At 45.1% G+C, this 71,446-nt stretch overlaps 3 protein-coding genes across 4 annotated transcripts; all 3 read left to right on the forward strand.

The window, feature by feature from the left end:
• The first annotated feature begins 30,455 nt into the window (after positions 1-30,455).
• On the forward strand, positions 30,456-32,065 carry LOC136453470 (phenylacetaldehyde reductase-like). The gene is made up of 6 exons (XM_066454037.1): positions 30,456-30,665; positions 30,780-30,949; positions 31,044-31,229; positions 31,324-31,486; positions 31,589-31,775; positions 31,851-32,065. The coding sequence occupies exons 1-6, from the start codon at positions 30,539-30,541 to the stop codon at positions 31,990-31,992; spliced, it is 975 nt and encodes a 324-aa protein (XP_066310134.1). The 5' UTR covers positions 30,456-30,538; the 3' UTR covers positions 31,993-32,065.
• A 142-nt stretch (positions 32,066-32,207) lies between these two features.
• On the forward strand, positions 32,208-34,781 carry LOC136453471 (phenylacetaldehyde reductase-like). The gene is made up of 6 exons (XM_066454038.1): positions 32,208-32,568; positions 32,715-32,887; positions 32,981-33,169; positions 33,390-33,552; positions 33,660-33,846; positions 33,936-34,781. Exons 1-6 carry the CDS (start codon positions 32,430-32,432, stop codon positions 34,075-34,077), a joined length of 993 nt encoding a protein of 330 aa, XP_066310135.1. The 5' UTR covers positions 32,208-32,429; the 3' UTR covers positions 34,078-34,781.
• Positions 34,782-34,965: 184 nt separating this feature from the next.
• LOC136453472 (gamma-interferon-responsive lysosomal thiol protein-like) lies at positions 34,966-37,958 on the forward strand. 2 transcript variants are annotated; one of them, XM_066454039.1, is made up of 6 exons: positions 34,966-36,002; positions 36,304-36,369; positions 36,668-36,808; positions 37,221-37,313; positions 37,392-37,508; positions 37,818-37,958. In XM_066454039.1, exons 1-6 carry the CDS (start codon positions 35,742-35,744, stop codon positions 37,872-37,874), a joined length of 735 nt encoding a protein of 244 aa, XP_066310136.1. In that variant the 5' UTR covers positions 34,966-35,741; the 3' UTR covers positions 37,875-37,958. The 2 variants fall into 2 exon arrangements, with proteins under 2 accessions (XP_066310136.1, XP_066310137.1); XM_066454040.1 differs by having other exon boundaries at positions 37,392-37,557; positions 37,818-37,915.
• The last annotated feature ends 33,488 nt before the right edge of the window (positions 37,959-71,446 follow it).

The raw sequence follows: 71,446 nt of genomic DNA on the forward strand, positions 1-71,446 counted from the left end.
TGGCCAAAGGCCACTTCTATTTATAGCCCCAAGGGCTAAACTAGCCGTTACCCCTTCACTGGGCAACGGTCGGGCCGACCGAACGCTCCGGTCGTGTTGACCGGACGCTGGACCTCAGTGTCCGGTCGCCCGCAGACGACCACGTGTCTAGATTCCAACGGTCACTTGACCTGACCGGACGCAGCAGCTTCAACTGACCGGACGCTGAACCCCCAGCATCCGGTCGTTTCCAGTAAGGTACCAACCTCGACCGGACGCGTCCAGTCACACTTGATCGGACGCAGCCAGCGTCCGGTCACACTCCAGCTACTGCGTCATCGTACGTCAGCCTGACCAGACGTAGCCAGCTAGCGTCCGGTGCTTTTAGACCCAGCGTCCGGTCAGTTGACCGATGCCAGCGTCACTCCACGTCAGCGTGACCGGACGTAGGCAGGCAGTGTCCGATGCTTTTGGATCCAGCGTCCGGTCACTTGACCGACGCTGGCATCTCCTCCATTCTCTTCACCCTTGCTCAAGTGTGCTAACCACAAGAATTTGCATCCGACACAATAGAAAATAGGCACTCTATTTTCCCGAAAGCGCCACCTCCTTTGTAAACACCACCTCCTTTGTAAATGTGCCAACACCACCAAGTGTACACCATCATGTGTATGTGTGTTAGCATTTTCACAATCATTTCCCAAAGGATGTTAGCCACTCAACTTGCCACGCCACTCGATCCTAGTGACAATGCAAAGTTAGATCACTCGAGTGGCACTAGATGACCAATATGCAAACAAGTTTGCCCTTCTTGATAGTACGGCCATCTATCCTAAACCTGGTCATAAACTTCTCTACACACCTATGACCGGTGAAATGAAATACCCTAGGTTATACCTTTGCCTTGCGCATTCCATTCCATCTCCTTCAATGTCGATGCAACACATGCACCAACATGATCAACAATGATATGATCCACTTCATATCATCACATGATCATATTGGTTCATCGATCTTGACTCTACTTGCTCTTCACCGTTGCCATCGTCCATCGGCGCCAAGTCTTGCTCAAGCTTCACCGCCACGCGGTCCATCACTCCAAAGCCTTCGACTTGCCCTTCACGCTTGCAACCGGTCCATCAAGCCAAGTCATGTCTTGATCTTCTCCACCTTGATCACATGACTCAATGTCATGTCTCATGTGCAATAAGCTCCTTCATCATCACATGTGTGAGCTTTGCAACATCTCCAAGCCATTTTCACCTTCATGGCATATGTTGCTCACACACATGTACCTATGGACTAATCACCTGTGTATCTCACATAAACACAATTAGTCCACCTAGGTTGTCACTCAATTACCAAAACCAACAAGGACCTTTCACACCTGCAGCCGGATCGAGCCAAGCCATGCCCGGACCTCCCCTACCTCCGCTGTCGCCATGACCGGTGGGGCTGTCCTTCAAATTCACTGTGTTGACAGTATCGTGCTTCAATTGGCCTTGCCCGCAGCTCCGCTAGGTAGCCGATCATCCAACCTACCCCACCGCGCTGCAGTTCTCACCTCACTGTGCCTCAATTTCAAAATGCCGCGCCATCGGGTCCATAAGACCGGACGGACGCCCCTCGACGGCAAGCCAGCCACTCCAAGCACCTTGTAGCAATTCCGTGCACCCTCAGCTTAGCTGTACCCTCCTGAGCACCCCGCACACCTTAGCCATAGCTTTACAGCAAGCCAGCCACCATCGCTGTGGCCGTGCCATCACTGGGCGCTATCGCTTCGTCGGTGCGCACGTGGCCAACTCAACTCGGGCCTTCTCCAGCTAGACCGTCACCTCTAGGGCCTCCATGGGTAGTACCTCGAGCTCGCTGGCTATTGGGTTTGCTTCATTTTTGCTGTGGCTCACGGGAACGTATCCGCCATTGCAGGTCAGAGCTCACCGCTAGGGAGGGAATCCGATACGACGCCCCTGTTCACCGTACCGCTTCCAGACGCCATGCGTTGACGTGGAGGTACTCATCGGCTACTTACCTAGGTCTGGGATGCTCGGGTGGCTCCGGCGTGGTCGCCCGGTGCCCGCGTCGTCGCGCCAGTGCGCGCATGGGTGCCGGGGGATGTCGCCGCGGTAAAGGAGGGGGAGGGCGTATCTATAAAAGCATAGACTAGTGAAATAGTGCCATAGCGCTCGCTATAAATGCTAAGTAGATCAGGGGCGTTTTCGCGTATTTGCTGTCGCGCCATTGCGTGGGCCGAGCCAGCGCGAGTGGGCCAGAGGGTAGGATTCGGTTTCCTTAATTCCAGTAAATAAGAAATGTTTATTTATTTTAGTTATGAATTAAACTTCAATAAATTATAGTAAATTGCGTAGTTGTCCAAAAATAGTGAGACTAATTTTGTTAGGTTCACAAAAATATCATCTACTGGATAGTTCAGTTGGATTACAGTTAGCTGTGGCGAGTATTGGGTGATAAATTCCAAACTAGAGAACGAATATTAGGTAGGTGAATAATTGTAGGAATATTTGTGGGCAATTGGTGATAGCTATCGACACAAAAATTTTACCATAAGTTCCCTAGACCACTATGTACTTGCTGTAAATTTTGTAGCCTTAGAATGAGTTGTTAGATAGAATGGCTATTACCTTTGCTTTATCGTATATTGCATAAATTAGCATTAGGAGTAAGAATATCTGTAGTTGCTATAATAATCATGAACATCATACTTCAAAATGGTTATCGGTAACAATAGGTAGCCTAGCACCATGGTCGGTAGCATTAGCTTAGTAGTTAAACAGATGTACTTTTATTTTAAGAGTTGCTGTTGTCATATTGTTAATCATTGCATCATCATTTCATGTAGATCACGAACTGGTAGACTTCGTGCCCATTGGCGAGCCAGAGTATGACGAGGTGATCGAGGAGTACGAGGAGGAGATCTTCGCATAGGAGGAAGCCTAGGAGCCTGTTGGTGCTGACCCTGCTGACCCGGCGCCTGCCCAAGGCAAGCCCCGGTGCATAACCCATATTTTTTTATCACTGAATATATATATATATATATATATGTGTGTGTGTGTGTGTGTGTTGTGCATTTAAGTTATTAAGTTACATGCATTTTATGGAAACTACCTGCGTAAACATACCTACCCATGAGTCCTACTAGTACAGGTCGAGTAGCTACTATGCTCAGGATATCGGTAGCGTGAGTAACCTGCCGTTACTCGCAAATAGGTAATAAAATATGAACACTCATGATAAAATGGTGGAAAGGAAATGGTGACCGGGTAGGGATATGGATTGGGTACTGGTGAGTGTAAGGGGTTGTGTCCTGTGGCCAATAGGGCATGACTTGGTTACACTTTTTCCCTGTCCATGTCGATTAAGGACCGGTCGTTGCATATGACTCTAGGCAAGTCACAGATTATTGTCCTGAGCGCATACTTGGGTATGGGCGCAGGGAAGGCTTGCTGCTCTCTTGTCGTGGATCTGGCTCTTTCCGGACCGACTAATGGGAAGAGGAGGTGGTGGAGGTCCTTGCACCACACTGAGTCCGGGACTCAGGAGTGGGGGCTTGGAGTCCAAGTTTGGACGGGGACCTGGACACCCGGGACAGGAGAGTGGTGGGTTAGTCCTGCTTGTGCCTAGGGTATAAGCGGGGCATGTGTTTTTGGGGCACCCAGCTGGGCACATTGATTCGTGAATCGCCGGGAAATCCGATACGACTTGTCTGCGGTTTAGCACCGTAGTAAGAACTGAAAGTGGAAAAGGAGAAGAAACAGAACTGATTGCTCAACTCTTGCTTGAAAGTAGAACATGTGCTTATATAGACTGGCTAGATGATAACTTAATATAGCTGATAATAATAATACATAAATAAGGACTCACTATTAGTATTGCTTTCTGCTAAAGAAAACCAGCAAACCATAAAGCCTATCATATTCCTTGGAGTCGGGAACTTATTCCCACTAGTCGGATAAGTCTTGCGAGTACATTGTGTACTCAGGATTTATTTACCCCTGTTGCAGGTGATGCTTGAAGAGTACCTTGTGTGGAGGATCCTTCTGGTGGGCTCAGACGGAATCCTCGCCCCTTACCGCTAGATGTTATTTTTAAATTCTGCTGCTATCATTCCGCACTCTGGTATTTGGTATTGTAATAATGTACTTTTTAAGAAACTCTAATGTATGAAATGGACTTGTGTTGTAACTCGTTCTCATTATTGGATCATTGGGAAAAATATGGTTCTTTTAGGTTCTCCCTCAGGGTGTGCCCGACGGACACCACTCGCTGTAGCTTACTTTCGGGGTGCTTAGTGTTTGGTGGAAGACGAGCGCCTCTGTAAGTATGCTATTTCGAGCGGTTCTGCCATAGGGACGCGCCAGAGGGATCGCTCCATCCGCTCGCTGCTACAACCACCAAGTGCGGCTCGGGAGGTAGCGGCAGTGCCGCGGTCTGACCTAGCGCCTGCTCTACACTGACCGTTGGTACGCAAACAGCCCGGTCCGCACCAAGATGCTCGTAGCTTCATCAACAACCGGCATGATGATGACGTCCACCGGGCGGCGATGAGGGCAGGCGACACGGGCCCTGGCCGAACCATCGAGGGGAGTGATGAAATGCGCCCTAGGCATGGTTGCCAGCCAGATGATCGGAGTCCTAGCCCTGACCGGCGTATCCGGAGAGTGCCATTCCCATAGTGTTTCCGATCGCCCACCAACATCACCAAGTACACCGAGGAGACAAACCTCGGTATTTGGCTCAAAGATTTCCAGCTCGCCTGCCGAGCCGAAGGGGTGGATGATGACTATTTCATCATCTAGTTTCTCCCCATCTGCATGGGGGAACATGTTCGGGCATGACTTGAATTCCTCCCATATGACAACACCCGTGACTGGGTGGACCTCAAGAGGGTCTTCGTCAGAAATTTCCAGGGGACGTATGTCCGCCCTGGAAACTCCTAGGACCCCAAGAGCTGCCAGCAGGAGCCCAGCGAGTCCCTATGGGATTACATCCGCAAGTTTTTCCAATGATGCAACTCCCTCCCTGATGTCGTCGACACGGATGTCATTAGTGCATTCCTCTCTAGGACGACCTGTGAGTCCCTAATCCACAAGCTTGGCTGCCTGAAGCCCCATACCACCCGTGACCTGCTCGACGTCGCCACTAACCACGCTTCCAGTGAGGAGGCGGTCAGAGTGGTCTTCAACGAAGGATGGGACAAAGGCAAGGCCAAGCACGTGGACCAAGATGAGGGCCCCTCCACATAGAGGGGCAAGAAGAACAAAAAGGATCGGCGCTGACCGGACAACACCGCATTGGTTGCCGCAGCTGATCGCACGGGCAAACAGCCCCATAATGGCCTACCTGACCACTTCAACAAGCTCATGGATAGCCCATGCACCAGCCATGCCTACCCCGTCAAACACCTTTACAAAGATTACGAGCTCCTCAAATGTTTCCTCCGACAGGCTGGTGCGCCGAAAGAAGGAGACGGCAAAGAGGAACAGCCAAGAAAGGAGGCATGGCGGGCAAGGAAGGAGATGGTTTCCCTGACCCTGAGGAATGCATTATGATCTTCGGTAGATCCGACGCCATCTGGTCCAAATACCAGCACAAGATGTGCTATAGGGAGGCATGCGCCGCTGAGACGGCCGTCTCCTCCTTTCTCAACTGGTCGGAATCTCCGATCACCTTTGATCAGAGGGACCATCTCTCCCACGTCATGAGACCGGGGTGCTACCCGCTTGTCATCGACCCCAGTGTCCATAAGAAGCACCTCACCAAGGTGATGATGAAGGGAGGCAGTGGCCTCAACATCCTCTATGTCGACACCCTCGATGCCATGCGCATCCCTCGGTTGGAACTCCACCTAGCGGGCTCTCCCTTCCACGGGGTGATCCCAAGAGCACAGGCATACCCACTCGGGCAGATCGACCTGCCCATCATTTTTGGCAACCGAGCCAACTTTCGCTCAGAGGTCCTCACCTTTGAAGTGGTAGACTTCCCAGGGTCCTACCACACCATCTTGGGGTGGCCATGCTATGCTAGATTCATGGCAATCCCCAACTACACCTACCTCAAGCTAAAGATGCTGGGACTGAACGGCGTCATCACCGTGAGCAGTGCCTTCTCGCACGCCTTCACGTGCGACCGCGGCCGCGGTCATCAACTGGTCTGAGCTCCCACGGCTCGAGGAGTCATCGACCCCAGCAGTCCTAGACTACAACAAACCAACCTCCTCAACGGCCTTCCACCCGCTCGAGGAAACCAAGGCGATGGGAATTGACCCCACCGACCCAACCAAGACGGTGCAGATCAGGACCCAGCTCCTGGCCAAATAGGAACACGAGCTCATCGACTTCCTGCATGCCAATCGCGATGTCTTCGCATGGAAGCCATCTTACATGCCAGGCATACCATGGGACATCGCCGAGCACGTGCTGCGCCTCATCCCAGGCTCAAAGCCTGCAAAGCAATGCCTACGTTGTTTTGACGATGAGAGGCACAGGGCCATAGGCGAAGATATCGCCAAACTCCTAGCAGCCAGATTTATCAAAGAGGTTTTCCACTCCGACTGGCTTACCAATCTCGTACTTGTTAAAAAGAAGACCGAGAAATGGAGAATGTGCGTTGATTATACTGGCCTCAACAAAGCGTGTCCAAAGGATCACTTTCCTTTGCCACACATAGACCAGATAGTCGACTCCACCTCGGGTTACGAGATCCTCTCCTTTCTGGATGCCTACTCGGGCTATCACCAGATCACGATGAAAGAGTCCGATCAGCTCGCAACCTTGTTCATCACCCCATATGGTTCGTACTGCTACGTAACCATGCCTTTTGGCCTGAAGAACGCTGGTGCCACCTACCAATGGTGCATGCAGCAATGCTTCACCGACCAAATTGACCCGCTCGATCAGCCTAATCAAGCCGAGCGGCCGAGACCAACGATCGCCGTCTATGTTGATGACATAGTGGTTAAAATGGCTCAAGCTTGCGACCTGATCGCAAACTTAGCTGCAACGTTCATGAACCTCTGAAGGTTCAACATCAGATTGAAACCTAAGAAATGTGTTTTCGGGGTTCCAAAGGGGAAGTTGCTAGGATACATTATGTCCGAGCGTGGCATTGAGGCCAACCCTAAAAAAATCATAGCCATTTCCAACATGGGCCCCATATGCAACATCAAGGGCATGCAAAGACTCATCGGTTGTCTGGCTGCTCTAAGCCGGTTCATCTCTCGGCTCAGCGAATGGGGGATGCCACTCTACAAGCTCCTCAAAAAGATGGATGCCTTCATCTGGACTAAGGAAGCTCAGCAGGCTCTAGAAAGCCTCAAAGCATCCCTGACATTGGCCCCAATCCTCATCGCTCCCAAATGGGGAGAACCCCACCTCCTCTACATCGTGGCCAGCAACCATGTGGTAAGCGCCGCCCTAGTCATCGAAAGGGAGGAACTAGGACACCACCTTAAGGTCCAATGGCCCATATACTTCATCGGGGAGGTACTCACCGACCCCAAGGTCCGGTACCCCTAGGTGCAGAAGCTCCTATATGTCGTGCTGATCGCAACCTGAAATCTCCTGCACTACTTCACCAACCACAAAGTCACGGTCGTCACTTCATACCCGCTCGAAGACATCATCCGCAACCGTGACATCGCGAGAGGGATCTCCAAGTGGGCACTTGAACTCATGGGCCACAACATCAGGTATATCCCCCGTACCGCCATTAAGTCTCAAGCTCTCGTGGATTTTGTTGTCGAATGGATGGAGGTCCAGCTACCGACCTCAGACGTCACCCATGAGTACTAGATGATGTACTTCGACGGGTCTGTCATGGCACCCAGATCGGAAGCTGGAGTGGTTCTAATCTCCCTAGATAGGAGTAGACTCCGCTATGCCATTCGCCTCCACTTTTTAACCTCAAACAACACCGTGGAATACGAGGCCCTCATCAACGGGCTATGCATCGCCATCGAACTTGGAGCTACGTGACTCTACGTTCGTGGTGACTCAGAGCTGGTCATCGATTAGGTCATGAAGGACTCCTCTGAGAAAAGCCCCCTCATGACACCATACTGCCAAGAGGTGCACAAACTCGAGGACAAATTCTAGGGAATCGAGCTGCGTCACGTCCCCCGAAAGGACAACGATGCCGCCGATTTTCTCGCAAAATTGGCCGTCAGGCGAGATCCGTCCCCGACCAGGATCTTCATCAACGATCTCCATGAGCCGTTGGCCCGCATCCTGGAAGGTCCGATCTAGACACACCCTGACGCCAAGCCAGCGCTCGGGGGCTCCGACCCCGATGCCAAGCCGACGCTCAGGGGCTCCAACCCTAGTGCCTCTATGACGACGTCACCCGCTGACATCGCCGTATTGGCACTCGATCAAACTGATTGGCGAGCACCGCTACTCGCCTACCTCCTCGAGGAGGTTCTCCTGCCCGAAAGGACTAAAGCCCAATAGATCGCTCGACGCGCCAAGACCTTCATTGCGCTCAGTGACGAACTCTACAAATGGAGTCCATCGGGGGTGCTCATGAAGTGCATCCCCACCAAATAGGGGAAGCAGCTCCTCCTCGAGGTCCATGCCAGGATCTGTCGACATCATATGGCCCCAAGGTCGCTGGTTGGAAAAGCCTTTCGCCAAGGTTTTTACTGGCCCACCGCACTACGAGATGCAAAGGAGGTCGTCCGCAGGTGTGAGGGATGCCAATTCTATGCTCGGCAAACTCATTTGCTGGCACAGGAACTTCAAACCATCCCCATCACCTGGCCACTCATGATCTAGGGCCTCGACATGGTAGGACCCCTCAAAAAGGGCCTGGGTGGCTTCACTCACCTACTCGTAGCAGTCGACAAGTTCACCAAGTGGATAGAGGCCAAGCCCATCATCAACATCCGCTCGGAAGAGGCGGTCAAATTCTTCCTCGACATCATCTATCGGTTCGGCGTTCCTAACTGTATCATCACTAACCACGGGACTAACTTCGCCAGAAAGAAGTTCATGGACTTCAGTAATGGATATGACATCAGGATCGACTGGGCCTTGGTCGGAGACCCACGTACTAACGGTCAGGTCGAGAGTGCCAATGGCATGGTTCTCCAAGGACTTAAGCCACGCATCTTCGACTGACTCAACAAGTACATCGAGCGATGGGTTGCAGAGGTCCCAGCGATCCTCTAGAGCCTGAGAACAACCCTGAACCGATCCACAAGGTTCACACCCTTCTTCCTAGACTACAGAGCTGAAGCAGTGCTGCCCTCCAACCTCGACCACGGTGCCCCAAGAGTGAAGGCTTTCGACCGTGACCAAGCCGCAGAGGCTCAGCAAGACGCAGTCGACCTGCTCGAAGAGGCCCACGAGATGACTATCATCCGCTCCACTCGCTACCAGTAAACTCTCCGTAGGTACCACAAAAGGAAGATTAGGGGGAGGATCCTCGAAGTCGGTGATCTCGTGCTCCGGAGGACCCAATCAACGAAGGAAAAACACAAACTCCCTCCACCATGGGAAGGACCCTATACGGTAACTGAAGTAATCTGACCGGGCGCCTACCAACTAGAGGACAACAACGATAATGTTCTCACCAACACTTGGAACATTGAACAGCTACATCGTTTTCCCCTAAATTTGGTCTTACCGCTTTTTAGTCAACACTTGCTCCTGTAAAGCACCCCAGCCCGAACACTTTCAGCCTGGGTCGCTCGGGGGCTCCATGAGGGTACAATACTAAATACTATCTCTCTTTTTTACTATCACATGGTAACAACTTCATCCCCGAACGGAAGCGCATTCCATTCCTTTGATTGCCCTATGTGACTTTGTTCTTACTCCTAACCGAATGCACCCCACCACGACCTACGGTTACGAGCAGCCAAGCCCCACGGGCCATGCCTAGGTTCTTAAAAGCTACAGCCTACGGAACTATCAGGTAGGTGCGAAAAATAAAGGATAAACGCAAAAGCTATGCTAGGATAAAAAACAAGGAATGAATAGTGGTTCTATCACAAAAACAGAACTAATGTATTCATTGATACAAAAACTATTCACACAGAGGCTCACCCACGAACTCAACTATTACATTTTCTAACTACTTCTACTCCAAATACTACTATGGCTACTCAACGACATCGCCTGACGCCAAAAGAGAGGCCACGACACACGCCGCCGGACATAACCACCGCCATAGGGGCCCCACCCGGTTCCGCTCCCTCGACTTGAGCGAGCGCAACGGGTACCTCAAGGGACCCGCCTGGTTCTGCTCCCTCGACTTTGGTGAGCGCAACGGGTACCTCAAGGGCGTTGCACCCATAGATGCTCAGCAGAAGAGCATGGGGCTCTAGACCTTCTCATGCAGTCGAGGCAGCTCCTGGGCAGGGACACTGCCACCAAGGTATGGCCACCATGGCTGGAAGAGATCTCATCAAACTTTATGAACTGGCCAACCTGAGCAGTTGTAGGCATGGAACCCTCCACCAGCATGATCCTGGGCAACTTCCCCTCCAACAAGGCTCGCTCGGTGAAGATCCACCAGAAAAAATACACACACGGCTCCATCCCGAAAAAGGCCTCACAGATGAATCCAGTGCGCCACCTCCTTTAGCGGAAGCTGCCCCTTCTTAGGCAAAGACGGCTAGCACCACCTTGGGCAGCCTCTAGCTCGACATTGCACTATGGATTCACGACAGGATCTGTAAGTCCTCCCCCTCACTTACCCTCTCTCACTTAGGAACTACCGCGGCATACAGGCACTCTCGGTGAGGAGGAAGAAGGAGAGGCAATAGTTGGAGAACAGGCAAAGGACTATGACAAGAAGCCTTCTCTCTCTCCCCCTATTTAAGGAGAAAATGTGGTAGCTAAAGAAGGGCAAAAGATCAAAGCAAAAAACTCTCTCCCTTCCCCCATTCAATGTGGATGGGAAATGATGAGACGCACCCTGACCGATGGGACGCACACTGACCAACGGAATGACGCCTGGTCAGATAGAACGATGCCTAGTTAGATGGGACATGGCCTAGGTATGGCCCACCACTACTGCACACTAGGCGCAAAAACCAAAGCCTCACCACATGTAGGCAGCTCTCCGCCTCCCCAGGCGGGACATGGAAAAACCCAAACAACGGGATCTCTGCCAGGAGAGACCATCGGGGCCCTGAATCGCTCAGGGGCTCAGGAACTAAGGCATCGCACATGCGGCGAAATGCATCACAACTCTCCATGTTGCATCACGAAGTGGCAGTTGGCTCATTCAACATGAGCAACGACCGACCGGGGTTCGAAGGCTGGCACACGAAGGGCTCGAGGCCACCACACGTAAAACAGAGCCAGGGGAGAAAACACAGATGAGCCCCGTGCGGCCCTCGCCTAGTCTACCCCAAAGCAGACAGGGTCATTTCAACCTTCTTGTTTGATCCTAAACCTCTCGCCAAGCCCATAGAATCTCCATCGAGGGGAGGCCAGCAGGCCACCTAGGTCAGTCTCCGAAATGACCTAGGCATCTACTGGGTTGTAGGTAAAGGAGCAGTGGAATGTCATAAGAGGGCTATGCCGACCCCGTCACGAACGATAGACTCGGATTCCACTCAATCATACCCGTTAGCGAACTCACCGAGCGCGTCACTCGACCCCGAGCGATCGAGGCAAGCGACAAAGCTCAGCCCCTCCGGTTGTGAGAAACCAAGGATGGGGTAACGCAGAAAACTCAAAACCAACCCCTACCAAGCCCAACGGGGCTCAAGGGCTCAAGATCCCTAAAACTAACTACCTCGGCTGCGCGGGCTGCACCGAGGCTAGGATCCGCGAGCTTTGCCTCGCCTGATCCCTAAACTAACTAACTAACTGCCTCGGCTGAGCGGGCTACACCAAGGCTAGGATCCACGACTCCAACTTGCCTGATCCCATGGTGCGCACCGACACCAGGACCCGCGAGCTCCATCTCGTCCGATCTCTAGACTAACTGCCTCGGCTGTGTGGGCTGCACCAAGGCCAGGATCCATGAGCTCCACCTCGCTCGATCCCTAAACTAACTAACTAACTGCCTCGGCTACGTGGGCTGCACCAAGGCCGAGATCCATGACTCTAACTCGCTCGATCCCACGGCACACACCGGTGCTAGGACCAGCGAGCTTTGTCTCGTCCGATCCCTACACTAACTGCCTCAGCTACGCGGGCTACACCAAGGTCAGGATCCACGAGCTCTACCTCGCCCGATCCCTAAACTAACTAACTAAATTGCCTCTGCTGCGCAGGCTGCACCAAGGCTAGGATCCATGACTCTGACTCGCCCGATCCCACGGCACGCACCGACGCTAGGACCCACGAGCTCTGTCTCGTCCGATCCCTAAACTAACTGCCTCGACTACGTGGGCTGCACCGAGGCTAGGATCCATGACTCTGACTCGCCCCCAATCCCACAGCGTGCACCGATGCCAAGATCCATGACTTCGACTTGCTTGATCCCACGGTGCGCACCGACGCCAGGATCCATGACTCCGACTCCCCCGATCCCACGGCGCGCACCGACGCCAGGATCCACGAGCTCCGACTCGCCCGATCCCTAAAAATAACTAACTCAACTAAAATGCACCCACACACGCCTGCTAACAAAACCCCCCAGATGATTCTGCCTGAATCGCCCTAGGGCTCAGGGGCTACACCCGCGGGTGCGCTCGCGCGCACCCACCATCGAGACAAAAATCCCCCAGACGATTCTGCCCGAATCGCCCGGGGGCTCGGGGGCTCCTGTCGGGTTCATAAACCCAAAGTCCCTCAAGGACTGACTTCCCAACAAAGGCTCAGCCCAATCGACAATGTTGCGAGCAGCGCGCAACTCATGGGCCAGCCGAAAAACCTAGGCGATAGGCTAGAAGGACGATCCAATCTCCGATTGAAAGGACTGGCCAAGGAGGAACAACACCTGCTTCTGACTCCGGCCCACCTCTCTGACCGAAGCACTCTCTTCGGTCTCTAGCCCGTCTCTAGACGGTCTCTCTAATCGGAAGGCCTGGCCAAAATGCCACTTCTGACTCCAGCCCGCTCCTCCGACCGGGAATGCGTCGGACCCCTACCTACGGCTCCTCTCCCACAGGCGCAATTAGAGCCGACTAGGACCAACCGACCGGGGATGCCCGCTCGGTAAGGATAAGGGAACGGACGAAGAAAGTAAGGCAGGACACTCAAGTCAACCGCAGTACCGAGGAACATGCCCTGTACACCTACAGGACAGTACTCTATGACCTCCCTGACATGACAGGGCTCAAGCAGTGTTGTAGACACCAACATTTTCCCCTATAGTGTTGTGGGCGCCATCAGCTCCCAAACCAGACAAACACAGTAAGGCATCAACAGTGTTGTAGGCGTCGGCATTTACCGTGCTAGACAAACATGGTAAAACCTCCTGCATGCCTCTCGGCATCAACAGCATGGCAGGTACTGACATCTGCCATACCTGAAGAAGATGACACAACCTCCCATGTGCATCTAACATTCAATAGTATTGTGGGCACCTACCATCATCTTGTACCTGCCGGCGTGGGCAGCAAGACTTAGCAGTGAACGTACTCCCTCCCTCTCACTTGTAAGGCCATCCCCTTCATCTATAAAAGGGGATGCGCTCTCTTCCAACAGATAGGTTGATTTAGATCGATCAAGTTCACTAGTACATAACAGCAGAACCACTAGGTTCAAACCACGAGCACACGCTCGAACACTTAGCTCATAACAGGGCTCCCGTCACTCTTGGCTCTTCCGACCGGAGTCCGACCGGACCTCTTGTACCCCCCATCTTTCTCCTTCTCGTTTGTAACCCCACTGCAAACTTCGAGCACCTGGGCTCAGGAATAAAGTCACCGATCGACTCAAACTGGACGTAGGGCACATTGCCTGAACTAGTATAAACCCTGTGTCATTGAGTGCTAGGCCATCTCCGATCACAACGTATGGCAAAACTACAAATATTTACGTGTTGGTCACTTTCTGCACCGACAATGATAGACAATGCCATTTTGGCATTTGGTTTCCAACAAAAATGGTTAAGCACTACATCCATGTTCTTGCACCAATGGTTGCTTCTAACTTAGCACTTGAACGTGGTGCAGGTTGTGGTTGTGATAGAGGTTACGATGTTCACTTGACAGCTGCCGAGCTTCACTAGAACCCGCTGTAACCATGTTGTTAGCACTCTGTTCGTGAACTAGGGTTCAGGGCAGTGAACTCATCCTATCATACTCGTGTCTTTTCCCCTAGTCATTCATTGGTCACGCCAATTGCTTCGCTGGGTAGCCAGTGGTGTGGACTTTAGGTTTGTGTAGTTGGTTTAGCCTTAGTCGAGCTTTTAAAGGGTTTTTGGTTTGCTTTAAATAGCGTGCGCGACACCGTTTTCTATCTTCCGGCTTGTGTTCGCGGTCACCGTGCACACGTGCTTCGCTGGCGCCGGGCTTGGCCCATGGCCGACCATGGCCTCTCCTTGTAGGCCAACGCACATGCTACTGTCGCGTGCCAACCGAAGCCATGGCGTGTCTCTTGCCTCGCCATGTCACGTCGGGCCGCTGTGCCGCGCGTAAGGTCGAGCCAGCGTCGCGGCGGCCGTTGCCTAGTCGACGTGGCGCTCGCTCCGCCCCTCGTTCTACCTATCGTGCTGTTGGAGCCTTGGAGTCCTACTGCCGTGTCATAGCGGTGGCCGACCGCAGAAGTGATGGTGACATTTTCCCTACCCGCCTTGATCAGCTAGCCGACACTGGTATGCCACTTGGGTTTGGCCGCTCCAATTCAAACATGTCGCGTCAAGCACCCACGTCGCATTACCGAGGTGCAAGTACTCGCACTGTCACCACTAGTTGGAGCTGCCCTGCTTTAACTTGCTCGGCTCGCCTGGGCGCACACTCCATGGCCGTGGGCCACGACGTAGCAGCGGTGGTGCGCCATTCCCTTCATAATTTGTAGCTCAAAGCTTTCCAGTCCAATTCCTCATGTCTGTGAGTAGAATAGGAAGTTAGCTGGCCGTCCCATTCTCATCGAGCTCAGCCATGGTCTTTTGGGTGGCCAATTTTAGGTTTTCCTCATCGCCGGTCATCCCACCGCCATGGGATGGCACATGTGGGGGTAAGGCGTTACGCTTGGTTTTAGTTCGATTCAATCCGGAGATAGGCTCATCTTGATACTCTTGTGTCGGTGCTCACCTTTGCTCTGCCTAGGATGTTGCCGGTGGTGAGCTGACGCATCGATGTCCGCTCAGAGCACCGCCGCCCCGTCAGCTCGCATGTGGCCAGCGCTACTGGGCCGTCTCCATCTTCACCACCACCTCGACCATGTTCATTGTAAGCTGCTGATGCTCAATCGCCCCTTTTTAGTCTGTTGATTGCGTTAGCTTGCCAGATCGCTCGTGCCTTCATGGCAGTTGGGCCGCTGCCGTGGGCTGCGCTGTAGAAGTCACCGTTTAACTCCTAATCACCGCCCTAGGTTTCGTCTTGGCTCCACGATGCTCGTCGGCTCGATTGTGGGGCTGGTGTTTCATTCTAGTGGTTGGTGTATGCGCGCTATGTCGGCCGGTGTCACGCCATCGTACGCAGGCCACCAAAGACCATCCCGTGGTGAGGACGAAATAGTTCGAGGGCTTAGCTTCAAAGCGCGTCTCTTGCTGAATAGTGTGCAAGATGCGCTAGAGCGCTCGCGCTGCGGGCTTGTTGGGCCGGCCTGCTACACGCGTGGGCTCCTCGTCGTGGGCCATTTTAGTTGCTGGGCCGAATAGTTGGCCACCGGTCTTTTCTTTTTCAAAAGCATTTTCCAAATTAGTATCTAAAGTAAACTTGTAGATTCAAGATAAATTTGTGTAGATGTCCTAAAATAGTGAGACTAATTTTGTTGGACTCCTAAAATTATGGTCTATCTGCTAGTATATTTTGTTCACATAGTTTTATAATATTCTTAGAAGTTATATAATTAATTTGAGATACTTAATATTGTCAAAATATAAACTTGTAGGAATTGTTGCGATAAATTGGTGATAGTTTTGGCTCTGAAACTTTTACAGTAGATTCCTAGCAATATTAGGTGCTCACTATAATTTTTGTAGCTCCATAGAAATTAGTTGTTAAGGTAATTAAATGAGCCCTAGTTCCAATATATATGTATTTAATTAATAAAGAAACACTTAGGGATTTTATAACTAAAACATTGTGGGAGATTAGCGCCTAGTTCGACAACCTAGATACGTGGCCTAGTACATTAATCATTAGAGCTAGCTCGTTAGCTTGAGAGGCGTAATCATATTTTAAGAGTTGCGATTGTCGTTGATTATTTACGTCCCTGCGTTGCATCCACATATTTCATGATAGGAGCGATGTTGGATCGTGGAGTCATCGGGAGTAACGGAAGTAGATGGTGCCTTGATGATCATGCCACCATGATGGAATGCTAACTTTTGGTTATATCTTACCCAGGCAAGCCCCGGTGCATAACCCCTATTATTCTACACTTTAATTTATGCTTGTGCATTAAGTTTAAGGAGTCGAATGAAACCCACTTGCATATATATATATATATATATATATATATATATCCTTACCCTATGAGTTTTACTAGTATGACAGGATCATGTAGATTGCTATGCTATAGGACTTCGGTAGAAGTCGAGTGATTGCCGGTCACTCGCGAGAGATAGGAAAGATATTATTGTTGCTATTATATTATTATCACAAGGAAAATATATATAAATGATAATTGGAGACTGGGCGGAATGGTACTATAGATCTAGACTTGGTTTGGCATTCGAGTGAGGATCAGGTTGCACTTGTTCCGCCTGTGTCGGTTAAGGACCTGCCGTTACAATGGATGGTAGTCAGGTCACAGACTTATTATCCTGAACACATACTTGTGTATGGGCGCGGGAAGGCTCATTGTTCTCTTGTCTGTGGGTTCTGGCTCTTTTGGACCGACTGATTGGAGGCGGGGATGGTGGAGGTCTAAGCACCACACTGAGTCTGGGACTCAGGTGTGGGGGCTTGGAGTCCAAGTTTGGACGGGGACCTGGACCCCTTGATAGGAGAGTGGTAGGTTGGTCATGCTTGTACCTGGGGTACAAGCTGGGCATGTGTTTTGGGGTACTCAGCTGGGCACATTGATTCATGAATCACCAGGTAATTGGTACGACTTGTCTACAATCTAGCACCGTAGTAAGAATTGGAATATAAAAGATGGAAAATGGTTCTGATTGCTTACCACCTGCTTGAAAGTAGCACTTGTGCTTACATAGAATGGTAGTTAATGAACTAATGATGACTGCTAATGAAATTGAATATAAGGACGCACGCTTAGTAATGCTTCCTGCAGATGCAATAACCCACAAGCCAGATAGCCTTGCATATCCTTGGAGTCTTTTCTTTTCTTCCTGACGGGTAAGTCTTGTGGAGTACAATTGAGTACTCAGGGTTTTATTTCCCCTGTTGCAAGTGACAGGCAGATGCTAGAGCTAACTCTTGTGTGTGGATCCCTCTTGGTGGGCTCAGAGAGGATTCCTTTACGCTACGATCATAGTTTTTATTTATAACTCTCACTAAATGATTTTATAAATAGAAGTTTTATAATCTATTGTCATAGCTTATATATCAATGCTTCATCATGTCATGGATAGATGTGTATTTCTACTGTAATTCTGATCACATGTTTATATTCCGCTGTTAAATTAAATTATTTATAACTCTGATGTTGTATTAAAAGTGATGTAAGAAATGGTTAAGAATGATGTAAGCTTTATTCTCTCATTTGTGATCCTGATGGAAAATATGAATTTTTGAGTTCTCCCTTGGTGTGTGCTCGACGGAACTGTATAATTTAGCGCCCTCTCTTGAGTACTTAGTGTCTAATGGAAGACAAGTACTCCTAGGAGGCACTAGCTTAGGTGGTTCTGCCACAAACTAATACACTGGTTCCTCAAAGAAATCAAACCCAAGACACCCCTCCCACACAATGGAAGTTCCCTTTGTCCTCCCCTTTCCTCTCCCACTCCTAAAACCCTTTCCTCTAGATGACCCTCCAGACATTCCTACTCCAACAAAACCGAATACTAGTTTGGTTTTGCTTTTGGTTAGCAATGCATCCTGGAACGCATATATATAGGCGGAGGTAGGTTTGCTTGCCGTTGTGTTGTGTTGTAAATGCTCCTAGAAAATCTACTCAGAAACACTGAAAAGCCTACATCAAAGGACACTAGAGAGCCTAGATTCCATGACTAAAAAGCCTAGTCGAATTCAGACTTCAATCACTATTTTGAAGGACACTGAAAATCCTATTCGACAGTGACATGATAAATCACTATAAAGGCTAGATGGTATAGGTATACTGCACAAATGTACTTTAGACATAAAATTTTGGCATAATTTCCCCTATTTTTTTATGCAATCCATACACAAATATGACATGAATATTTAACCTCAATACAACATGTTCAAACATACAAATATATGACACATTCATCTCAAACCATATACATGAGCATATTAATAGTCCACACAGTCCATAATTATAGTCCATAGTATTTCATAGTCCATAATAATAGTCCATACAGTCCATAATAGTTCATAATGAAAGTCCACAAAGTCCATAATAGTACATAATAACATCTTACCACAAACTCTACCACAAACCCTCACTGCCTCCTAGTCTTACCCTTATCCTTGTGACCAAGAGCGTCGGTGCCTGGAGTGTAAGGGTCAGGTAGATGGTGTCGCCTAGTGCCTAGAGGTTGTGTAGGTTGAGTTGAGGGAGCATCCTGTAGCTGAGATGGTCCAATCTCCTAATGCCTCTGGTCCACCTCCTCGTCATCCTCGTCCTCATCCTCATACACAATGCCTATGGACCCTGTAGGTGCTTGGCTAGACGAACCTAAGCCTCCTCTGCCTGCGAAAGGAACGTGCACGTCTTGCATCATGGCTGTCCTACAACCACAACGAGCAGCCGTACGGCGTAGCCGACGTGACAGTCTCTGTTGTACAAAATCATGTTAACTAAAAGAATTTAACGTATTAATATGATACTTGAAAGAATTTTTAGAATCTTACGTCTAGGAAGCTACGCGTGTCGTCGTCCCTAACTCTTGGATGAATGCACTCAATGTCTTCAACCGAGCATTTGAGGGTGTTGCCCTGCAACAAAGTTCTCAGTAAGATTGTATTGGTGTACAACTGAACATAGAAAAATAAGGCAATTGACTTACCACTCTGTCCAAGATTGGTCATGCCTCCATCTGCCTTCCTACATGAGTAGTTTGGTCACACGTTGTGTCTTCATCGTCGAAGGACTCAATGTCAGCGTAGTCATCTTCTGTCCATTGTAGCCTCAGCCTACAACATGTCGCACCTTGGTACCAAGCTTGGTAGCGCCTGCACTCATGGTTCATGTGCGGCTTGTCGTTCTCGTCCACGTTGGCGTCCAATAGCTCCCACTGTTCAATGTAGTAGTGGTGGTGCTTCTTCCATAAAAAATCTTCCTGTTCTTCTGACAATCCAATCTGCACGTCACATACGCCGTCACATACGCCATCATTAGTGAAGTTTTTATACAAAGTAATATGAATTTGTGCAGAAAATTTTGGCAGAGTTGCCTTTGTTTTTTTATGCAAACCAAACAAAAATATGACACGAATATATGCATTCCATACACACACATTCATCTCAATCCATATACATGTGACCATATTAAAAGTGCACGTACGTCATCATTACTTCATCTTATATAGGAACTAATGGAAATGGACTATAACGGGACAATTGAAATAGCATAACACTTGTGTAAGTCAACACTAGTCGAGAACGGAGCCATTGGCCAAAGCTGTCTCACTACAAATTGGTGTGCAACTCTATCTGGCAGGTGAAACTTGACAGCATAGAAGCAGATTAGAGGGCACCTCATCCTATACAAGTCGTAGTCGCACCCACACATGTTGCTCAACCGAATAGGAAGTGCCCTCTCTCCATCGTATGGCTCCCACGACACCTGCAACATGTTGAAACAAGATGTTAGATGCTATACTAAGCCATTTCAAACCAGCATGGAAAATAAAATTTACTTATAGTAGAGGCCGTGAGCGTGTCTAGCTCATTCGTGAACTCAATGTACGCCCACTCTAACCTTGCGTGCGGAACTCTAACCTGGTCCCAAAGGTATGCCCATGTCAGCTACCGACGTGGAGGCTGACCAGGGAACCAGTCACGACGAGCCACAACCTCAGGACAGCCAACTGGTAGATGAGCCCACATCCACAACTGGAGTAGGTACACGCATCCACCAAGTGAGGCTGAGGATGAAGTCCGACAACACACCTCGCAAAGCTACCGGTAAAGAAAAGCCAACACTGCAGAGCCCCAGCTGTACTGACCCGTCTGGTCCTAGTCAGTGAGGCAGTGGACCCACATCCACGACGTAGTGTCCTCCATTGCGTCTAGGAAGAGAACACAGGCAAATAGGTGTAGGATCCACGCCCTATAGTAATACCCAACTATCTCATCGTTTGCCTCCTCAGGGCACTGTGTGAACTGTTGCCGGAGCCAGGAGATTAGAACTCCAGAAGTGCGAGCCTGCTGCTCACCAACCTCACGCCCAAGGAAGGCCTCTACTCGTGCTCTCCAACTTTCTGACCTGCATGGCCCAGTCACTTTGTTGCCATGAATCCTCAGACCTAGCATCTCCTGACAATGCTAGAGCATGACTGTCATCTCTCCGAAAGGCAAGTGAAAGCTGTGAGTCTCCGACCACCACCTACATTTTAGACAAAGCAAGATTACATATCAGAAAGGCAAGCGCATGAACAAATACATATGAATGGAGGCAATGGTTGAAGATAATACATGTCAACCAACACAGTTAAGGCCGCTGAGTTGAATGTGGGCAGCCCATTATGAACCTAAAAAGAGATGACATCTATGCCCGCTCTTTGCAGGAAAGGAATGTACCTGTCGTCGTACTGCATGTCCAAGAACCCGTTGTGGGTTCTAGGACAATGGAGTGGAAGGTCCTGCATGAAATAAAACATAGTCTCCCATTACTTCACGAATACATATATGCTTACAAAAATTTGAACAAGACGTATAGATTATTACCTGTCCCTCCGCTATGAGACGTCCTCGGTGGGTCTCCTCGTACGGCGGGTCGAGCAGGTGGAATTGCATCATCCTACAAAAAAGTTAATGAAATAGAAATTCAATATACAATGAAACATAAAGTTAGAAATGTACAAGTAATTGACACAATTAGAAGCATAAATTGAGACATGCATAATTAATGGAATGAATACGATAAATATGAAATAATAAAAACAACCAATAGTCGCACCTCACTAATCTGCCAATGGCAAGTGCATGAATTGTGGCCCAGTCTACCGCACTTGCCACACTCATACTGCTCAGGGTCAGTAAGAAATTGGGTTCCTCTCCCATGCCTCATTCTTCTAGGTATTTGATTGTTTACACCAAAATTTGGGAAGAAGAACACGGGAACTCGAAGCTTCCAAGATTGTGTCATCAAGGAATTGATTGCATAAGGATCGATATCAGCTGATTCAGATGCGGTACTGGGATCGGCTCTCTTCGGATGACATCAGCAGATAACATCAATAAGCTACGGTTGGCGTCGGAAAAATGTCAGACTCTACAAAAGGGAAAAGGATTGGAGTCCAAGTTATCTTAAATTAGGAATGTTTTCTTTTATTTCAAAGATTGTAATAAGTCGTATTTGAGTAGGATTCATGTTTAAATCCTAGGTATAAATACTGGACCCTGGCTATTATAAGAGACATCCAATCAATCAATACCAATTACTTTTTTTGGCTTTACGCCAACCCTTAGGAGTAGGAGTACTGTAGATCTCGGCGAGTTCTTCAACAAGCAGGGCTGCATCGATCCGATCAACCTTCGGCTTGTCTGTAAGTACCGTCATGGCTTATACTTCTGTTTGTAAGGCTGCATCGGTCTGGCCGACCTCTTACGAGCTCTAGTATGAGTTAGTTATCGATCCTTATCTAGTTCAAGTATGGCTGCATCGGTCAAGTTCGACCTCCACTACTCGAATTAGATTAAGGTCAAGTTATTGGCTCTACCTAAGGGTGGCATCCTTCGGGTAGATTCATTAAGTTACCGATCTTGCTGATGTTCTTGTTGTCATTAGTTTCAGCAATATCAACCTACCTGATCGAGATCGATCTAGATCGGCCTCACATCCTTTTAGTCCATTGTTTATTTGTCACATTGCGATGGTTCATACATTAAGCGACGGATTATGTTTTATCGGTTGTTCTACTTCGATCTTGATCGTGTATAGTACACGGTCAACGCATGTCTGATTTTGATTAGGTTTACTAGCTAGTTGAATATGGTCTATAGCTCGCTATTATGGCTGTAACAATCTGGTCGATCCCCACTATTAGCACTTTAAATTGGAGTATGCTAGCCGGTAGATTTGCTTTCGACCAGGCATGACCTTGGCTGTTTGCTATGCCTGCATCGGTTAAATAGCCGATTGCCCATACTTTAACGCTTATAATGTGTCTTCATGATTCTGTTAAATGTAAATAGATCTATTGACTTTAAAGGTTTGATCTTTTGTTTTTATCATGGCTGCCATCGATCCGGTCGAACCCCATTGTTAAGGATAACATGTTAGATTTGATGAGTTTATAGATCTGTCCATGTTAAACAGTCGATTGTTCACATGCTGTAATCCCTTTCCTACCCGAATCGGCTATTTTAGCCGATTCGCCTGCGCTTTCACAGATATGGCACGCTTTCATGAACCCGTTGAAGTATGGTCGGTTCTATGGATTTTCTGGTTCTAGACTATCATCGTCATCATAGCTGCATCGATCCGGTCGAACCTCACTATTGACTACAATAGGTTAGATCCAGATGGTTTGTAGATCTGTCTATATCAAACAGTCGATTGTTTGCGTGGCATATCCCTTTTTACCGGATTCATTGGCTCTACACCACGTATTGATCAAATCTAATTTAGCCACTGATGCATCTTTGATGCATACATGTTAATAGCTTAAGGGAAAGGATCATTAGAACTAGATGCATTCTATTCGCTACTATAAAATTAATCATGACCCACGAGCGTTATGGTTCTTAACAGCTGATTTCTTCTCGTATCGGCTATTTAGTCGATTTTCCCGTCTGGCTGCTCTCGAAGCGGCACACTTGGAACTGTCTGGGCAAAACTAGCACGTTTCACCCTAAATTACTGATAAACTTTCTCTCCTTGTCAATTGCAGGTCAAATTGACTAGCATGCCTTCGGGAATTCGCAGGATCGACTGGTCCTGCGTTAAAGCCAAGCGGATCTCTAGGCCTACTCCGAGCTGATCCTTTCGGCTTGTTGTGTGCCAGGCGCATCAACATATTTTTGTGCCGACACACGTTTTGGCACGCTCGGTGGGACCCCATAATCGTTATGGCAACTCACAACAACAGTGACATCCTTATGATGCCTTATGAAGACCTACTTGATGAGGATAAGGACATCATTAGCAAAGCTATAGAAGAATTCCAAAACAAGTGTTTGTTATCCTACACCAAGACACGTGACAATAAAGTTGTTCAGAAATATCCACTACCAAGAGTTTTGATGCATGAGCAGTCAGATATAGTCTAAACCTAATTAATTCCAACCACTACACATTTCACACACTAGTCCATACATCATACTAACTCATAGAAACAAAACATCTAGGAACTACTTAACTAGTTGTTCAATATAATTCGCCAAAAATGATACTTTTAACACCACTTCAAATCTTTGCCGATTCAACGAAAAGGGCTAATTTTAATTTCCAATTTGATTTTTGAGCTTCCAAGAACACTAATTAACAACCTTTGTTTCCCAAAAGTTAATGTTGCATTTCCATCTACAAAACTTGTACTTCAATTTTTATTTAAGTACCATATACAAGTTATGTTTTATTCTTGTTTATAGAAATCACTTTTCGTGCCAAACAATTAAAGCTACTTTTCTTATTTTCTTATTAGAATTTTCATTATCGCATTTGATTAAACTAACTCACTATACTTATAGATCTATCTCTCAGGCCATAATCTCAGTGCTTAGCGAGCTCGTAACATCAGAGGTGTTACACAGTTTACCCCCGAGAGCAAGAGTGATTTCACTAAAGAGTGCCCTCTCAGAGGATACGATAACTGGAAAGAAGATTGGCCAAAATGCTTGCATGGTGATGACTGCTTAGTGTAGATGTTCACCGAGGGGATCGACGGAGGTCGTCGCTTCTTCAAATGCCCGCGAGCATGGGTAATTGCTATTACATTTTGTTTGTTAAATATGTTTCTTGAATACCCTTATAACTTACAGGACATACTTATTGTAGTCTTCCGAGTCCAAAGAAAACTATGGGTTCACTAGGTGGGTCGATCATCGACCAACTTATTCGCATCAGCAGTACATCTACTACCTGCAGAACCATATCTTCGATCTACAAAGGGAAATTAGCAGCGATTACAAGGAAGACAAAGACGACGACAACAATAATGGTGTGGGTTTACAAGAGGTACTCTACAATGATCCATATTGCACCTGCTCTAATCACAAGAACAAGGGGCCTCTGCCGTCACCCCCGCCACCGCCACCATCAACAATGGGAGGCTACTATGGAGAAGGTGCAACACAATTTGCTATGTGGCCACACTATTAGGACGAGCCTATCTTATTCACATCGCACATCCATGTGTTTGTTGTTTGGTTTAATTACCTAAGGCATGTTAGGTTCAGTCGAAGGAACTATGTACCCTTGTTTGGTATATGTTCTCACATGCCATTTCGTGTGCTTGTTGTTCGCTTCAATTACCTAAGGCATGTTAGGTTTAGTTTAGAACCTCTATACCCTAGTTTGGTACATGTTCTCACATGCCATTTCATGTGTTGTGCGTGTTGAATTATATAATGCCCTACTTTGTTAGGTTTTATTTACAGTACGTGATCTCATTTCACTACGTCCGCAATATTAAACTAAATATTATGACCACAGATAATGAAAACAATGACATAATGAAAAGTCCAATACTATGACACATTAAACAACACAATAATACTAGAAGTATATGCCGACAAACTAAATAATGTAGTACATGACCTAAGTATGCCCATACTTAAAGTGCATTACATGACAACACAATGAAAAGTCTAATAGTAGACAACAATGTTCATGAATAAACCATAGAACTAGCAAGTCATGGAGACTACTGAGTGCAGCGAGGCCACTTTCCCTTTCTCAGGGCATCAGGATTCTCCTCCATCGCTGCTTTCGCTCGGTGTGCACGCTCAAGTTTCTTCTCCCTCTCCTCCCTATGCGCAGCAACACACCTCCTTTCCTCCTCTTCCTTGTGCTCCTTTTCTACAGCCTCCTCTCTGCGTCTCTTCTCCATCATCTTCTTGTCCTCTGCCTCCCACCACAACAGTTTTTGCATCCATTCCTTGTCTTCAGGCTTGATCTTAGTGTCGATCCACTGCTCAAAATCACAGAGCGGTGGAGGGGTCTGCAACAAATGCAATTGTTACAAAATAAAAAAATAATGCAAGATTTCATATGACACAAAATAATTATTACACAACATCAATTCCTCACCATCTTGTTAATGCGGCGTTGACGAAGTGTAGGCTCAAACACAAAATTGGAACACATCCAATACCTCTGCCTATACGTGTTCTCGTCATCGGACTTGGCTACCTTGGAAGGATCGCCACAAAAGTACATGGGCACTGAAACACCACTAGGCAGAGGCAATGGGTCGAAGGCATTTTCGGTCATTCGGCCATAACTACAATTTAACCAATTTTGTTCTAAGAACCGAAAGCAATTAACATTAAAACCTAAACCTAGGGTTTCCCATTTGATCTGCAACAATGAACCCATAATATAACAACATGCGCTGAGGTTACCTTGGTTTGCTAGCTTTTTCACGCCTTGGCATCCTACGGTTGTATAATACAAATATTAAAAATTGCATGAAACCCTAAGTAATGATGATTCTTAGGTTGAAAAATCCGACTAATATATACCGAAACGATGCGAAAAAAATAGGAGGGGGGAGGATACCTTGCTCTCGAAGATATATGGATCAAATCAAAGTTTCCTTATTGTAGTCTCCATCACTTGAAGAAGTATGTCCTACGAACCAGGCAACAAGCTTGTAGTAGGTGAATTGAACGATTGCATTCACGGGCATACTACGTATCCCCAACAGCAACTTATTGAATGACTCCGCCATGTTGCTATACTAACACTCGTACCTCCATCCACCAGCGTCGTGGGCTCTTGTCCATTTCTCCAAATCCCTCATCAAACCCGTGAGCCATTGTCTACCTTCTGCATTTGATACAGTTCTGACCTGCTCCAACTTTTTTTGAAAGTACTTATCCTCAAGCTGTCGAGCAACCTCCTAGAACAGATCAAAGTTATCCTTCACACCATCCTTCCAGAGTAGATTCTTGGCAAGGTGCCGAGTACACCAATGATGATGCAAAGGTGCATACCCCTCTATCTGCTCTCGCACTGCACTAAGTATGCCCTAGTGCCTATCAGATATGACGCCAACCTCACTGCCAGGCCCAACCACATATATCCGGACTAGCCTCAAGAACCATCCCCAACTATCATTGTTCTCCTTCTCAACCAAAGCAAATGCCAAAAGAACCAACTTGTTGTTCGCATCATAGGATATGGCTATAAGAAGTGTGCCCTGGTATTTGCTAATCAAGAACGTACCATCAATGGAGAAGATGGGACGCCCATGCGAAAAAACTATGGGTTCACTAGGTGGCCTCGACACACCGAGGGAAACACTAGAAAGCATGGAAGAACATTAGCCTCCCAGCCTTCCATGCATTTGGTTTTAGGATGTACTCATAATGCATGCCTGGATTCATCGCTTTGATTGCATTGAAAAGTACTCACAACTGCTCATACCCATCCCCCCAGTCTCCATATATCATCTTCCACGCTCGCTGCTTAGCCCTCCAAGCTTTACCATTAACCACTTGGCAATGAGGGTAGATGTCAACTGTCGATGCTTCAGTGTGAGCACATGGTCAGCACAATTGTGTGGCCCGATAACTTTTGTGATCTTCCACTTTTTGGTGACCTTTTGCTTTCTTACACAAACCCTCCATGGACAGTGTTCCTTGTCACACACAACTGTGTAACGGCGCTCCGCATATGAATGCAAGACCTTGTAAGGTCTCTTTCGTATCATTGCAAACGCCTGCAACCACCTCTTCAATGCAGGGAGGTCCTTGAATACCCTACCCTTCTTAATTACCATGTTAGGGCTGGCCTCAGGAGCTTCTAGCAGCTCATCATCATGTCCTTCTACACATGCCTGATTGGAATGAGCAAGATCGCTGAACTCATGAACTCTTGGATCACGGCGGTCGAGAAAGATATGCCTCAGTATCTCAACATCACTCTCTGTCAGCTCTCCAACAAGACGATCATCATCAGAATCAAGAGCCCTTGCCATCTCATATGGCTCCAAATCATTCATAATTTCAACACTATTGGAGCCACGGAATCTATCTCCACAGTGCACTTGCGCAGCAACAGGGGGCACATCCACATTGTTAGGAATGTCTCCTGCAACATAAGTAGAAAAAACCAGGAAATAATAAAAAAAATGGATGTAAGAAAGGGGGGCAAGTTCCCAATAATGATGCGGATAAGACACTTACTCGGATGATTCTATGTCAAAGGGATCTCATAAGGAGGATCTGCCACAACATCATGAGTCTAATAAGCATCTCCAACTAGCTCATTGGGGGCAGATTGAGCATCGGGAACCGTAGGTGCAATCTCCACATCCATATTAGGTTCTAAGACGGGAGGGTCAAAGTGTGCCTGCGGACCCATTGGTGGGAAAACCCACGAGGGATGGGATCAACTAACACCCGACGCACAATCATGTCCAAACTTTGGAACTGGCTCTTCATAGCCGATCTCACATAGTTCTCCCACTGATCTGCACACCCAATTGGGATCATCTTCCTAAGGATGTTGGGAGGGGAACCTAGGTGAAGTACACCCTCAACTGCGATGCCATCATCATCATGGCAATGTAGCTCCTCTCGAGCCCTTGCAACCAACTCACTAAATGAAGGCTTCTCATTGAATAACACAGGCATGCTTTGCATGTCAACAAACTCAACATATCCATAGCGATCTTTCCACGGTGCCTCCATGATATATGCTCACTAGGTCGTCCATCTAGTTCATACACATAACGAAGCACATTTCCTTTAGTCCAATATAAATGAAACATACTAAGTACAAGGTCTCTAGTACGTAATAACTAACTAAATAGATACTATCAATTCACTACTAACTACTAAGTACTACAAACTAACTATGTCAAGTAACTATCTAACTAACTATGTAACTAACTATATAAGTATTTAACTAACTATCTTACTAACTATATAACTATGTAACTAACTATATATCTAACTATGTAAAGTATCCATCAATCAACCTATCAATCTAAATATCTTTCTACCTATCTAAATCACTACCACACTAACTAACTAATAATCATTGTTAAATAAGAACAAAATTAAAAAACTAATGTACCTCGAGTGCAAGGGAGGCGCAACTGGTCGATTGGAGGCAGAGACGGTAAATGGGGAAGCTACCGTGCGCCCACGCGTGCTCGTGGCCGGCAACCAGAGCGGCCAAGCGGGCGGGGGCAGGTGGCCACAAGAGGCCTGCAACCGGCACCCCGCTACTGGTCCACGACCCCCGCTGCGCCTGTGGAGCGGGCAAGGGAGGGCGGCGCAGCAGGGGCCGGCGCGGTCGCGGTCGTCTGGGTTCGACGACGGGAGGGCGGCACAGCAGTCGTGAGCGCGGCGCGGCTCGACACGCGGCTACCTGCGCAGAGCGGCACGATGCGGAGATGGGTGCGGCCAGACAATGCGCGGCTGGCCGCGGCGCCTGTGCTCGGGGCAAGGCAGCGCGACGAGGAGCGGTGCCGGGCGGTGTCAGGCGGGCGACAGAGAGAGGGGTGAGAGAGAACGGGAGAGGAAGAGAGGAGTGGAAGGAAGAGAGAAAGAAAACGGACCCACATGTAGGGCAGGATCGGCGCCAAGACCTTTGGCGCCAAGCTCAGCGCCAAGATCTACGACGCCAAGCTCGGCGCGAATACCTGTCAACGCCTACGTGGCCCCGAAACTTAGGCGCCAAATATGTTGGCGCCGAGACATGTTAACTCGGCGCCAATTACCCTAGCGCTGAGCTAAGGGTCTGTATTTTGAAAGCATACCTCCAGAGACATATTTACAACAAACTATCAAAAAAAGGCCAAAAAAAACAAAAAAAAATCAGGCGCCAGTACTTCCACACGCCCACCGCGGCGGCGTGGAGCGTCAGCGTCGGCACGACGAGGTCCAGGTGCCACGCGAGATTGCGTAGATCTCATCGAGGTCTGACTTGTGGCTTTAAAATATTGTTTAGTATTTTAACAATCTTAAATAAAAAACTCAAAACTATAAAGTTATAGATTTCATCAAGAGCTACAACTTTTATATAAAAAATATCTTTCTTTGACACCGTAAAAAAATATGATTTTTCTAATGTGACAAGCGCTCGTATGAAATTGATATGCTGTTGAAACCTTGTATTATTTTTTTACTATCTTAATGACCTCAAATGGAAAAACTCAAAACTAGAAAGTTGAAGGTCTCATTGAAAGCTACAATTTTTATATATAAATCATTTTAATCCAAGGTCATATGAAAAAGATATGAATTTTTCAAGGTTGGATCTTAACGCACCAGCACGGTTAGTGCGGTGCTACAGTGCTGCCACGTCAACAAGAGTGGCGCGGCAAAGCTTTTCAGCAGGAAAATCGTGGTCCACCATGGCAGATGGGAAGGACCGCGCAGATGAATCTAGCGCGCAACGTGTTTTTTTTGTCGCGCCAAGCTTGTTGGCGTGCAAAAAATGTTAGAAATAAAAATAAAAAGTGGATGGTATTGTTTTTAAAATAAGATTTGAAAAGGATTAAAAAAATTCCGAGTGGAGGCTGTTTGGCGCAGACCAGCTCAGAAAAGTGATCCATAATCGGTACGAAACGGCCTAAAGTGTCAAGAGCAACTTCTCAAATGCCAAAGGACAATACGCCGGGGCCAGATGGACTCCCAGGACTTTTCTTCAAGGAATGCTAGCCAATAATCAAGTATGCCATCATAGTGGTCGAGTTTAACTTTTAACCGCAGACACCGAGACACAGCAGCCTTGCTTGCTAGGACGTCTCCATCGACGAGCAGCAAGATTTTTTTTACTGTATGACATGTCTGTGTGGCAGCTATTGCTTGAGGAGTGAGGACGTACGCGCGCCACGCCGGGCGGGGCGCTGCTAGGCGCGCGAGGCACTGGAGGCCGGACGTTGCTCCGTCTCTTTCTACGTGCCAACTCGTGCCTTTGGTTCGCTAGCGACATTGGTGATTTCGTGCGAATTTAAGAGCGGCAGCCGGCAGGCGGGCAGGGCAGGCCACCAACGCCGGCGCAACGAAATGGCGGCAGGCGGGGACAGCGGCCGCCTCCTCTGCGTGACGGGCGCCAGCGGCTTCATTGGCTCCTGGCTCGTCCGCTGCCTCCTTGACCGCGGCTACACCGTCCACGCCACCGTCAAGAACCTCCGTAAGTGACACATGTGCTCCGATGCTGGCTCAGCTCCCAGACCTCTTCCTGCTCTGCTCGCCGTGTAGCCTCAAATTCAGTTGCCCGGTTGAACCTGCCGGATTTTCGCTGCAGAAGATGAGGGCGAGACGAAGCACTTGCAGGCCATGGGCGGCGCCGACACGCGTCTCCGGCTGTTCCAGATGGACCTCGTCGACCCTGCTTCCGTTCGGCCAGCGATCCAAGGCGCCCATGGTGTCTTCCACCTGGCGTCTCCTATGATACTGCAGGCAGAAGATCCGGAGGCAATTCTTTCTCCATGATCGATCACCCGATCGTTGCATAATCCGAGATTGCTCGAGTAGGTAACACTTGTATTGGTTCCGCGCATGCACACAGAAGGAGCTGCTGGAACCTGCGGTGAAGGGAACCCTCAACGTTCTGCGTGCCGCTAAAGATTGTGGAGTCGGCCGCGTTGTGCTCATGTCGTCACAGGCGGCTATGGTGCCGAATCCCAACTGGCCTGCGGGCAAGGTCATAGATGATGATTCTTGGGCCGACGTTGAGCTGCTCAAGAAGCTTCAGGTAACTGGCTGTTTTGTCCTCAAAGCTGCTGCACTGTTGCAGATGCTATGGTTCAGGGCTTCATGCTTGTGCTCATTTATGCTCTGAGTTGCAGATTTGGTACAGCGTATCCAAAACACTGGCAGAGAGAGCCGCATGGGACTTTGCCGAGAAGGAGGGGTTGCAGATAGCTGTGCTCAATCCAGGGATGGTATTGGGCCCAATGTTAACACCATCAGTTAACACCAGTCTGCGTCTGTTGCTGCAAATTCTGGGAGGTCAGTCAATCACTGTCTCTTGTTGTGTTGCAAATCTGCAAAAGATGAATATTTATATATGCTCTCATGGTACGAAGTATCTAAAGAGTGCAAACTACCCAGGCGAGAGGCTTGACTTGGACGACATCTACATGGGCTGTGTTGATGTGAGAGACGTCGCGCACTCTCTCATAATGTTGTACGAGAACCCATCAGCACAAGGACGCCACTTATGCATCGAATCCGTTGAACGCCTGGTTGATTTGGCCAATAAGATTGCTGATCTTTACCCTGAACATCCGGTTCAGAGGTGACACATCTATGAAAACCACTTTAACAGTTATAAAATGTTCTCCAATTTGCTAATGTTTTCTTTTCAAAATAGAATCCGGGAGGACAAGCAAGGCTGGGTGGTGAGAGCAAAGGAGCCTTCCAAGAAATTGATCAAATTGGGTGTTCGTTTCACTCCACTGGACGAAACCATCAAGGACACCGTGGATTGCTTTAGGAGCAAAGGACTCATCTAGCTTATGAAGTATGGTTTATGGAAAACTTTTGTAAACACTATGCGGGTCAAATAAATTCAAGATCTTGAGACAATTTTGTCTACAATCATCCTGTTGTGACATAACCGTGTTGCGTATGCATGGTGGCGCCGGTAGAAGAATAACCGAACAATAATCGATTGCGCGATTGAGGCCTAAGACAACGGAGCTTGCCAGGGCCCAGCCTCAACCCTGTATGTTGAGCCGCCTCGTTCCCGCCAAAGACTAAATGTCGTGCCCCCGCGTCAGTATGCCGGCCTGTGTGTTGTATAAGGAAGAAATCGGCAGCTACTCTCTGCCTCGTTTTAGTGGCCAGGATACTTGAGGAAACAAGAGTGTGGGCGTCGCTTGGTGCATACAACACTGTATAGAGCGAGCTAGCGGCAGACAGGCAGACCATCGATCCGGTCAGCGACGACATGGAGGCGGCCGGGGACAGCGCTGGTGCCCGTGGAGGCCTCCTCTGCGTGACGGGCGGCAGCGGCTTCATCGGCTCCTGGCTGGTGCGCCTGCTCCTCGACCGCGGCTACACCGTCCACGCCACCGTCAAGGACCTCCGTGCGTAGCAGAGCATAGCATGCATGCTCTCCCGTCTTTCTCTCTCTCTCTGTTAGATCACCGAATTCATTTGCACAATTGCACGCGCACACGAGACATGATAACTCAAAGCGAGATTTGCAAGTTCTGTTTGGTCGTTTTCGCAGAGGACGAGGGCGAGACGAAGCACCTGCAGGCCCTGGACGGCGCGGACGCGCGGCTCCGGCTGTTCCAGATGGACCTCCTCGACACTGCCTCCTCCATGCGGCCGGCGATCGAGGGCGCGCGCGGCGTCTTCCACCTGGCGTCCCCTCTGACGCTGCAGACACAGGATCCGGAGGCAATAATTATTCCTGCATGATCGTTCCGCTCTGTCTCATATATAACCACGCCGCCTATTTCATCGTGACGATTACGTACTGCTCGATCGCAGAAGGAGCTGCTGGAGCCTGCGCTGAAGGGCACGCTCAGCGTCCTCCGTGCCGCCAAGGACTGCGGCGTCCACCGTGTTGTTCTCATGTCGTCAAAGTCAGCCATGCTGCCGAATCCTGCCTGGCCTGCGGACAAGGTGATAGTAGAGGATGACTGCTGGGCCGACGTTGAGCTCCTCAAGAAACGTCAGGTACAGGCGTATATAGTACACAAATGTTGCTAGATGTAGATTTTCTTGCATGTTAATGTTAGTAGTAAAAATAAGGACCAAATTAGAACGTGTTTATGCATCATCGTGTTTATCAGGTCAGAATTGCACAAAACAATGGTAGATTTATTCAAGCTGCTGGCTACTTTCACTCGATCAGCATGTGTTTACGACTTGCTGATTCATTCACTTTGAGGCGCAGCTTTGGTACCACGTCTCTAAAACATTGGCAGAGAAGGCTGCGTGGGAATTCGCCGGAAAGGAGGGTTTGCAGCTGGTCGTGCTAAATCCAGGGACTACTCTTGGCCCATTTTTTACGCCATCAGTCAATACCAGTCTGAATATTCTGCTGCAGCTCCTGAGAGGTTAGTCATTTACTGATTTACAGCATCACACCTGAACTGCAAATCTGCAATGAACACATGGTGCAGGTCGTTCCTGAAGGGTGAAAATTAACAACTTAATTAACCAGGCCAGGAGCTTGAGTTGGACGCTGTCTACACAGGGTGGGTCGACGTCAGAGATGTGGCGCAATCTGCGATTGTGCTGTATGAGAACCCATCTGCGCAGGGACGGCACTTGTGCTTGGCGTCCATGGAACGCTTGGTTGACTTCGCCGATAAAATTGCTGATATGTACCCTGAATTCCCAGTTCACAGGTGATCCGTTTCTGACAACATGCATCATCAAGCTTGCATTGTATGCAGGGCTGTTCGTTTTGGTAATAACCTTTTTATTTTCACATCAGAATCAAGGAGGACAAACAAGGCTGGTTGATGAGAGCAAAGGAACCCTCCAAGAAGTTGATGGATTTGGGCGTTCGTTTCGTTCCGTTCGACGTGACCATCAGGGAGACTGTCGATTGCTTCAGAAGCAAAGGGCTCATCTAGCCCTGTGAATTTGTCCAGCTGTACACCTCATTCTAGAGAACTGCTACAATAATACTTAGCTCAAATAAAATAAACTGCCAGAATGCATCGGAGAGCACCGCCGCCACGGTAGAGTTTTGGGTGCATGGCTCCACTGGAGTTAAAACACTACCACAATCCTGAATTACCTTGAGCGCTAAAGATTTTCTTGAGGGCCAGAATAGAACCATCAAGAAAAGTGTAGTTTTCTTGGCGGTGCAAATAGACCTCCAAGGAAATATATATTCCTTGTGGGTTGAAGTAGCCAAGGAATATGGATGTTTGCTTGGTGGGTTCTAAGCACCAGTAAGAAGATTATTTATTTCCTTGAGTGTAATTGTAAACAGTCAAGGAAAATGACTATTTCCTTGAGTGTATGAGAGTTTTGTCCTAAGTCAAACTTTAGTCAAACTTCTCTTGCTTTGACTAGAAAAATACACAAAAATCTGTAACCTCAGGCTAGATTAATAAGATACACTATAAAATATATTTGATACTGTAAAAAATGTTAATATGTTTTCCTATAAGCTTGATCAAAATTAAACAAGTTTGGCTTAGGATAAAGCTAAAATAACTTACGAATGGATGGAGTAAAAGGCATAAAGTCGATCTATTTTTGGCCATCCAGTTATTGTCTGAATCTGTTTTTGGTCATACAACTCTAAAACCAAAAATCTTTGACCATCGAACCATCGATACATGCAAATTTAGTTATTAGCAGTTTTCAAAGGTGATTTGTATTTTCTGGAAATAATTAAAACTAGTTTATATTTCAAAATTAATAACCAATTCATTTTAAATAAAAAATGAAATCAATAACAATTTCTAAGAGTATAATGTTCATGTAGCTAGAAAATGTATACCCTAGCACAAATCATTTTTGCACTAAAAATATGTACCGCATATATATTTTCCATTGCCTCTTTTTTCATATAGTAGTTCTGTAATAGGGCTGAAAAGCGAAAGAAGAAGAAACCAAAACATTAAAAAAAACATCCAGCAGAAAAGCTAAAAAAAAATGAACTGGATAAAAGGGGAACAAAATCATTCTCAGGAGAGTAAAGAAAAGTGTGCTGTGCAGATCTCAGATCTCCCTAGATCAGGCTCCGTGCCTTTGTCATTCTTCTTTCTCATTTTATATCTTCCCGAAAGAGCAGAGAATAGTAGAATACCTCTCACCCTATACTCCTATAGTACAATCATCCAAACCTTAATCTTCAGATACTCCATTCATCAGTCCTGATGTAATCATGTAAGTTTCAGTGACAAGCTATCAGTTCCTCTCGAGAAGCCGGTGTTGGAACTTGGAAGGGCAGATGCATAGCCCACGCCCCACGGCCTCTGACGAAAAATGTACACTAGGCAGCGGTTGGAAAGAACTTGATTCGAAGCAAGCAACAGTCCTAAAAAAACTTGTGTCCCGACCAGGGACTGGGAAAAGGGATACACACATATCACCCGACAAAATCTGCCTTGCTCCAGTAGATCAAGCGCATCGGCATCTCCTCCGACCTCCTCCTGCTCCCTCCTTAAGTTTCCCTCCAAAGGAAAAGCATCTCTCGCGCATAGGCCATCATCATAGCCCTTCGACTAAACTAAACTAAAAGCCAGTGAACGCCTTGTCTTCCGTTGCTCCATCCATCGCCATGGCTTCCCAACCGCAACCGCCTCTTCGTCGTCGTCTTCCCCTCGTCCCGCTCCTCGTTCTGCTCTGCCTATCCCCGGCATGCGCCGCCGGGAGAGTCCCGGTTTCGGTCTACTACGAAACGCTGTGCCCGTTCTGCTCCGCGTTTGTCGTGAACGACCTCTCCAGGATCTTCCGCACCGGGATCTCCTCCATTGCTGACCTGCGGCTCGTCCCTTTCGGCAATGGGCGTGTCTCGGCCGACGGAACTATCACTTGCCAGGTCAGTGCCTGACATCGTATCTTCCTCTTTGTTTCTTGAACTGGGTATGTGCGTTTCTTAAGAAGTTTTCAGCCGAAATTTTGAGAGAATTGGGTTACTGCATTTGGTTCTTCTGATTTTAGACTGCAGCTAGGTACTACTAGCATTCAGTTTGTTCACGATGTGCTATGTGCGAATATGGTTTCACATTCTGTATTGAATGTATCTGTTCACAGATTAGTACAGCAAGTAATGAACTACTTAACTTTGATGAACAGGCTTCAGTTTGCTCACTCCACTAGTCAATTGCTTTGTTTTGCAGCATGGAGAGGACGAGTGCCAACTCAACGCTGTAGAAGCTTGTGTGATTAGACTATGGCCTGATGCGGTAATGCCTATGTTATGAAATATGAATACGTCATCTTATGCTGAAAAAGAAAGATTAAAATGGTTCTGACATATATTCGAGACAAGCATCTGTTAACGTTTTAGCATCCACAGACCCTTACCACATTATGAATTTCTGATAGTTCAATATTCTATAGTTTATCTTTCGGAATTTAACGATTCAACTAGGTGAGGCACTGAATTTTGCAGACATATATAAAGTGGATCTGCCAATTCCCCAGAAAATGAACTTAAAATAACGCATAACTGTTCTGATACATATATTTATCTTGACACAGGAGCAGCATTTCCCTTTCATTCAATGCGTTGAGCATTTAGCACTGACTCGGAAATGGGACGCCTGGCAGTCTTGCTTTCAGGAAACTGGCCTCGCCTATCAACCTGCTATTGACTGCTACAACTCAGGATATGGCAGGCAGGTGGGGTGAATAGTTCTTAGACTTCCTGCTGTCATTCTGTTTTCAGCTGCTTCAAACTTTTTGCAGCTGGTCTATGTTACATACTAGTAGTAGTTTTTTTCCCTAGAAAACGAATTAAGCTACTATCTTGGTGTTAGCGTGTGTGGTTTCGACAGTGCTGATCATAGACTAGTTTCATTTGGAGCTCACAACAGTCCCAGCACCACGTTGGGTGATGTCTGAATTACTTCATATATCAATTCAGAAATATTAGTACTGCTTGGTGGCATGCTCTAAACGTTTTAGAATGTGAAATCACAAAAGAAAAATAAGGGATTCAGTCATTTTCGCCATGCTACCAATTTGTGCAGAATAGTTATATATTTCCATTGATTATTCATAATCCGATAACCAAACAACTGCAAACATACAGCTCGTACTCCAGTATGCTGCCGCGACAAATGCTCTGCAGCCTCCTCATCAGTTTGTACCTTGGGTGGTCGTCAACGGCAAACCGCTTGGTGATGTAAGATGCGCCTTTTTATTCCTTTGAACTGAGGTCGTCTCATGTATTCAGAAATCTAGTCTAATTTAGCGCCTGCAGGATTACATGAACTTTGAGGCATACATCTGCAGTGCTTATGATGGCAAGCTTCCAGAGGCATGCAAGGGGAAGCACCTAGCAATTGCTCAAGAGACGAAAGCCAGCAGAGGAGACAAGGTGTGCCCAGCTAGCAAAACTATCAGCTAACTCGCGTGTGAAAAATTTAGTTGAGTTTGGTTCCAAGAGGTTCTGCATTTCTGCTGTCTTGTTGGGTCTCCGTCTAGTCTATTTTGCAGTAGTTGAAATAACAGTGCTGTCAAATCTTTGACAGAAACATCAAATGCAAATGTTTCATGTTGATATTTACTAGTAGCATTTTCAGAAGAAAATATCATACTAGTACGTTTCGTTTGGTGTTCTTCTGGTAAGATAAAGATGCACATGCCTGATTGCTTGGTGTTTGGTTTCATTGGTCTTCTAATACAGAGGAATGCACACGAGGTGGTCATCACACTTGCCATTTGTATCGCCCTATGGTTATGAAGCACCTTGCCAAGATCAAATCCAGTTTTTCGAAAGCAGACAGATCCTGGAGCTAGCCCAGTAGAGTAACAGATAAACATAGGAGTACTAACGCAGAAATAACCTGTAAATTTCTTCAGCCACAGAGTGAAGGCAGGCAAGCATATTGCTTCGGTCTGCATTTGTTCAGCTGTAAAGATCACTGACTCATTGAACCAGAAAAGCGTTAAGGTCGTTCTACAGCCTTTTTATTAGACTAACAAATATGTTCTGCGTTGTGACCCAATATACATATAAGAATCGGGTCACATTTGAGATATGGAGGAAGTAACTCAATACGTATTGGAATTGGACCCTATATTCATTTAGGCACAAGCGTATGAGTCCAGGTTAAGTAAAAAAAAAAGTAGGACGGAAAGAAACTCTCCAGTGTCCGGATAGTTAAGGGGAGATAGACAAAAAAATAAGATAAAATTTTAGCTGTTTAATATTAAGTATGGATAATGAAAAAAAGTTCAACCTTCTTCAAATAGCAATGTTACATAGACTTGCACGCCTCAAAGTACATGTCTACAACTATTGTTCTTTGAGCCCTTTCCTTCCTCTTTTTAAGAAAAAAGATATTTGCCCATGATGACTGAAATTATGAATAACTGAACAATTATACGGACCTGAAGAACTGCAGTCTTTGAAGGTGTGCGTGCAGGCCCCGTTCGGCTTACCTTATAATCCGCACTATTCAGCTTGTTTTTTCAACCGTAACAGTGTTTTCTCTCACAACAATTTAGCCAGAACAGTGTTTTCCAGCCAATTCAGCCAAGTTTCAGCAAGCCAAACGGAGTTATTGAAATATATTTGCAGCATATCCGATCGTGGCCCTTAAAATAAAGCCATTATTTTTTGAATAAGGGCTACTTCTCCTTTCTAGGATCTATGTTTACCACCTAACTCTAACAAGAGATAAGCTCTTATTTCATTTTCTCTCATATATTTTGATACAATCTCTATGGATATCCATCATATCACACTACTATAATTCAAACTTAAATGTTGTAAACCATATAAATGAACCGTATTCAAATTCATGATTTCAAATGCAACAATTTAAATTCAAATTTAGATTTGTTTAAACATAAAAATAATATAGGCATATAGAAATTATCTCACACCACATAGCAACAAATTACGATAAAACTACAACAGATGATAGTAGCTAGCTACATGAAGCGCACACAAATGCACCACGAGATCATCTCAAAGTCATTCATGCGCCTGGCCATCCTCAATCTCGCTTTGAATCTTGAGGAACTTGTCGAGCATGAGTGGGTTACAATGTTGGTACCCCCTCCCTCAACACCTTGCCTCCATCTTTGATCATAGTCATAGCCTCTGTTGTCATTTGCATTTTGCTCATTTTCAATTATTATATTGTGCATGATAACAACAACTGTCATTATGTATCATAAGTTGTCCTTGTCCCAAAATCTAGTAAGACTCATCACCATGGAAAATCGAGCTTGTAGGACACCAAATGCTCTCTCTACATACATCCTTCCGCACCAATTATTGAGCTTTTGTAAATTGTTACCTTGTGAGTTTTTGTTGCTTTTCACAAAAGTCACCCATGAATGATAGATCCCATCAGCAAGATATTATCTCATAGTGTACTTGTTATCATTAACAATGTACTCGGTTGTGCAATCCCTAAAGTTAGCCATACTACACCCAAATATTACCACTGCCTCCACCCATGCTATCACCTCCTCCCCTAGAAGCAGTAGCTCCACCAAAGCTACCATTATTGATGTTTGCCGTCTTTTGAGATAAAATTTGTTCAGTCATTGCTAATACATAGGTCTTCTATTCTGGTCTCATGGTGAAGATATCACATAACATGATCTTTTGTACCTGCTCCCACATCAGCTTGCGCTCCTCAAGCACAATCTTGCGGTCTTTACATGAGACCTTGCACTCCTTGATCATCTTACTCTCCTTCTACCTCTCTTCCTCCAGTTTCTCTTTGCAAGATATAATCTTGTACAAGTTCCTTACATGTTCCAGTTTCTCCTTCACTCTTCATCTTCTCCTTTGTTTTCTACCTTCCCATTGGCCTTTTTCTTTGAAATTGGCTCTGATGAATCAAGAGATTGGGTCTGCTACCATCTTTTCTTCATGTGATGGTGGTGATCTTCTAGTCCTTGGCCTCTTGTTTGTATCTAGTGTTGGATTTATTATGGGCTAGGCCCATTTATATATTTAATAAATCAATAACTCTATGGCTTGTAACTGTGGGTATTATTATTTGTACCGGATTGGAAGTTAAAAGGACGTTGACTCAACTTAAATGATTGGAATTAATCCGTTTAATTTGAGAAGTTAAGAAACGGACAAAGGCGTGCCACACGCGCGCGCGCGCCGCCGCCGCCGCTGGCTAGGCCGGGCTCGGGCTCGGGGCGTGGCGTGGCATGGCGAGGCAGGCAGGCAGGCAGGCGTGGCGTGTTAACTTTTAGCACCCACTAACCACGGGAGTTTTCAACTGAAAAGCCAGCCTGACTCCTGATCTCCCGGGGTCTCTCGGTCTTCCCTGTGCATGCCTCTCCGTTTTCCCTGCAAGTCTTCCAACTCCAGTTAAAGAGAGAACACTCGCATTCCGGAAGAGAGATTCAGTTGCTTGATGGCTTTCCTCATCTCGTAACTCTGCGCGCACGGAGGAGCAAGAGGGCAGGTGCCTCCGAAGCCCTTGTCATTCGGGACCTTGCACGGGGGATCGGCAATTAGGTTTTTGGGGAGCGTCTATGCGACTGCCCGAAGAGCCGCCGTCACCATACGTCGACTTCTTCCCGTTCGCTGACGGAAGGAACATCTTCTTCTCCTACGGCATGTCAAGGGAAGCTGGAACTTCGGAATTGCGGATGGGAGGGTATGATCGTTTCATCTTCTCTCTGTTTTACGTTCTACATGTTTTAGTAGTTCATCAGTTTGTTTCATATGTTCAGTCATGTCTTTTCATAAGATATCTTATGTCTGTTCCTACTAGATATATGCTCTACATATGTGTTTCCTGTTTACAGTCCTGTTGTTTCATATGTAGCTTTATGCTTGTTGCAGATATGAAATATATATCATTCCATGAGTTTCTCTTTGTTATGATTCATGATCTTCATAAGTTTCACATGATATATGATCCAGCATGTAGTTTTACCATGGATATAATCGATATCATGATTTCAATGATTAATAATTCTTTATATGTCATCATCATGCTATTAATTTATGGAATTAAAATGACATGGAAATTGCCTATTATCCTAACAATCCAAAAACCTAATTTTAGGCATTTTTCTGTCAGAGGTTTTGCTGCTGTGTTAAAGCCTGATCCTTTTGATGGTAAAAACTTCTTGATCTGGAAAGCTAAGATGGAATTGTGGCTCACTGCAATGTCATGTTATCATGTCTCTGAGGGCAAACCTGCTAACTTGCCTCCTGAGGATGAGGCTAAGTTTAAGGCTGATGACAACCTCTTTCGAGGTGCAGTGATTAGCGCACTTGATCCAAAATTCCAGAAAAGCTATATCATCCTTCCTACAGGGAAAGAGCTGTGGGATGCACTTGTGGGAAAGTTTGGAGTTACCGATGCTTGTAGCGAGCTGTACCTCATGGAGCAGCTGTATGACTACAAGATGGTTGAGAACCGATCTATAGTGGAATAGGCTCATAAGATTCAGGCACTAGCTAAGGAACTTGAGCTCTTTCTATGTGTATTACCTGACAAGTTTGTGGCTGGCGGTATAATCACCAAGTTACCACCTTCTTGGAAGGACTTTGCTACCTCACTCAAACATAAGAGACAGGAGTTCAATGTTGAAGAGCTCATTGGTACTCTTGATGTTGAGGAGAGAGCGAGAGCAAAAGAGAATGGAAAGAGTGTTGAGACCTCTACTGCTAATGTGGTACAGAAGAGAAACTCTGGATTTCGCAAGTATAAAAAGAAGAAAAACCAGAACAAGCAAGAGAACACAACTAAGCCTGTTCAAACAGCACAGTTTAAAAAGAAGAACAACAACAAGAGAGATGAAGGCTGCTTTGTTTGTGGCAGTGAACAGCACTGGGCAAGTGAGTGTCCTGAGCGCAAGTTCAAGCAGGAAAAGAAATCAGCAAATGTTGTCACTACTAATACTGGAGAAGGAGCAACTGGGTATGGTAATTTTTTACCATTTGTTCTTTCAGTATGTAATTCACCTGAGTGGTGGATGGATAGTGGTGCAAATATTCATGTGTGTGCTGATGTTTCTCTATTTTCTTCCTACCAGGTCGAGAGGTCTGGCGCCTTGTTGATGGGAAATGGGTTGCGTGCTCATGTTCTTGGTGTTGGTACGGTCATTCTGAAGTTTACTTCGGGAAAGACGGTGCCATTGAAGAGCGTGCAGCATGTGCCCTCCATCAAGAAGAATCTTGTTAGTGCGTCTATGCTATGTCGAGATGGCTACAAAATTGTTCTAGAGTCGAATAAATATGTTGTGTCGAAACATGGCTCTTTTGTTGGTAAAGGATATGATTGCGGAGGCTTGTTCCGCTTATCACTGCATGATGTGTGTAATAAAATGGTGAATTATGTTAATATTTCTGATGAGTCGGATTTATGGCATTCACGTTTCTGTCATGCAAGTTTTGGCTGTCTTATGCGGTTAGCAAATCTAAATTTAATTCCTAAATTCAATTTGGTCAAAAAGTCTAAGTGCCATGTATGTGTTGAATCAAAACAACCCCACAAGCCTCACAAGGCTGCTGAGGCGAGGAATTTAGCACCTCTAGAACTTGTCCATTCTGATTTGTGCGAAATGAATGGAATTTTGACTAAAGGCAGTAAAAGATACTTCCTCACATTTATAGATGACTCCACCAGGTTTTGCTATGTGTATCTCTTAAAAACAAAAGATAAAGCGTTTAATTGTTTTAAGACCTATAAAGCTGAAGTTGAGAACCAACTTGAGAGGAAAATAAAGTGATTAAGGTCCGATCAAGGTGGAGAATATTTCTCTAATGTGTTCGATGAGTTCTGTGTGGAACATGGTATTGTTCATGAGAGAACACCATCATTCTCACCACAATCCAATGGGATTGCTGAAAGGAAAAACCGCACTCTAACAGAGTTAGTGAATGCCATGTTGAGTACAGCGGGATTATCCAAGGAATGGTGGGGTGAGGCGATTTTTACAGCATGTCATGTCCTAAACAGAGTTCCAACAAAGAACAAAGAGATCACACCATTTGAGGAATGGGAAAAGAGAAGATTAAATCTCTTATATTTGCGCACTTGGGGTTGCTTGGCTAAAGTAAATGTGCCAATCAACAAAAAGCGTAAACTTGGGCCTAAAACTGTTGATTGTATTTTCCTTGGCTATGCCTTTCACAGCATTGGGTATAGGTTCTTAATTATAAAATCTAAAGTTCCTGATATGTATGTTGATACAATCATAGAATCTAGAGACGCTACATTCTTTGAGAATGAATTCCCAATGAAGAATACACCTAGTGAAACAAGTCATGAGACTATAATTCCCCATGAACACGAATTGTCTATTCCAATAGATCATGCTGAAGAATCTCATGTACACATCCCTGAGGAGGATGACACTATAGTCACTCGAAAGAGCAAGAGACAGAGGGTTTTAAAATTCTTTGGTGATGACTATTTAGTGTACCTTGTGGAAGACATACCAACCACCATTAGAGAGGCATATTCTTCTCCTGATGCTGACTTGTGGAAGGAAGCAGTAAGGAGTGAGATGGATTCTATTATGTCTAATGGAACTTGGGAGGTCGTTGACCGTCCTTATGGGTGTCAACCTATAGGTTGCAAATGGATTTTCAAGAAAAAGCTTAGGCCTGATGGTACAATTGAGAGGTACAAGGCAAGGCTTGTGGCCAAAGGATATACCCAAAAAGAGGGTGAAGATTTCTTTGACACCTATTCACCAGTTGCTCGATTGACTACAATTTGCACCTTGATTGCCGTGGCTGCCTCTTATGGTCTTATCATTCATCAGATGGATGTTAAGACAGCTTTCCTAAATGGAGAGTTAGAAGAGGAGATCTATATGGATCAGCCAGAAGGGTTCATTGCGGATGGTCAAGAGAACAAGGTGTGCAGGTTGTTAAAATCATTATATGGCCTAAAACAAGCACCTAAGCAATAGCATGAAAGGTTTGATAATACTTTAACATCTAATGGTTTCTCTATGAATGAAGCTGACACGTGTGTGTATTATCGATATGGTGGGGGTGAAGCTATTATGTTGTGCCTATATGTTGATGACATCTTGATCTTTGGATCAAATCTCAATGTGATTAAGGAAGTAAAGAAACTTCTGTCGAGCAATTTTGAAATGAAAGATTTGGGAGAAGCTAATGTTATTTTGAACATCAAGCTTATTAGAGAAGGTAATGGTGGGGTAACTCTGTTACAATCCCACTATGTGGAAAAGGTATTAAGTCGCTTTGGTTTTAGTGACTGTGATCCTGCTCCCACGCCTTATGATTCTAGCGTGCTATTGAGGAAAAATCGAAGAATAGCAAGAGATCAACTAACATACTCCCAGATCATTGGATCACTCATGTACCTTGCGAGTGCGACAAGGCCTAATATCTCATATGCTGTGAGCAAGCTGAGCCGGTTTGTGTCAAACCTAGGAGATGATCACTGGCGTGCTCTTGAGAGAGTGTTGCGTTATCTAAAAGGTACTATGACTTATGGTATTCATTATACTGGACATCCAAAAGTGTTGGAAGGCTATTGTGATGCCAACTGGATTTCTGATGCTGATGAGCTTTATGCTATGAGTGGATATGTGTTTCTGCTTGGAGGTGGCGCTGTTTCCTAGAAGTCTTGTAAGCAGACTATCTTAACGAAGTCTACAATGGAAGCAGAACTCGCTGCATTGGACACTGCTGGAGCTGAGGCCGAGTGGCTTCATGATTTCCTATTGGATTTACCAGTAGTTGAAAAACCGATACCGGCTATCTCAATGAACTGTGACAACCAGACTATGATCACAAAGGTCAATAGTTCTAGGAATAACATGAAGTCCACAAGGCATGTTAAAAGAAGATTAAAGACTATCAAAAAGTTGAAAACCTCCGGAGTTATAACGTTGGACTATGTTCACACGTCGAATAATCTGGCAGATCAATTCACTAAGGGACTGTCACGAAATGTGATAGAAAGTGCATCGAGAGAGATGGGTATGAGACCCACGTGAAAATCTACTGTAGTGGTAACCTGCTCTATGTGATCGAAGATCCTGTAAGTAGATTGAGAGGAAAGTTCCCTACGAACCTATCTCTGATGCATATCTTTCTTTCTGTAAGGCAGGATGGTATTTACCTTAATGTATTTTAAGAGTCTTATAAAGATGAGATGTTGTCCTACAGAACATCTTTTGAGAAGTACACCTATATGAGTCAGACTGCTGGTCACAGTCTATGGGACCTGGGTTATCCCTAAACACTCATGAAAGGCATAGAAGTGTGACTTATATGCTTCAAACAGCGGGGATGCTTGTTGCAACCTAGTACCAGCGAAGGATTTGAGTGAATCTCACCTCACACAAAATTGTCAATTCAAGGCATAGTCCATTGTTCAGTTGTGACTGAGTGAAACTCTTGTTCTAGGTGGATGTTCAACTTAACAGTCTCCATCGAAATACTGGTATATCAAAGAATTATGATTCTGGAACTATACAGTTACAAACCCTAGAGTTTGGTGGGGACTGTTGGATTTATTATGGGCTAGGCCCATTTATATATTTAATAAATCAATAACTCTATGGCTTGTAACTGTGGGTATTATTATTTGTACCGGATTGGAAGTTAAAAGGACGTTGACTCAACTTAAATGATTGGAATTAATCCGTTTAATTTGAGAAGTTAAGAAATGGACAAAGGCGTGCCACATGCACGCGCACACGCCGCTGCCGGCCGGGATAGGCTCGGGCTCGGGCTCGGGGCGTGGCGTGGCGTGGCGAGGCAGGCAGGCAGGCAGGCGGGTGTGGCGTGGTGTGTTAACTTTTAGCACCCACTAACCATGGGAGTTTTCAATTGAAAAGCCGGCCTGACTCCTGATCTCCCGGGGTCTCTCGGTCTTCCCTGCGCATGCCTCTCTGTTTTCCCTACAAGTTTTCCAACTCCAGTTAAAGAGAGAACACTCGCATTCCAGAAGAGAGATTCAGTTGCTTGATGGCTTTCCTCTTCTCGTAACTCTGCGCACACGGAGGAGCGAGAGGGCAGGTGCCTCCGAAGCCCTTGTCGTTCGGGGCCTTGCACGGGGGATCGGCAATTAGTTTTTTGGGGAGCGTCTATGCGACTGCCCGAAGAGCCACCGTCACCATACGTCGACTTCTTCCCGTTCGCTGACAGAAGGAACATCTTCTTCTCCTACGGCATGTCAAGGGAAGCTGGAACTTTGGAATTATGGATGGGAGGGTATGATCGTTTCATCTTCTCTCTGTTTTACGTTCTACATGTTTTAGTAGTTCATCAGTTTGTTTCGTATGTGCAGTCATGTCTTTTCATAAGATATCTTATGTCTGTTCCTGCTAGATATATGCTCTACATATGTGTTTCCTGTTTACAGTCCTGTTGTTTCATATGTAGCTTTATGCTTGTTGCAGATATGAAATATATATCATTCCATGAGTTTCTCTTTGTTATGATTCATGATCTTCATAAGTTTCACATGATATATGATCCAGCATGTAGTTTTACCATGGATATAATCGATATCATGATTTCAATGATTAATAATTCTTTATGTGTCATCATCATGCTGTTAATTTATGGAATTAAAATGACATGGAAATTGCCTATTATCCTAACATCTAGTGCAAGGAATTTCTGATTATTCCTCACCTGAGGCCAACAATGAATAAATTAGAAGGAATTATGCCCATGAAGCTTACGCTTCCAACAACTGCATCAAAGATAGATAAAAGTGAGTTCCAAGTTAGTACATATTTAATTTTAAATTTAGAAAAATACACAATACACAAATCAACTTACATGCTCCTTATATGGTATACTGCAGGGATGCTGACGCTCAACAACTTCAAACATTGCATGAAACCTTATATAATTCTTTTGAATGGTACTCCAACGTGATGCTTAAGAGAGTTAGCATTCCTATTAGACTAGGTTCTTGTGGGCATGAAAGTGATCAATAATCCTTTTCCAAGTGATAAGATCTATGCTAAGACTTTTATGAGATCCACAATTGAATGCACCTCTTGACGAGTGTACTTGCCTGCCCTCTTGAATGCCTTTGCACTACCAGGTTGTTTATTAGATTGGGTATCAAAGGATTCAGTTGGCATTAACAATGAAACTCCATCAACATTTGTTTCATGAGACATCATGAGTGTCCACATTTTATCTCCAGAAGCCATGGTAATCTATTCACCTCAATTTGACAAGCAACCATTTTGAAACTGACAAGAAAATATAGAACATGAATATAATGCCTTATTATCGACAGAAAGGTCGCCTACAACTAAAAATATAACGCCGTTGAATCTAGCTCAGTTGGTTAGGTTCCTCATGGTGGAACCTGCCCACCCGAGTTCAAGTCCTTGCCTTGGCATGGGTGCTCGCATTTTCCTAGATTTATTTCAGGATTTAATGGCGTTGTGCTTTCAGTGGTAGGCGACGTTCCCATCGACAGCAAGGCGCCAGTGGTGACTTTGTCAATCTTGAAATGTGCCGGCACAGTCTTTCAAAGGTGCTCATAGGGGTAGGGTTTGCGTACATGTGTTCATAGGGGTGAGTGTGCGTGTGCATTGAGCGTCTGTGTTTGTACTTGTGTAATTCGCAAAAAATAAAATAAACTCTAGAAAATACAAGCACTCATGCGTAAGTCAAGTACTTAGACTTAGATGGACAGCTCCATCACAAAGAACCTATGTTCACAAACTTGAGTGGATCGGAGGAAACAGGTTGCACATATAATGTCGCTCGCATTTACCCAAACAATATTGTATCGGTGAAAGCCCTAGTTTGGTTTTGGTTAATTGATGAAACCTAGGACTAACCTTAGATCTAAGTGTGTGGATTAAATAAGGTGATCCAACCCGAGTGGTGAAGCTAGATGATGGCCATGGTGAAGGTGATGGTCACAAAAGAGATGATCAAGTGCTTCACATTTAGAAAAGAAGAAAGAGAAAAACAAAAATGGACTCAAGGTAAAGGTATAATGATAGGAGCCATTTTTTGTTTGCACTCAAGACACCATAGAGGGTGTGAGTGATTTAGGATCGATAGCCACACTATAAAGAGGGAAAATCTTTGGCTAAACGGTTTATCGAGTGCCACTAGGTGACATGATTCATGCATTGCATTTAGGGACCTAGTGTGCTAACTTCTAACCCTTGTAAAATGCTAACACAAGAGCACACAAGTTCTACACTTTGTGGTTAGCAAGTTAGAAGCAAGGGTGAAGCTATTGAGGTGTTAGGAAAAGAAAAAAAGGAGACAGCAGTGACTGGACTCTGGCGCCGAGGTTACCGGACTCACCCCGGGCATGTTCGGTCAGTCAGTGTAGAGAGGGCGTAGGTCTTGGTCCTTGACCAGACGTTGTTGGTCCTACAGGACCAGACGCCAAGAAATCATTGTTCCAGAGTCAGGTCAAGTCTCGATGGCACGTGTAGAGCTGAGCAGGGTGGACTAGACGCTGGGCGCGTTAGGTAATCTCTGACTGGGCGTGTCAGGTCATTAACACTGTGCTCTAGGAGCTTACTGGAAGTGACCGGACCGACGTGCTGGAGCGTTCGGTCACACCAATAGCGTGTCAGGTCATTAGCTTGTCCTCACGGGCGCGCGCATGTGCGGACACAATAACACCCCGATGTTATGCCAGCATTTAGGCACTACAAATCATGCATATGATGCATCATCAAGCATCCTAATCATACATGCCTAATCATGTAAATAATAACTGAAACCCTGCTTCGAAACATATGAAACATGCTCGTGAAACATGAATGTTGCATACACTTGTTTAGAGTTGTTTTTGCCCAAATTATACTTGCTAGGTTAGTAAAACATGTTTGGCTATGATTGTAAATCATCTAGGATTATTTAGCACAATTTTTGGAGCAAAGTTTGTATTCAAATTATTGCCAAATTTTGCTTTAAAAATAATTCTCCAAAATTAGGGTTTTGAGTTAAAATTGACTTTAATTTTATAATTCAAAATCTAGCAAGAATTGGACTTTGTTCATAAAAGCAAAGTTGTAGAGGATTAAATTCTAAGAAACTTTTATTTTTGGGCCATTTTCAAAAGAAGTAATTTTCATGATCAAAAGGGTATTTGAAAACTGCTATTTGAAATTTCCATGAAAATAGAAAATTGAAAAGTGTTTCTATCCTTTCACGGGCCGTTGCCTCCCTTCTCGGCCCACGGCCGAAGCCGGCCTGCCTCCGCGCCGCTCGCCCATGCACGTCTAGCCCAGCAGCCCGCCACTAGCCCACGCGCTTCTGGCCCAGCAGGCCGTCGCCTCGGCCCAGCCCCGCGCCATGTTTGGCCTGCCTCCGCGCTGCACCGCGCCCGACCGCATCAGGCGACGCCCGCCGCGCGGTAGCCATGGCCTGACTCTGCCTCCACGCGCGCGCCTTCTTCTGCCCGGCAGCACCGCGTTCCTCACTCACCTCCCCACTCAGCCAGCCGCAGTAGCCTCAGCTCCCATGCGCAGCGAGCTCTGCCACCAAGCGCTGCAGTCGCTCCACTGGCGACGTGCTCCTCCTCCCGTGCCTCATTCCTCGATTCCTCCCGCCAGCAGCTCCGCCTCGTCAATCTCCTTCGGTGGCGCCCACGTGTGTCTACCGTGGGCGAGGTGAGAGGTTGTGGTGGCTGACTTTCTTCTTCGCACCGCCATGGCTGAGCTCGCCGGAGCTCATGCCTGCGCAGGCGACCCGCTCCACCTCTATCCTCCTTTTCTCACGCATCAGCACCGCTTTGCCCCCGCGACCCTTGTGCGCGCCTCCCCGTGGCTTGTTGTGGCTAGGAGTGCCCGCCCGCGGGTATGCCGCGCCGCCGTGTCGCCATGTGCACCGGTGAGCTCACGTTCGAGCTACTCCAGTGCCGCTCTTAGCACCTCGGGTCTGCCTCAACGTGGGGAAGCCGCTGGTGGTGACCTCACCGCCAGCAAACTCACCGGCGGCGAGAGCCGGTCGGTCAACAACGACCTCTGCTTCGGCTCCGGCTGACGCGTGGGTCTGGCTTGACCGCGGGTCCCGCGTGGTAGCCTCTCTAGGTGCACTGCACCGGGTGTACCTAGCCTATTTGGGTCGCTGGATTTTTGTTTTAAAGAAAGGGATTTCTAAAATGGTTTCAAAAATTGATTAAAATGCTTGGAAAATGTATATCTCGAGTTATAGTGCTCCAAAATGGATGAAACAAATTTTGTTGTGTTTCTTGCGACTAGATCTATCTATTAAAAATATTGCATGTCATTTTTGAGATACTTTTCTGTAGAGCTTTTTTTAATTCTTGATATTGCTGATATCTTGTAAATTGTGTAGTAAATCCTATATGTATCAGAAAAATATGATTCCAAGTTTATTACTCTTCTTGTGTAATGTACTTCCTAGGAAAAATATGTGTCATGCATGTACTATAGAAAAATTATGAGGTGTAGTTCAAGTGCCTTTAATGGCTGATTTTTGTTATTTTTGCTAGAGAGCAAAATTTGAATAAAACATGCATGTGATAATTTTTGTACAGTGATTAATTGTTGTGTAAAACATAGGAAAAATATTTCATCTAGTGTTTGACACTTTTCACAGTACAAAGTATTTTCATGTTCATAATCATGCCATAGCTTGTTATTTTTGTGTAGGCTAATCCACTCATTCAAATACCATAAAAATCTGATGGTAGACTACTTAGGGTAGTACTGTACTATGGTAATTTTCTAAGATTTTTCTAAGCAATAAAAATAGATGTTGCTATTCAAACCTATTATTAATTAGGGTTTAATCAAGTGTTGCTTTATGTGTGATTAAGAAATTAGTGAAGCTTTGGTGTATCTTTGAAGCATTTAATGAGATGTGTTGACTTAGCATATTAGTAGTAGAAGAGAATGCAGTAGATGACATGTGCTTGTAGTATATGTTTTTGGATGATGTTGACTACCTTGCATTCAAGCATATCCATTGTATTCATTTCATCCGATGCACTTTTTGCATAAGCACTTACGCACATGCATCATACATGATCGCAAACCAAGAACCCAGTCGTCATACCCGAGGAGCCCGAGGAGCAGCTCGAGGTGCAGCCACAGGAAGTGCCCGAAGCCGACGAGGAGGACGTTGAGGAACTTCTGGAGTGCCCCGATCACCGCTCGAGCTCCTTCGAGAGAGGCAAGCCCTGGAGCATTTTCTCCCTGGTTTGCAATTATTAATTAAATGCTTTACTTTAATTGATGCATTACGTTCAGGAGTTGTTTGCAACCGTTGCTGCATTATACCTTGTCTACCTTTGTTATACTATATCCTTGTTACCCTAGTATCCGCAGTCGAGTCAATGCTTAGCTAGCTTAGACCGGTAGAAGTCAGGTGATTTCCTGTCACCTACGAGCTATAGGTGGTTACCTGGATCTGCTTGGATAACTATGTAGTCATGGTATAACTAAGTATTAAATGAAGTTGAGACCGGACGGAGACTTACAGAGTTTTGAACTGTAGTGCTTTCTGTCTGTGTCGATTAAGGATCGACCATTGTTGGGCCTCGAGTCATGTTGAACGCATGCCTTACATTTAGTTGGCTGGATAAAGTACCTTCCGACCGCGAAGCTGGGAGATTATTCGGGCCGAGTAGATTGCCCGCAGCGCACTGTGCCGGAGCAGGTGTGGTAGGACACGGGGGCAAGATGATAAGACCAAAGTGCAGTCGGTCGGCCCCCGGGTACATGTGGTTCCTAGCAAACTCAAGATACCTGGATAGTTGACTCGGTGATCAATACCTCACTTTAGCGGGTGAGTGAGGTTTGTGTAAGGAATAAATCACCAGCTGGTTAGGAATCGATTCGAATCGCCATCGCTCCTGGATAGTGAGCACTTGACTTGAGTGACTTCATCGTAGTAATGTTAATGGAACATTTGGACAGTTATAATGAATCTGACATTATGGAAGTTGTTGATGATCATGGGTTATCATTATTGGCTTAATCACATGCTTGATCTAGTATAGGTGCAAATCTAGTAGACAGGTTAATAATAATTAACTTGACAATAATGCTTTTGGAAAGGTTCTTGAAATGCTAAAAATGCTTCTTTTTGCAAATGAGTCAGCTACCCTACTATAAAGCCTTCATAATCCTTGGTGTCACTTATTTTCGGTTATGTCGGATAAGTCTAGCTGAGTACCTTCTCGTACTTAGGGTTTTATTCCCACTTGTTGTAGATGGGCAGATGTATTACGGCTACTGTATCAACTGCCTTTATCCTACGATGGGTGATGCTTAGGACCATGGGCATGGTCATTCCTTATGTCTCGTCTGATGCTTTTGTTGAAGATGATCATTAGCTGGCACTGTATTTGAACTCCATGTGAGTGTGTGTGGTTTTGAACAAATGGCTTCCGCTACTTTTATTCGAACTCATTTTGTAATAACTATGTTTAAACTCTGATGTATCTGTGATGCGAACCTTTATGTAATATGTGATGGTGACCGCTAAACTTATTACGATCTTGGCTAGGATGTGAGTTGGTTTGAAATCCTTCGTGATTTCATGGACTACCAGGTTATACAGGCTTAAGTTTGCTAAATCGTCTGCTCTGGCGGATGATTTTCTTACTTAATTTCGTATAATTGGTCGGTTCTGTTACAGACATGACGCCGGTGCGTCCGGTCATGCTCTGGTGCGTTCGATCCGTTGGTTTGACTCGTGCTGACCATTTTCGACCGTTGAGATCTAACACATAGGATTTAAAAGGACACGTAGCAGGTATCGACTAACCGGACACTAATGATCGAACGCATCCGGACACTAGGGTACATCCGATCATTGAGTCCAGTCGTGTCTGTGAGCTCCCAACGGCTCTCTAAGTCTTAGGGGCTCTATAAATTGGAATGTACCGGCTTGGAGCTCACTCTCTTAGCACTTTAACATACTTGACATCCTTGTGAGCCTAAGCAAACACCTCCCACTCATCTCCATCATTGATTCATCATCATAGTAAGATTCGAAGTGATTCCAAGTGCATTTGCTTGAGTGATTGTATCTAGTGGCACTTGGGGATTATTGTGGCTGCGGATTTCTTGTTACTCTTAGTGGTTGCCGCCACCTAGATGGCTTGGAGCAATGAAGGAGCTTCAACACGTGTTGGTGATTGTTTGTGGCTAGCTCCGGTGATTGTGAGGGGTCTTGCACCTTCCTCAGAGAAGTGCTGCAATGTAGCTCTAGTAAATTGCTCGTGTCGTTGAGTTACCTCACTTGTGGATAGGTTCTTGCGACGCGTCTTGTGGTGGGCTAGGTTTGTGATACCAATTAGCCTCTGAACCACTAAGTATTGGACGACACAATGGGGACTAGCGTGTCGGCAAGCACATGAACCTCGGGGGAAAATTGGTGTGTCACTTGTCTCTTGGATTTCTCTTGGTGATTGATTGGTATTTATCTTGTGATTGTTTCATCCCCCAACGCGGCGGTATAATCACCCTACTCTCTCCTTTACTTTCTCGCAAACTAGTTGTCAAGCTCTTTAGTGTACTTAGTATTTGAGAGTTTGTTAGTTTGGTTAGTGTGGCTTTTTAGTTAGTCCGTGAGAGCACACTAGCTTAGTGAGTAGCGACTTAGCCCTTATGTGTGCTAGTGATCATAGTAACTAGAATTGTTGGAATATGTGGCTTGCAACTCTTGGAGAGCTAGAGCAAAATTGTATTGGGTCATTTGTCATACTAATCAATTTGATTTAGTGCATTTGTAGAATTTTAAATAGGCTATTCACCCCCCTCTAGCCATATTAGGACCTTTCTAGAGGTATTAGAGCCATGATCACTGTTTGATTGAAGGCTTAACATCTTTAGTGTCAAAAGATGGCTCAAGTTGTGTTCAACCATGTTGGGGGCAAACCACCGTTCTTTGATGGCACATGCTATGATTGTTGTAAGAGAAGATGAGATGTATCTTGGTTCAATCAATGAAGATCCTATAAGTAGATTGAGAGGAAAGTTCCCTACGAACCTATCTCTGATGCATATCTTTCTTTCTGTAAGGCAGGATGGTATTTACCTTAATGTATTTTAAGAGTCTTATAAAGATGAGATGTTGTCCTACAGAACATCTTTTGAGAAGTACACCTATATGAGTCAGACTGCTGGTCACAGTCTATGGGACCTGGGTTATCCCTAAACACTCATGAAAGGCATAGAAGTGTGACTTATATGCTTCAAACAGCGGGGATGCTTGTTGCAAACCTAGTACCAGCGAAGGATTTGAGTGAATCTCACCTCACACAAAATTGTCAATTCAAGGCATAGTCCATTGTTCAGTTGTGACTGAGTGAAACTCTTGTTCTAGGTGGATGTTCAACTTAACAGTCTCCATCGAAATACTGGTATATCAAAGAATTATGATTCTGGAACTATACAGTTACAAACCCTAGAGTTTGGTGGGGACTGTTGGATTTATTATGGGCTAGGCCCATTTATATATTTAATAAATCAATAACTCTATGGCTTGTAACTGTGGGTATTATTATTTGTACCGGATTGGAAGTTAAAAGGACGTTGACTCAACTTAAATGATTGGAATTAATCCGTTTAATTTGAGAAGTTAAGAAATGGACAAAGGCGTGCCACATGCACGCGCACACGCCGCTGCCGGCCGGGATAGGCTCGGGCTCGGGCTCGGGGCGTGGCGTGGCGTGGCGAGGCAGGCAGGCAGGCAGGCGGGTGTGGCGTGGTGTGTTAACTTTTAGCACCCACTAACCATGGGAGTTTTCAATTGAAAAGCCGGCCTGACTCCTGATCTCCCGGGTCTCTCGGTCTTCCCTGCGCATGCCTCTCTGTTTTCCCTACAAGTTTTCCAACTCCAGTTAAAGAGAGAACACTCGCATTCCAGAAGAGAGATTCAGTTGCTTGATGGCTTTCCTCTTCTCGTAACTCTGCGCACACGGAGGAGCGAGAGGGCAGGTGCCTCCGAAGCCCTTGTCGTTCGGGGCCTTGCACGGGGGATCGGCAATTAGTTTTTTGGGGAGCGTCTATGCGACTGCCCGAAGAGCCACCGTCACCATACGTCGACTTCTTCCCGTTCGCTGACAGAAGGAACATCTTCTTCTCCTACGGCATGTCAAGGGAAGCTGGAACTTTGGAATTATGGATGGGAGGGTATGATCGTTTCATCTTCTCTCTGTTTTACGTTCTACATGTTTTAGTAGTTCATCAGTTTGTTTCGTATGTGCAGTCATGTCTTTTCATAAGATATCTTATGTCTGTTCCTGCTAGATATATGCTCTACATATGTGTTTCCTGTTTACAGTCCTGTTGTTTCATATGTAGCTTTATGCTTGTTGCAGATATGAAATATATATCATTCCATGAGTTTCTCTTTGTTATGATTCATGATCTTCATAAGTTTCACATGATATATGATCCAGCATGTAGTTTTACCATGGATATAATCGATATCATGATTTCAATGATTAATAATTCTTTATGTGTCATCATCATGCTGTTAATTTATGGAATTAAAATGACATGGAAATTGCCTATTATCCTAACATCTAGTGCAAGGAATTTCTGATTATTCCTCACCTGAGGCCAACAATGAATAAATTAGAAGGAATTATGCCCATGAAGCTTACGCTTCCAACAACTGCATCAAAGATAGATAAAAGTGAGTTCCAAGTTAGTACATATTTAATTTTAAATTTAGAAAAATACACAATACACAAATCAACTTACATGCTCCTTATATGGTATACTGCAGGGATGCTGACGCTCAACAACTTCAAACATTGCATGAAACCTTATATAATTCTTTTGAATGGTACTCCAACGTGATGCTTAAGAGAGTTAGCATTCCTATTAGACTAGGTTCTTGTGGGCATGAAAGTGATCAATAATCCTTTTCCAAGTGATAAGATCTATGCTAAGACTTTTATGAGATCCACAATTGAATGCACCTCTTGACGAGTGTACTTGCCTGCCCTCTTGAATGCCTTTGCACTACCAGGTTGTTTATTAGATTGGGTATCAAAGGATTCAGTTGGCATTAACAATGAAACTCCATCAACATTTGTTTCATGAGACATCATGAGTGTCCACATTTTATCTCCAGAAGCCATGGTAATCTATTCACCTCAATTTGACAAGCAACCATTTTGAAACTGACAAGAAAATATAGAACATGAATATAATGCCTTATTATCGACAGAAAGGTCGCCTACAACTAAAAATATAACGCCGTTGAATCTAGCTCAGTTGGTTAGGTTCCTCATGGTGGAACCTGCCCACCCGAGTTCAAGTCCTTGCCTTGGCATGGGTGCTCGCATTTTCCTAGATTTATTTCAGGATTTAATGGCGTTGTGCTTTCAGTGGTAGGCGACGTTCCCATCGACAGCAAGGCGCCAGTGGTGACTTTGTCAATCTTGAAATGTGCCGGCACAGTCTTTCAAAGGTGCTCATAGGGGTAGGGTTTGCGTACATGTGTTCATAGGGGTGAGTGTGCGTGTGCATTGAGCGTCTGTGTTTGTACTTGTGTAATTCGCAAAAAATAAAATAAACTCTAGAAAATACAAGCACTCATGCGTAAGTCAAGTACTTAGACTTAGATGGACAGCTCCATCACAAAGAACCTATGTTCACAAACTTGAGTGGATCGGAGGAAACAGGTTGCACATATAATGTCGCTCGCATTTACCCAAACAATATTGTATCGGTGAAAGCCCTAGTTTGGTTTTGGTTAATTGATGAAACCTAGGACTAACCTTAGATCTAAGTGTGTGGATTAAATAAGGTGATCCAACCCGAGTGGTGAAGCTAGATGATGGCCATGGTGAAGGTGATGGTCACAAAAGAGATGATCAAGTGCTTCACATTTAGAAAAGAAGAAAGAGAAAAACAAAAATGGACTCAAGGTAAAGGTATAATGATAGGAGCCATTTTTTGTTTGCACTCAAGACACCATAGAGGGTGTGAGTGATTTAGGATCGATAGCCACACTATAAAGAGGGAAAATCTTTGGCTAAACGGTTTATCGAGTGCCACTAGGTGACATGATTCATGCATTGCATTTAGGGACCTAGTGTGCTAACTTCTAACCCTTGTAAAATGCTAACACAAGAGCACACAAGTTCTACACTTTGTGGTTAGCAAGTTAGAAGCAAGGGTGAAGCTATTGAGGTGTTAGGAAAAGAAAAAAAGGAGACAGCAGTGACTGGACTCTGGCGCCGAGGTTACCGGACTCACCCCGGGCATGTTCGGTCAGTCAGTGTAGAGAGGGCGTAGGTCTTGGTCCTTGACCAGACGTTGTTGGTCCTACAGGACCAGACGCCAAGAAATCATTGTTCCAGAGTCAGGTCAAGTCTCGATGGCACGTGTAGAGCTGAGCAGGGTGGACTAGACGCTGGGCGCGTTAGGTAATCTCTGACTGGGCGTGTCAGGTCATTAACACTGTGCTCTAGGAGCTTACTGGAAGTGACCGGACCGACGTGCTGGAGCGTTCGGTCACACCAATAGCGTGTCAGGTCATTAGCTTGTCCTCACGGGCGCGCGCATGTGCGGACACAATAACACCCCGATGTTATGCCAGCATTTAGGCACTACAAATCATGCATATGATGCATCATCAAGCATCCTAATCATACATGCCTAATCATGTAAATAATAACTGAAACCCTGCTTCGAAACATATGAAACATGCTCGTGAAACATGAATGTTGCATACACTTGTTTAGAGTTGTTTTTGCCCAAATTATACTTGCTAGGTTAGTAAAACATGTTTGGCTATGATTGTAAATCATCTAGGATTATTTAGCACAATTTTTGGAGCAAAGTTTGTATTCAAATTATTGCCAAATTTTGCTTTAAAAATAATTCTCCAAAATTAGGGTTTTGAGTTAAAATTGACTTTAATTTTATAATTCAAAATCTAGCAAGAATTGGACTTTGTTCATAAAAGCAAAGTTGTAGAGGATTAAATTCTAAGAAACTTTTATTTTTGGGCCATTTTCAAAAGAAGTAATTTTCATGATCAAAAGGGTATTTGAAAACTGCTATTTGAAATTTCCATGAAAATAGAAAATTGAAAAGTGTTTCTATCCTTTCACGGGCCGTTGCCTCCCTTCTCGGCCCACGGCCGAAGCCGGCCTGCCTCCGCGCCGCTCGCCCATGCACGTCTAGCCCAGCAGCCCGCCACTAGCCCACGCGCTTCTGGCCCAGCAGGCCGTCGCCTCGGCCCAGCCCCGCGCCATGTTTGGCCTGCCTCCGCGCTGCACCGCGCCCGACCGCATCAGGCGACGCCCGCCGCGCGGTAGCCATGGCCTGACTCTGCCTCCACGCGCGCGCCTTCTTCTGCCCGGCAGCACCGCGTTCCTCACTCACCTCCCCACTCAGCCAGCCGCAGTAGCCTCAGCTCCCATGCGCAGCGAGCTCTGCCACCAAGCGCTGCAGTCGCTCCACTGGCGACGTGCTCCTCCTCCCGTGCCTCATTCCTCGATTCCTCCCGCCAGCAGCTCCGCCTCGTCAATCTCCTTCGGTGGCGCCCACGTGTGTCTACCGTGGGCGAGGTGAGAGGTTGTGGTGGCTGACTTTCTTCTTCGCACCGCCATGGCTGAGCTCGCCGGAGCTCATGCCTGCGCAGGCGACCCGCTCCACCTCTATCCTCCTTTTCTCACGCATCAGCACCGCTTTGCCCCCGCGACCCTTGTGCGCGCCTCCCCGTGGCTTGTTGTGGCTAGGAGTGCCCGCCCGCGGGTATGCCGCGCCGCCGTGTCGCCATGTGCACCGGTGAGCTCACGTTCGAGCTACTCCAGTGCCGCTCTTAGCACCTCGGGTCTGCCTCAACGTGGGGAAGCCGCTGGTGGTGACCTCACCGCCAGCAAACTCACCGGCGGCGAGAGCCGGTCGGTCAACAACGACCTCTGCTTCGGCTCCGGCTGACGCGTGGGTCTGGCTTGACCGCGGGTCCCGCGTGGTAGCCTCTCTAGGTGCACTGCACCGGGTGTACCTAGCCTATTTGGGTCGCTGGATTTTTGTTTTAAAGAAAGGGATTTCTAAAATGGTTTCAAAAATTGATTAAAATGCTTGGAAAATGTATATCTCGAGTTATAGTGCTCCAAAATGGATGAAACAAATTTTGTTGTGTTTCTTGCGACTAGATCTATCTATTAAAAATATTGCATGTCATTTTTGAGATACTTTTCTGTAGAGCTTTTTTTAATTCTTGATATTGCTGATATCTTGTAAATTGTGTAGTAAATCCTATATGTATCAGAAAAATATGATTCCAAGTTTATTACTCTTCTTGTGTAATGTACTTCCTAGGAAAAATATGTGTCATGCATGTACTATAGAAAAATTATGAGGTGTAGTTCAAGTGCCTTTAATGGCTGATTTTTGTTATTTTTGCTAGAGAGCAAAATTTGAATAAAACATGCATGTGATAATTTTTGTACAGTGATTAATTGTTGTGTAAAACATAGGAAAAATATTTCATCTAGTGTTTGACACTTTTCACAGTACAAAGTATTTTCATGTTCATAATCATGCCATAGCTTGTTATTTTTGTGTAGGCTAATCCACTCATTCAAATACCATAAAAATCTGATGGTAGACTACTTAGGGTAGTACTGTACTATGGTAATTTTCTAAGATTTTTCTAAGCAATAAAAATAGATGTTGCTATTCAAACCTATTATTAATTAGGGTTTAATCAAGTGTTGCTTTATGTGTGATTAAGAAATTAGTGAAGCTTTGGTGTATCTTTGAAGCATTTAATGAGATGTGTTGACTTAGCATATTAGTAGTAGAAGAGAATGCAGTAGATGACATGTGCTTGTAGTATATGTTTTTGGATGATGTTGACTACCTTGCATTCAAGCATATCCATTGTATTCATTTCATCCGATGCACTTTTTGCATAAGCACTTACGCACATGCATCATACATGATCGCAAACCAAGAACCCAGTCGTCATACCCGAGGAGCCCGAGGAGCAGCTCGAGGTGCAGCCACAGGAAGTGCCCGAAGCCGACGAGGAGGACGTTGAGGAACTTCTGGAGTGCCCCGATCACCGCTCGAGCTCCTTCGAGAGAGGCAAGCCCTGGAGCATTTTCTCCCTGGTTTGCAATTATTAATTAAATGCTTTACTTTAATTGATGCATTACGTTCAGGAGTTGTTTGCAACCGTTGCTGCATTATACCTTGTCTACCTTTGTTATACTATATCCTTGTTACCCTAGTATCCGCAGTCGAGTCAATGCTTAGCTAGCTTAGACCGGTAGAAGTCAGGTGATTTCCTGTCACCTACGAGCTATAGGTGGTTACCTGGATCTGCTTGGATAACTATGTAGTCATGGTATAACTAAGTATTAAATGAAGTTGAGACCGGACGGAGACTTACAGAGTTTTGAACTGTAGTGCTTTCTGTCTGTGTCGATTAAGGATCGACCATTGTTGGGCCTCGAGTCATGTTGAACGCATGCCTTACATTTAGTTGGCTGGATAAAGTACCTTCCGACCGCGAAGCTGGGAGATTATTCGGGCCGAGTAGATTGCCCGCAGCGCACTGTGCCGGAGCAGGTGTGGTAGGACACGGGGGCAAGATGATAAGACCAAAGTGCAGTCGGTCGGCCCCCGGGTACATGTGGTTCCTAGCAAACTCAAGATACCTGGATAGTTGACTCGGTGATCAATACCTCACTTTAGCGGGTGAGTGAGGTTTGTGTAAGGAATAAATCACCAGCTGGTTAGGAATCGATTCGAATCGCCATCGCTCCTGGATAGTGAGCACTTGACTTGAGTGACTTCATCGTAGTAATGTTAATGGAACATTTGGACAGTTATAATGAATCTGACATTATGGAAGTTGTTGATGATCATGGGTTATCATTATTGGCTTAATCACATGCTTGATCTAGTATAGGTGCAAATCTAGTAGACAGGTTAATAATAATTAACTTGACAATAATGCTTTTGGAAAGGTTCTTGAAATGCTAAAAATGCTTCTTTTTGCAAATGAGTCAGCTACCCTACTATAAAGCCTTCATAATCCTTGGTGTCACTTATTTTCGGTTATGTCGGATAAGTCTAGCTGAGTACCTTCTCGTACTTAGGGTTTTATTCCCACTTGTTGTAGATGGGCAGATGTATTACGGCTACTGTATCAACTGCCTTTATCCTACGATGGGTGATGCTTAGGACCATGGGCATGGTCATTCCTTATGTCTCGTCTGATGCTTTTGTTGAAGATGATCATTAGCTGGCACTGTATTTGAACTCCATGTGAGTGTGTGTGGTTTTGAACAAATGGCTTCCGCTACTTTTATTCGAACTCATTTTGTAATAACTATGTTTAAACTCTGATGTATCTGTGATGCGAACCTTTATGTAATATGTGATGGTGACCGCTAAACTTATTACGATCTTGGCTAGGATGTGAGTTGGTTTGAAATCCTTCGTGATTTCATGGACTACCAGGTTATACAGGCTTAAGTTTGCTAAATCGTCTGCTCTGGCGGATGATTTTCTTACTTAATTTCGTATAATTGGTCGGTTCTGTTACAGACATGACGCCGGTGCGTCCGGTCATGCTCTGGTGCGTTCGATCCGTTGGTTTGACTCGTGCTGACCATTTTCGACCGTTGAGATCTAACACATAGGATTTAAAAGGACACGTAGCAGGTATCGACTAACCGGACACTAATGATCGAACGCATCCGGACACTAGGGTACATCCGATCATTGAGTCCAGTCGTGTCTGTGAGCTCCCAACGGCTCTCTAAGTCTTAGGGGCTCTATAAATTGGAATGTACCGGCTTGGAGCTCACTCTCTTAGCACTTTAACATACTTGACATCCTTGTGAGCCTAAGCAAACACCTCCCACTCATCTCCATCATTGATTCATCATCATAGTAAGATTCGAAGTGATTCCAAGTGCATTTGCTTGAGTGATTGTATCTAGTGGCACTTGGGGATTATTGTGGCTGCGGATTTCTTGTTACTCTTAGTGGTTGCCGCCACCTAGATGGCTTGGAGCAATGAAGGAGCTTCAACACGTGTTGGTGATTGTTTGTGGCTAGCTCCGGTGATTGTGAGGGGTCTTGCACCTTCCTCAGAGAAGTGCTGCAATGTAGCTCTAGTAAATTGCTCGTGTCGTTGAGTTACCTCACTTGTGGATAGGTTCTTGCGACGCGTCTTGTGGTGGGCTAGGTTTGTGATACCAATTAGCCTCTGAACCACTAAGTATTGGACGACACAATGGGGACTAGCGTGTCGGCAAGCACATGAACCTCGGGGGAAAATTGGTGTGTCACTTGTCTCTTGGATTTCTCTTGGTGATTGATTGGTATTTATCTTGTGATTGTTTCATCCCCCAACGCGGCGGTATAATCACCCTACTCTCTCCTTTACTTTCTCGCAAACTAGTTGTCAAGCTCTTTAGTGTACTTAGTATTTGAGAGTTTGTTAGTTTGGTTAGTGTGGCTTTTTAGTTAGTCCGTGAGAGCACACTAGCTTAGTGAGTAGCGACTTAGCCCTTATGTGTGCTAGTGATCATAGTAACTAGAATTGTTGGAATATGTGGCTTGCAACTCTTGGAGAGCTAGAGCAAAATTGTATTGGGTCATTTGTCATACTAATCAATTTGATTTAGTGCATTTGTAGAATTTTAAATAGGCTATTCACCCCCCTCTAGCCATATTAGGACCTTTCTAGAGGTATTAGAGCCATGATCACTGTTTGATTGAAGGCTTAACATCTTTAGTGTCAAAAGATGGCTCAAGTTGTGTTCAACCATGTTGGGGGCAAACCACCGTTCTTTGATGGCACATGCTATGATTGTTGTAAGAGAAAGATGAAGATGTATCTTGGTTCAATCAATGATCAAGTGTGGGATGTGACCAAGAACGATTATGCTATTATTGATCCCAACAATCTCACCAACCAAGACAAGACCAACAAGCAATGCAATACAATGGCTCTCAACACCATCTACAATGCCATTGATTCCAAGGTATTTGAGCAAATCATGGATTGTGATAGAGCTAGTGAGATGTGGAAGAGATTAGAGGAAACATATGAGGGCACACTGGCGGTGAAGAGTGCCAAGCTATACATCCTCAAGGACCAGTTGACAAGCTTCAAGATGAAGGATAATGAGAGCATTCTAGAGATGTTCCATTGGTTGTAAGTAATTATCAATGACTTGAAGGCTTTGGGTGAGAAGATCAATGATGATGATGTGTCTCATTGGTGCTTGATGTGCTTACCTCCAAGATTTGAGATGTTGAGAATACTTATCATAAGAGGAGGATTGAAGTAACTAATCTTCAATCAAGTACTAGGTGATGTCATGACACAAGAGACATACCGTGTGGAAAGGGAAGGGGTTGATCAAGATGAGAAGAAAGATGAAGACAAGAAGAAGAAGAAGAGTGTAGCAATTAAGGCTAGTTCATCATCCAAGAACAAGGGCAAGTCCAAGAAAGAATGAAGTGATGATGAAGATGCTAGTGACATTGATAATGAAGCTATGGCTCTTTTTGTACGCAAGTTTGGTAGATTCATGAAAAAGAAGGGCTATGGTGCTAGAAAAAGAAGAGACAACAACAAGTGCAAAGAATTTGTGAGAAGATGTTACAATTGCAAGAGCCCAGACCATATTGTAGTGGATTGTCCCTACAATAATGACAATGATGAGGATGAGAAGAAGAAGCAAAAGAAGGAGAAAAAGGAGAAGAAAGAAAAGGAGGAAAAGATGCCCTTCTAAAAGAAGAAGGGTGGTGGCTATGTGGTGACATGGGATAGTGATGCTTTTTCGGAGGATGATGACTCAAGTGATGATGACAAGAAATCCAAGAAGAAAGCACTTGCAAGCATAGCCATCAACAATAAGCCTTCCACCTTTGACACTTCATCAATATGCCTCATGGCAAAGCCTATCAAGGTAAAATATGATGAAAGTGATGATAATGCTTGTGAAAGTGATGATTGTAGGAGTGATGATGAGGAGGAGGAGAAGGACTCCAAGGAGGCTCTCATTTACATGTTGGAGAATACTCACACATGTTTTAAGATGAAGAGAAAGAAATGTAAAGAATTACGGAAAGAGCTCAAAGCTCTCAAATGATCCTTTGATAAGCTCAATGCTTCTCATGAGAGTCTAAGGGAAGACCATGAGGAGCTTGGAAATGCTCACACTAAGCTTGAAAGAGCTCACTTCTCTCTCCTTGAGCAAGTCAAGAAGGAGTAAGTCATTGTGTCATGTGATGTGGGACTAACATGTGATATTCTTGATGAATCACTTTATAAGCCAATTGTTGTTGCTCCCACTAACCCTTCTTGTAGCACTACCACTTTTACTTCACCTTTGAGTGATATTTCACTTGTGATGCCTCACTAATGGTGGAAAATAAGACCCTCAAGAAGGAGGTGAATGAGCTCACTCATGCCTTAGGCAATGCCTATGGTGGAGATACCCGCTTGCTAAAGTGCTTGGGTAGCCAAAGGTTTTCTCTAAATAAAGAGGGATTAGGCTATACCCCCAAGAAAGGAAATGCAGCCTTTGTCACTCCCAAAGCTAGATTTATGAAGGGCAATGGTCGGTTTTGCAATAGATGCAAGCAAGTTGGGCATATAGAGGAATATTGTAAGACTAACAAGAACCAACAACCTAATGTATCCTCAATTAGATTTGATTCTTGTTACATGCTTGTTAAGTGTGCCAATGGTGTGAAGGCTAAGTTTATTGGTACATCAATTATGGGCCCAAAGAAGAAGACCATTTGGGTATCAAAGACCTTGGCAACTAACCTTCAAGGACCCAAGCAAATTTGGGTATCTAAAATGAATTGATCTTTTTTTGTAGGTCAATTACAAAGTCGAAGGAAGGCATTTGGTGCTTGATAATGGTGCATATTTGGTGTGGATAATGTAGAGGTCATAAGTGTAGATGGCTCTAACTTAATATTCAAAGGATTTAGATATGAGAATCTATACTTGGTTGATTTCAATGCTAGAGAAGCTTAATTGTCAATATATTTGCTCACTAAGTCTAGCATGAGTTGGTTATGGTATAGAAGGCTTGGTCATGTTAGAATGAAATAATTGAACAAGTTGATTAAGCATGATCTAGTTAGAGGCTTGAAAGATGTCACAATTGAGAAGGATAAGCTATGTAGTGCATGTCAAGCTGGAAAGCAAGTTGGCAACACACATCTTAAGATGAGCATGATGAGTACATCTAAGGCATTTGAGTTGTTGCACATAGACTTGTTTGGACCAACCACATACACTAGCATTAGTGGAAACAAATATGGATTTATGATTGTGGATGATTTCACTAGATATATATGGGTATTCTTTCTTGTTCATAAGAGTGATGTGTTTGCAACCTTCAAAACATTTATCAAGAGAATTCACAATGAGTTTGAAACAACCATTAAGAAAGTGAGAAGTGGCAATGGAAGTGAATTCAAGAACACAAGAGTTGATGATTTGTGTGATGAGTTTGGGATTAGACATAAATTCTTGACGAAGTACAGTCCATAATCAAATGGCCTAGTTGAGAGGAAGAATAGAACTTTGATTGACATGGCAAGATCAATGTTGAATGAATATAATATTAGTCATTCTTTTTAGGCCAAAGCAATCAACATGGCTTACTACTATAGCAACCAACTCTATTGTCACCTATTGAAGGAGAAGACCCCATATGAACTCTAGAATGTTAGAAATCCCAACATTGCGTACTTTCAGGTTTTTGGTTGAAAATGCCATATATTAAAGAAAGCACTAGATTGAGCAAGTTTGAGAAGAAATGTGATGAATGTTTCTTGCTTGGTTACTCCACTACTAGCAAGGCTTATAGAGTTTGGAATTTGGCTAATGGTACTCTTGAGGAGGTGCATGATGTTGAATTTGATGAAACCATGGTTTCCCAAAAGGACTATGAGAATCTAGATGATGTGAGGGCACTCAATTGGTCAATGCAATGAAGAACATAGACATTAGTGATATAAGGTCTAGAGAGGTGATTGAAGTTGAAGATGACAAGAATCAAATGTTCTCTAACTCAAATGTGCAAGCTAGTGGCCGGTTCTCATGATCAAAATCAAGCTAGTGCAAGTGATGATAGTGCAAGATCAACTATAAGTGGCTAGTTCATCATCTCAACCAAATGAGCAATCAAGTGCAAGCAATCAAGTTCAAGTGCTCCAACCAACCAATGTTGCACAAGATCATCCTTTTGATTCTATCATTGGTGATATCTTAAGAGGTGTGCAAACAAGATCAAGATTAGCATTATTTTATAAACACTTCTTATTTGTGTCATCCATTGAACCTAAGAAGATAGATGAAGCTTTATTGGATGTTGATTGGGTGAATGCAATGTATGAAGAGCTAAACAACTTTACAAGAAATCATGTATGGGAGTTAGTTGAGAGGCCTAAGGATCATAATATGATTGAAACCAAATGGGTCTTTTGGAACAAGCAAGATCAAAATGGGATAGTTGTAAGGAATAAAGCAAGATTAGTGGCTCAAGGTTATACTCAAGTTGAAGGTCTTGACTTTTGAGAAACATATGCCCCGGTTGTAAGATTAGAAGCAATTAGAGTCTTGTTAGCCTATGCTTGTGCCCACAACATCAAGTTGTACCAAATGGATATGAAGAGTGCTTTTCTCAATGAGTACATCAATGAGCTTGTGTATGTTGAGTAACCTCCTAGTTTTGAAGATGAGAAGAAACTCAATCATATTTATAAGTTGAGAAAGGCTTTGTATGGCTTAAAACAAGTACCAAGAGCATGATATGAGAGATTGAGAGATTTCCTACTCTCTAAGGGATTCAAGATGGGCAAGGTTGACACCACTCTCTTCACCAAGAAGTTAGGCAATGACTTGTTTGTGTTGTAAATCTTTATTGATGACATTATCTTTGGATCAACAAATCAAGATTTTTGTAAGGAGTTTGGAAAAATGATGGCAAGTAAATTTGAGATGTTCATGAATGGAGAGCCTAGTTACTTCATGGTCTTTAAATCAAGCAAATGAAGAATGGCACATTTGTGAGTCAAGACACGTACATCAAAGACATGCTCAAGAAGTTTGGCATGGTTGAGAGCAAAGCAATTAGTACACCAATAGGGACAAATAGAAGCTTCGATAGTGATGCTAGTGGCAACATGGTGGATCAAAAGATGTATCGGTCTATGATTAGAAGTCTACTCTATGTGACTGCATCAAAACCGGATATGATGTTTAGTGTATGCATATGTGCAAGATTTCAAGCCTCATCAAGAGAGAGTCATTTGAAGGCAACACAAAGAATATTGAGGTACTTGAAGCATATACAAAATGTTGGATTATGGTATCCCAAAGGAGCAAGATTTGAGTTGATTGGATATTCGAACTCCGATTATGCGGGATGCAAAGTTGAGAGAAAGAACACATCGGGCATATGTCAACTTTTAGAAAGATCACTTGTATCTTGGTCATCAAAGAAGCAAAATAGTGTAGCACTTTCAACTACCGAAGTAGAGTACATTTTGGCCGGTAGTTGTTGTGCTCAATTACTTTGGATGAATGCAACTTGGAGTGACTTTGGAATCAAATTAAAACAAGTGCTATTGCTATGTGACAATGAAAGTGCCGTGAAGCTCACCAACAACCTGGTTCAACATTCAAGAACAAAGTACATTGTAACTGTAACACCTCTAGTGTTTTGACTTAGCACTAAAACTTGACATGTCATCATATGCATTGTAAAGCATTCATAAAGTAGAAAATTTTGAATGCATTCACTAAATAAGCTTTATTTCATAAGTTGTTATTTTATGTGTGATGTGATTCAAACTCTAAATAAAGATCATGACCACAAGGGTCAAATTTCATGTGATCATGTGAGGCCATGTGTCATTTGACTCAAATAACCCTAATGGGCCATGTTGCTGGTCAAAAAAAATCAAAGTTAAAGTAAAAAGGTAAACAAATCAAATTTGAATTCAAATTCAAATCATAAAGGTCCTTTTTGCCCCTTTTGTCTTATTCAAAATCAATTTGGAATTTGGGGTTGTGACAAAAAGCAAAGTTGAAGCTTATTTTATAAGGATCAACTTTGGTATTCAAAGTTTTTCAAGTTTACATATAAAATTTGGAGTAATTTTGAAATGATTCAAAAGCTCAAATGCACCCCAAATTCAAATTTCAAAATGGAGGCAGGATTTGAAAATGTTCCTTGAAGCAAAGTTGTAGAGTTTGAAAAGTTGAGCAACTTTCATTTTTGGAGATTTTCAACTTCTTTAGAAAATTTGGGAGTAATTTGTAAAATGAACTCAGTGGCAATTCTGTAAATATTTCAAAAATCAAGTTGACAACAGGGCACCACCGCCCCACTGCCGGCGTCCTTTCTCCGGCCCTCCAGGCGCACCCGTGGCCGCCCTCGACTTCGTGCTGGCACGGGGTGCACACTGTGTGTCGATCCCGCGCGCTCCTGGCCATGCTATAAAGCCTAGACATCGTCGTTTGCTTTTCTTCCTTCCCTCTGTTTTCCCGACGCCGCCGTCTCGACTCCGGCGAGCTCCCCTCTCCTCCTCAGTGTAAGATAGCCCCAGAAAAGCAGTGTTCCAGTTCCGCCTGCTCCTTGCGCATCCGACCAACCTATTGCTACCGCTTGATTTCGCCGAGAGCTCGCTGTCCACATTCTTCTTCCTCGCGGCCGGCGACCTCGACCGAAACTCCGATTCACCGCGGCCAGCATCATCCGGTGAGCTGTTGCCCTTGCTTGTTGTCTCTACAGCTTCATCTTGATGCTATAGTGCTTAATCTACTCTTGCTTGGTCGTTTTGCCCACTGCAGTCGCCGGAACGCCGTCGTCGACGAGGTCCGCTCCGCCGTGATCGCTGTCACCATCGAAACGCGTCACCATAGCTTCTCCGGTCTCGCTCATTGCTTCAACGCATTCGGGGTGAGCCACTGATGCTTCCTGAACTCTTTGTTTCACCGTTACTGGCCTTGTTTCGCCGGCATAACGCTGCCGTGCCACCGCGTCCGCCATGGCCGGCGTCAGCCTTATTCCGTGTTGTGATCAACCTCCGAAATACCACAGATCGATGCGCCTAGTTCTTGTAAACGTGTTGATACTTTGTCCGTCGCTGTTGGGCTCACCGTCGGCAAGTTAGCTCCGGTCAGCGCCGTCGTTGCCACGGTCAAAGCCGGAGGTTAGGGATGACATGTGGGGGCCGGCTGTCAATGAGAGAGAGAGAATAGTGAATTTTGATATTTTCTAGATTTTAAATAGTGCTAAAACTTTGGGAATTTATAGGAAAACAATCATAGCTCCTAAAATTCTGAAAATTTGTGTGTAGCTTCTGTACATGCTCTAGTATGGTTTAAAAATATGAAACTTGAAATTTGAATAAATGTTTAATGTTCAAAAAATTCAGTCCATTAATTGATAAATGCAATTTCCATGATTTTTGTAGGCCACTGTATAATTCTAAAAATTATGAAATTTGTTTTGGTACACTAATTTGTCATGAGGAAGCTTACATAAAATTTTGAGGTCATTTGGAACAAGTTCATTTTTGGGCTTATTTCCAAATTAATTCAAAAATAAATAAAAGCAAACCCTAAGTGTTAGATTAGTGTTTGATTTTGTTTTGGTCGTGTTTTGTGACCAGTAAGGTTTCAAGATCAGTTTGGTCAAGTCTCATGTGTGGTCCTTGACGGTAGAATTGCAAGTTGGTTTTGTTGGCTTGCAACTGTACCGTGAAAAACAGTTGTATTCGAGGTGTTGTTATATTTCATGTACCATGAAAGCATCATGTTTACATTATCATCATGTTGAAGCATATGTTATCATTTCATGTAGAATCCGAGAGTGAACCGATCCTAATTGAGCAAGTTCTGGAAGAATCCCCGGTTGTCACGGGATTCGATATTTGTGGTACTGATCCGGAACCCGAGATCGTCAACGAAGGCAAGCCCCGGTTTATGCTTTAAACCCTTACCTTGTTTACTTTGAAAAGTTTATCACCTATGTTACCTATTGCATTAAGTTGATTATTTCAAATGTTACCTACTTGATGCATTGCCTACCTTGTTAATTGTTTACCATCCTTGAAAATGATTTCATTTACAAAGGCGTAGAATGCTTAGTATGCTTTATGGTAGGCTTTCAAAGTAAAAGTTTTGATACAATCAAAGATGGCATACTGGCCAAAGAAAGAAAGATGATAGAATGAACTAGAGACTAGTCGGGTGACTTATCTTGAATGTTGGGTAATGTTGCTGACTATGTCGCTTAAAGGCCACTCATTGTGGATCTTCTGAACGAGACACTTTGTAGTACTGGTCACATACCCCGGTAAGCCTACTTTGGCTAATCCGATACTAAGACGAATGCCCACGCACTGGGAGTGGAGAGATGGCGGGAGTAGCATGTACCCTCGTGGCTAGAATGTGGCCAGATTTGAGGTGTGCTGTGCTCTCGGGTGGCGTGGAGACAACTTAGTATAGGAGGATCCGGTAGCAAGGTTGATATATGCAAGATTAAGTTCTACATATGTCGTGTGATAAGGAATCCCTAGCTGGAACTTGAATCAATTTGAATTGCCGGTGCTCCGCGGATATGGAGACTCGATTCATTATAGAAGCAATGCAGGACTGGTGAATTACTAAAACATGAGAAAAAGAATGGAATGAGAAGGATTGGAACATGGAATATGAACACTTAGTTGAGATAATGAACTAAGAATACTTAGGGGTAAAAACTTGAAAATAGGATCAAGAATAGTAAGCTTTTGGCAAAGAATTTTTGAATCTTGCTACATCCTTGCCTTGCCCCAACACCTACATCCTTAAAGTCTTTCACCCCCTGTTACGTCGGGTCAGTCTTGTGGAGTACTTTTGTACTTAGGGTTTGTTAACCCTTGTTGCAGGTGAGTCGCATGCTCAGGCTTGTTTTGGTCCCTGCTGCATGACTGTGTTTGAAGTCAATGACGGTGAGGAATGATGAATGGCCTTTGGACAAGGCACTAGTTTGTATGATAAATAATGTTAATGTAATATTATCCGGCTACTATGGTTGTATGACACTTATGGTATTGTAAGTTTGAAAACAACTGGTTTGTAAACTATGTTATCTTAAGACTTTCGCTATCTTTTACTCTGATGTATATATTTGAATAAACTATTGTAATCTGCAATGTCTGTGATTGGGATCCTGTTCAAAATAGAATCGTGGATGATTCGGGTTTCCCAAGGACACCCGATAGACCTGTTAAGTTGTTGGGAACTCGTGTACGCTATCAAAGGTCTATTGAGACAATGATAGATGCACGTGGGCCCGATTTCTTAGGAGGTTCTACCACAGT

The sequence above is a fragment of the Miscanthus floridulus genome, chromosome 5 (assembly GCF_019320115.1).
Source record: "Miscanthus floridulus cultivar M001 chromosome 5, ASM1932011v1, whole genome shotgun sequence".
NCBI lineage: Eukaryota > Viridiplantae > Streptophyta > Magnoliopsida > Poales > Poaceae > Miscanthus > Miscanthus floridulus.

Bases quoted from the DNA above. Each gene is read 5' to 3' on its own strand.
- LOC136453470 (XM_066454037.1), top strand. From the start codon at position 30,539: ATGGCGGCAGGCGGGGACAGCGGCCGCCTCCTCTGCGTGACGGGCGCC. The intron at 31,230-31,323 runs GTAACTGGCTGT...TCTGAGTTGCAG, and splicing joins AGCTGCTCAAGAAGCTTCAG to ATTTGGTACAGCGTATCCAA. The intron at 31,776-31,850 runs GTGACACATCTA...TTTTCAAAATAG, and splicing joins CCTGAACATCCGGTTCAGAG to AATCCGGGAGGACAAGCAAG.
- LOC136453471 (XM_066454038.1), top strand. From the start codon at position 32,430: ATGGAGGCGGCCGGGGACAGCGCTGGTGCCCGTGGAGGCCTCCTCTGC. The intron at 32,569-32,714 runs GTGCGTAGCAGA...TCGTTTTCGCAG, and splicing joins CGCCACCGTCAAGGACCTCC to AGGACGAGGGCGAGACGAAG. The intron at 33,847-33,935 runs GTGATCCGTTTC...TTTTCACATCAG, and splicing joins CCTGAATTCCCAGTTCACAG to AATCAAGGAGGACAAACAAG.
- LOC136453472 (XM_066454039.1), top strand. From the start codon at position 35,742: ATGGCTTCCCAACCGCAACCGCCTCTTCGTCGTCGTCTTCCCCTCGTC. The intron at 37,314-37,391 runs GTAAGATGCGCC...TAGCGCCTGCAG, and splicing joins ACGGCAAACCGCTTGGTGAT to GATTACATGAACTTTGAGGC. The intron at 37,509-37,817 runs GTGTGCCCAGCT...CTTCTAATACAG, and splicing joins AAGCCAGCAGAGGAGACAAG to AGGAATGCACACGAGGTGGT.